Source organism: Homarus americanus, unplaced genomic scaffold (assembly GCF_018991925.1).
Source record: "Homarus americanus isolate GMGI-L3 unplaced genomic scaffold, GMGI_Hamer_2.0 scaffold32583, whole genome shotgun sequence".
Lineage (NCBI taxonomy): Eukaryota > Metazoa > Arthropoda > Malacostraca > Decapoda > Nephropidae > Homarus > Homarus americanus.
The window spans coordinates 19,756,832-19,828,920 of record NW_024713129.1 but is presented as its reverse complement, the minus strand read 5'-3'; the positions used below and the strand labels follow the sequence as shown (position 1 = coordinate 19,828,920).

At 40.2% G+C, this 72,089-nt stretch overlaps 2 protein-coding genes across 2 annotated transcripts in view; one reads left to right on the top strand and one right to left on the bottom strand.

Moving 5' to 3' along the window:
- The first annotated feature begins 42,539 nt into the window (after window positions 1–42,539).
- LOC121870386 lies at window positions 42,540–43,388 on the top strand. Its single transcript, XM_042372208.1, has one exon. It carries the CDS (start codon window positions 42,540–42,542, stop codon window positions 43,386–43,388), a length of 849 nt encoding a protein of 282 aa, XP_042228142.1.
- Window positions 43,389–71,993: 28,605 nt separating this feature from the next.
- The window catches only part of LOC121868977, a 23,755-nt gene continuing 23,659 nt past the window's right edge, over window positions 71,994–72,089 (bottom strand). The window contains exon 4 of the mRNA XM_042370014.1: window positions 71,994–72,089. This exon is cut by the window's right edge and continues 1,423 nt beyond it. The gene's annotated coding sequence lies outside the window, so the exon portion shown is untranslated.

Here is a 72,089-nt window from a genome sequence, read left to right as displayed (position 1 = left end):
AGGGTAGTACCGTTAAGCTGGATGAATGGTGGAGGTGTGTCTGAACCAGGGGCAGGCTGAAAGAGAATCTGAGTCTTATGTACATTCACCTCAAGGCCGAAGTGTGCATACGCATTACTCATCTGCGTAGGTGTTCAGGATCTCGGTGTGACCGGCAAAGGTGAGGTTGCCTGCATATTGAAGTTCAGTAATGGAAGTTGCCGACACCTTTGTTCCTGCCTGGAGTCATCTTATGTTGAAAAGATCCTTCATCCGGTACTGGATGTCCACCCCGCAGGCCAAATTGGCACTGGCATGTGTAAGGAAGGCAGCCAATAAAATGGAAAAGAGAGTTGGTGTCAGTACACATCCTTGTTTTACCCAGTTTGGATGGGGAAGAATTCAGACTGGGTGCCATTGTGCAGGACACTGCCGTTCATGCCATTGTGGAGTTGCCTCACAATTGCGATGAATTTTAGTGGGCAGCCAAAACGGCTGAGGGTCCGCCAGAGGGCTTCTCGGTTGACCGAGTCAACGGCCTTGGTTTGGTAGATAAAGGCCATGTACAGGTCACGACGCTGTTCTCTGCATTTTGTTCTGTATCTGGCGGGCAGCAAAGATAATGTCAGTGGTGCCATGTGATGGTCTGAAGCCACATTGAGATTCTGGGAAGAAGTTTTCCGCCTCAGGAAGAAGTCTGTTTTGGTGGACACGGGAGATAATCTTGCCGGCTACGGACAGCAGCAAGATTGCGCGGTAATTGCCACAGTCTGACCGGTATCCCTTGTTCTTATAAATATTGACGATGGAGGCATCTTTAAGAGCTTGGGGGATTTCCTCCTTTTCCCATATATTCTCCAGGAAATTGTGGAGACGGCTGGTAAGCAGAGGTCCTCCTGCTTTATACACCTCGGCTGGGATTCAATCAGTCCCTGAGGCTTTGTTATTTTACATCTGTTTGATGGCAGTAGCTACCTCATCCAAGGATGGAGGATAGCTGAGGTGGGTCAGCTCTGAATGCTGAAGGACCTGCTGGGTAGTCAAGACATCCACATCAGTGTTTCAGTTGAGCAGCGAATGGTAGTGCTCTTTCCAGCGCTGAAGGATGCCTTCTTCATCTTTAATTAGGGAGTTACCGTCGGATGAGCGAAGGGGGACTGCGCCATGAGTGATTGGTCCATAAAAAGTTTTACTGTAATTGAAAAATTCGCGCATCTTGTGTTGATCTGCAAGTTTTTGCGTTGCACATGCTTTATTTTTAAACCAGTCGTTCTTTACGTGGCGAAGTTCGCACGCACACAAACACGCACACACACACACAATCTTTACTATACACATGCAAAAACTATACATACACATAATAAATATAAAGTTTTTCAATAATGATAAATTTCTACTTCCAGATATAGTCATATATTTACTATATTTACTGCTATGTGATTCGTCATAGACATATGCCTGGTAGCCAGTCCACCACTCATAACCCCACCGTACAATGTCTTAAGGCTGGTAATAATTGGCTCAGAAAGATTGTATTTTTATCCAGTGAAAATTCGATGAGTGAATTTGAGAGATTATTCACAGAACATTATTTTATTTGTTTGTTTTTTTCAACTTGTTCTTAGTTTTATCTCTTCATTGTTACACTTGTTTTATTCTTTTTTCTATTCATGTGTTTATTCTTTTGTTAAATGTTTATACGTTATCTTTAATCAATTTATTTTCGATTTTTCTCACGACCAGCGATGTTCTTTTGATTGTTTTTCCTTTTAGGGAGATTAATGTGGAGGTCTTTTTTTTGTTTATACCAGCGAAGGACCTGTCGCTAGAGGGAGGGGAGGAGAGTAAAAGAGGGAAGGGAGGAGGGAGAAGAAAGGAGAGTAAGGGAGGAGGGGAGAGGAGGGGAGAGAGAAAGACAATAACGCAGAGAAAGAGAAAGAGAGAGAGAGGGGTGAAGTACGGATGGAGAGAAAGAGAAAGAAAATACCTGTCAATAGGGAGGGAGGGAGGGAAATTGATAAAATGGGAAGGAATGTAAAAGAGAACAGGGGAGACGAAAATCTTGTAACTAGGGAAATGGAGGAGGGAGGGAGGAGGGAGGGAGGGAGGGAGGGAGGGGAGGGAGGGAGGGAGGGAGGGAGGGAGGGGGGGGGAGGAGAGAGAGAGAGAGAGAGAGAGAGAGAGAGAGAGAGAGAGAGAGAGAGAGAGAGAGAGAGAGACTAGTCGCTCAGGGTAAGAAAGGAAGGGGGAGAAAAAGAGAAGTGAAAGTGAAGAGGAGTAGGGATAGGGAGGAAGGAAAGGAGAAAGGAAGGGAAGAGGAAAGGGCGTGAGTGGGAGAAGAGAAAGAGGGGAAAGAAGGGAGAGAATGACGGGAGAGGAAGACAGACATGCAGGCAGAAAATCGACCAAGAAAAATAAAAATAAAATAAAAGATAAAAATTACATCCATATAAAGTGAAAGATAAACAATTATATAAACAGAAGAATATAAATCGCAAACAATAAAATAAACAAACAAACACACAAACAGGTAGACAGAGAGACATAGACAGATCAATCCTGAATATAAACAATTACAGATACACAGACAAACACAAACTGACAGAAACAGAAGACAAACAGAAATACAGACACACACACACACACACACAAACAGACAATGATAAAGACGAGCTGACAATCACAGACAAAGAGATAGACACAGACAGAAATGCAATCAGACAATCATAAAACATTTAGCAGTCTCCCACAGACAGGCAGACGGATAAACAGAAACATAAAAGACAGGACAAAGAGATTTACAGACAGGAATAAAAGCATAGACAGACACAAACGCAGACAGACACAGAGACAAGGACACAGAAAAATAATACAGACACGGACAAGCACTGACAGACACGGACAAGCACTGACAGACACGGACAAGCACTGACAGGCACGGACAAGCACTGACAGGCACGGACAAGCACTGACAGGCACGGACAAGCACTGACAGGCACGGACAAGCACTGACAGGCACGGACAAGCACAGACAGGCACGGACAGCACAGACAGGCACGGACAAGCACTGACAGGCACGGACAAGCACTGACAGACACGGACAAGCACAGACAGACAAGTACTGACAGGCACGGACAAGCACGACAGGCACGGACAAGCACAGACAGGCACGGCATGCACGGACAAGCACTGACAGGCACGGACAAGCACTGACAGGCACGGACAAGCACAGACAGGCACGGCACAGGCACGGCACTGACAAACAGACACGGACAAGCACTGACAGGCACGGACAAGCACTGACAGGCACGGACAAGCACTGACAGACACGGACAAGCACTGACAGACACGGACAAGCACTGACAGGCACGGAAAAGCACAGACACACACATATACAATGTAGGTTCCCCCTTTAAGAAATAACAAGGTAGGTTTAACATGTAAATCCCACCACTTAGTCTCCCCCTCACTGCCTGCCTTGAACACGTCTCACCCAGTTCCTTGATGAATGAGGAAGTAAAGTGTGTGTGTGTGTGTGTGTGTGTGTGTGTGTGTGTGTGTGTGTGTGTGTGTGTGTGTGTGTGTGCTCATTTGTAAAGGCGGCGTCACACTAGCACTTATTTCGTCATTTTATTGCATCAATTTTCTAACAAAGTTCAATTTTCTGAGCGCGCCCTGACACACACACACACACGCATAGAGACCTATCTTTCTGCGTTCGTCAGTTGTTAACAAAGATAGCGTTGTATGCTTTTAAATTTTTACTGTATCTATCGTCCCTTGAATCCCACAGGCAATGGTGAGATCTATTGTAATATTGTCTATCATGTATTCTTCGGAAGGCATGTCCACACGGGAATAGATAGTGACCGTGAAGAAGTTGAACACATGGCTCAATGTAAACAAACTTATCAGATGTATTTACGAATATCAACATCAATAAAAAAAAATTACACTTAAGCAATTTATTATTTATGCGATACTGGATATATTTTTTTAATTTAATTTAGTTACTTTGCTTGGTTCGATACCTATTTTATATAAATATCCTTATAGTCGAGTATAGATCTCGACTTGGCCACAGAAATCGGTACAAGCCAGTCAGGTGGAAAAGTTACGTTTCGTCTGAGCGAGACTAGGTAGAAAAATTGACAATTCGTGGAAAATGCGACGTAAACCGGGGAACTTGACGGAAACAGTTCAAGTGTGATACCGCCTTAAGTGTGTGTGTGCTATTTACCGTTTAATTATTTTATGGTTATTATTTATCTCTGTTTTTAGATAATAAATCATTTTTGCAATTATCTATTTTTCCATACAATTTCTTGAATACTTTTTTCGAGTTATTTATTTATTTATTCATTTATTTGTATGTACAGAATACTACCAAAAATTCATGCACTTATTTCCCATTATCCTCCACGACTTAATTTATTTATCTATCAATCCATTTATTTATATTTACCTTCTACTCAAAAAAGTTTACAGAATTTTACCAAAATATTTTAAGGGTAAGAAATCCCCTCAGAGGGTTGTCTTGGTAACACTGTGTCAGGCCTCAGGTGGTGTCCCGGTTGTAAACAAGACCCTCTACACACACACACACACACACACACACACACACACACACACACACACACACACACACACACAATTTACTTGTGACACATTCTTAAATTTCCTGTAAAAAAAAAATAAATCCTGGTATGTTACTAAGTCAACAAAAATTGCAATATTAATATGGCAAGGATGACGAGGTGGAAAGGTATAAAGGAAGAGGGAAAATGATGAAAGGAGGAAAGTAATATGAAACAACCGGAAAACAATATCTCGGACAACAAGTAAAAATGAACACAAATATCGTAGTGTTTTTACCCGTCTGGTCCGTTACATAACATTAAGATGATTTTGAGATATTTGATATTTTTAGGGACATGAAAGACTTTATTCTTTTATAGAGAAGTGAAGTTTACCTTTAAAGGATAGAATAATTAATTAATATTGATCTTTTTTTTTATAATGGAGTATTGTAGTTAAGGAGATGTAGTAAGAGATTATTTATAGAAAAGCCACCTGGTTATTGAAGACGTTAATTACTTGTTATCTTTAGAACAGGGATAAAAAAAAATGTATGAAAAAGATTAATGTTTATCTTTTAGAATATGAAATAAATTTATATCAGACAGAGAGACAAGCAGAAGTGATGTTCCTTGATGCAAAAGATGATGATACAATCTATGTTCTTATTTACCATAAAAAGAAACCTGAAAAAAAAATCCTTTTATTTAGGGACAGAAAAATAAAATCATCCATTCTTTAGGCAGAGAGAGAGAGAGAGAGAGAGAGAGAGAGAGAGAGAGAGAGAGAGAGAGAGAGAGAGAGAGAATATTTCCTAAAAATAAAATATAAAAAAGATATATATACTGTAGGTAGTCCCAACAGAAAATTGATTTTTTTTTAGAAGGCCTTCGCTGATCCATACTTTCTGATACCATAGGCGCGTAAAGGCTTGATTGGGCAGTGTCAAAAGGTAGCCATGGCAACCAGCGAGGAAGTCATCCCTTTGATCCAAAAAAATGAAAAGTAGAAAATACTAATAAAATATATTTCTCATTTAATTCTTCTCTTTTTTTTCGGTGATTTAGAGTGTGAAAGGAAAATATGATTTTAAATGTATGTGTGTGTGTGTGTGTGTGTGTGTGTGTGTGTCACATATTCCCAATATACCTTGCTGCCGTATGCTACTGTTGGCACGATTGTGACGGCCAGGACCAGTCGTTTGTAAGTTCACCAACACAGTGTTTTTTAACCAATCAGGACGTTGGTGCCGTGACCCTGCCTAGAGTTTCTTATGGACATAAATAACGAGATACGTAAGAGCCGGTCACCAGTCTACTCTGTGATTTCCCCAGGGATTCTTTCCTCACTGAAAGCTGCCCTCTGTATGCCTGCTCGTCACATCAGCAGCTGTTAGAGATGAGGGTAGGATTGGGGGAGGGAGTCGCCCTTGTATGGCATAGTGTATTAGATACCTCAATATAAGAAGAAATCCATTTAGCTATATTAATGTATGTATCGTGTTAGGTAGAAGCATGGCATATGTAAACAAAACACAAACTGATGATTTCAATAACACCGAAATACACATTAAATGAAAATGTTTTGCAACATCATAACTGAGACTGAGACAGACCTCAAAACGGACATTGCACCATTACGTCGTTGTAGTAACAGAGTTTCATTCACATAAGTTTCATAATTTGCCTCCTCATGTTGTTCACGATATGTCTGAGTTATGAAGAATGACTAAGCAAATAGTACCTGATATTAGAGTGAACAGTTACAGCAATATACAATATATCGGTCTACATGGGATCAGCCAGGTTACTGATCTGTAAATTGCATTTGTTTAACACTGAAATAAGGTTTAAAATCAGTATCACCAGTTGTTTCATGGCGCCTAACCTATCATGATACTGTGGGTTCGCTCACTCCAGTTCGCCATGCCATCTCAGCGTTATGTATACCCTCGTTGTGAAGGCCAATAATAGCACCTTTCACTTCTTGCTATGTCCCCCGATAAATGCTCGCTCTATTCCATGTAAAATCCCTTTGATGACCGGCAAGGCGTTGGGGTCCATTTACGACATCCACTCCGAGTCATGTAATAAATGATCTGAAGCCTCGGAGGATTCACATCATTCCAAAACATATCTATAACCAGTCATGCTCAAAGGTCACGGATGTAGACCTACCAAATGTTCAGAAACACGTCTAGTTACATTGCTCGGAAAGCCTTGAATCACATCTACCCTATGGCTAACGATACTTTTTGGGGGGGACTGTAGAGTTAATTCGTGCCACGTAACTTGTAGCCCAATCGGTAGAGTGGTGTATGAAATTCGCTTATTGTTGTCCTCGAGGTGATGAAGTGAACAGACATTATTAAAATACATCTTGACTTATTATCTACCTGTACCTTCCTAACGTGTCGAAGAGAAGACCGTGGTTATAAAATACTGTAATGTTTCGACGACTACATGCCGTGTGTTGTACCTAGATTCATAAGTAAGCTTAGTCTCGTTTATTTTATCGTATATCTAATCAAGTGTCCAGATAGTTTGTCCAATTACTTAAGTATCTAACTTGTCTCAAGCCAAAGCCTGTCATGTTACTTGTGCACCGACGCGGTCAAAAGTAATCAAGCACACCACCACCTAACCCCTGAGTCTGGCCGGGTCCTTTCTGCACGGTAAGTCACGTGGTGTATTATGCGATGCAAGTTGCTCATCGGAGAGGGAGGAGATTGAAGAAACCAGAGTAATTCATGAAAGAAGGATGGATGGATGTAAGTTTGTTGTTTTTTCATTATATTATTTTATGTTTACATGCTTGAAGGAGTATTAGATAAGGACCCTTATTTTATGAATATTATAATGTGTCATCCAATTTCCTTATTTATATTTTTTTCAGGTTGTGCTTTAGGTTTTAAACAATGATAATTAGATATTTATAAGAACGTTAATACGAGGATAAATATTGTAGCCAGCCGCGACTCGCCAATCGATGTTCCTGGGCTGGGTGTGGAACAGTGACCAAACGCTATTCTCCACTGTCACCTCATCACCTCGCATTGATTTTCACAACTCTAATAAACATATTAATTTTACTGGAGGTGAGCAAGTCAGACGCTTTATCAACCCTAATGACACATAACCTGCCAAAAGCTCACTAGCAATCCCACCAAGAATCTCAAGTAAAGGCATTGATAACTAAGGGAAAGTTAAGTCCACATAACACCTCCCTGGACACCCGCCCTCCTGGTTGGTTGGTTGGTTGGGCTTTCGGCCTATCAACTACCAGGGTCATTATGGCCGTTAACCTTAACACTCTCACTATATACTGTATGTGGCCCTTGATTGCGTCCTCCTACCCTACCCGAGTCTGCCACCCCCATCAATACCTCCCCCACCCTCTTGTGACCCGTCGTGTAGAAGGGGTTTGCGCTTGCCGGTAAGGTAGTAGATGGGGTGCATGATTTATTATGGCCGCGACTGTACATATAGTATCTCAAGTCTAGTGGCGTTTATTATATTCCATGAATAATGATTTGTCTGGAAGATTTGTCTCATTATCTGGGTACACAACCAGTCTAATCAAGTCATTAATGGTATTTCAAGGTGACTTAGGAAATCTGTAGAAACCAAAGCTTTAGTTATAACAAAAAAATTTACTAATATTTATGGACAATTAAGAGAAGCAATACTATAGTCTTCTGTTATTTACAATGTGTTGCTTCTGTTGAGTGTTCTAAAATATTGCATTAAAGTTTTTTTCTTAGAATTAAAGTTTTGTTTCTACATTAGATTTCCTTCTCACTTGTGTTTACTGAGTTTTCTTTAAGATCTTCAGTGATGATCTGTGGCAAAACTTTTATCTCACATTTGTGTTCGTAGCTTTTCTATCTCCGGTTACTGATTCAGACAAGGGGAAATCCTCTGGACTAACATAGCTAAATGAACAATATTGAAGAGCTGGGAATACGTGACGGTGTGTGTGTGTGTGTGTGTGTGTGTGTGTGTGTGTGTGTCCCCAAATAATTGGAGAACAGTTTTGCAGATTTGTAACACAATAGTGGTTTTAATCAACGTGACAAGGTCCAAATGATAAACGTTTGGTACATATCGCCATGGTAACGGTTCGCTCAATGATAACACAGGGTTTTCGAGGGTTAAAAAAAAAAACGATGAAATGTAGCAGTCTACAACGGTGACTACATTAATTTGCAGTAAAAGCGACAGAAGCTCAATATTTACCCTTCTGTGATAATGGTTCGCGGGTAGGGTTTGTATCAGTTCAGATGATATTTGGCTATTTATTCATTATTATGATTACAATATTATTATTATTGTTAGTAGTAGTAGTAGTAATAGCACGAATGACTACAAGACTGAGTACGTAACGGGAAAGGTAAATGAGTTGGTGAAGATAATCCAAGCTCTGTTGGATATTGCTAAAACTGAGCCACTTGCGGCGTTTGCAGCATTCACCCTTAAAGTCCAGCATCGCTGGAATTACCTGATACGCACTATCCTTGAATATCGGACCCCTCCTCTACCCTCTGGAGTCTGGAAGAAACCATCAGGGTTGATTTTATTTCGACAAAAGTGAAACGCCTTTACTTAACCCCAGCACAAAGGTCACTCCTTGTACTACCACCAAGGGAAGGGGAATGACTAACCCATAGGAGTTGCTGCCACCTAACGTCAGAACTCTGTCAAGCTCACGGCAGCCTTCACTGACCACATAGTAGCTCAGAAAGCAGCAAGTGAGGTGGATACCAACGATTTAAGCAAGATTCAACGTTCCATTACGACAGAACAACAACACAATCAAAGTGATAAACTGCTACAATTGACGCAGCAATTGTCAGAGACCTTGAAATGAAAGTAGCAATAGCGCATGAGGTGGGCGCCTCGAACTGGCTAACAGCATTACCGATTAGGGTAAAAGGCTTCAGCCCTAACAAACATGAATTGCTCTAAGGTATGGATGGCCAGTAGAAGGTTTGCCCACCCAATACGTGTGTGGCTCTTCGTACGACATCGACCACGCCTTGGTATGCAGAAAGGGGCTTCGTATGCATGAGGCATGACTAAGTAAGGGATCTTACTGCAAATAAGAAGGAAATCTGCCACGATGTCATGGTGGGACCGACCCTCCTTCCATTGGACATTGAGACTTTCTATCACAGAACTTCTAACACATCCAACAAAGCCCGTGTGGACGTCAGTGTTAGAGGATTCTGGTCACGGGGACAGCAAGCCTTCTTTGACGTCAGGATATTCAACGCCCATGTCCGCAGTTTATCGTAACCTATATCTCGAGGCTGCACACAAGAGAAACGAGAATGACAAGAAGAATAGAGCGTATTCTTAGAGAATTCAGAATGTGGATCAAGGCAGCTTCACTCCTCTGGTGGGATGGGACCAAGTGCAAGATGCTTCTACGCAAAACTGGCCGAGGTGTTATCTGAAAAGAAGCAGCAGCCCAGAAGCTACGTTACAGCCTGGTTGAGATGTCGACTGTCCTCTCGGCTTAAGTCTGCATTGCTTTGCCTCAGGGTAACGAGATCTTCGGCCCCAAAGCCAACAACAGTAGCACATACTAACTATGAAGTGTAACGATTTCTTCTTATTAACACAATGTAACAGTATGACACCAACTGTGTATCTGTTGAGGTGACTGTTACTGTGAATATAACAGCACCTGTGAAATTTTCATATATGTAACAACCTTCCTGGGTTGTCATCACTTGTAACAATCACTTGAGAAGCACGTTACCTTATATTTTAGACATACTAAAATATAGATCAAATTTTATTGGATCTTCTGTAGTGAAATCCAATATGTTCCTTTTGTTTGTATTTAATATAAAAGGTTTCTATGTACACTTTCAAAAAGGATAATCACCGTAACTTAACCACTGAACCTATTGAGTGTTAAATGAGGACGGAGGCTATGTTAAATAGCTCTGCTAAGTACGTCCTCGAGGGAATACGGAACCATCCACGATGGCTCTAAATAGATGGCCAGAGAGTCGGTTACTTATTCCTTAGCTCAGCACCAAGTGACGCGACTTCCCGTGGGCACACCTTATCACGTGCTCTGAACATGAACCTCATAGCCAGTGAAAAGTTACAGGGGGTGGTGATATTTATACAAGTCTAATGTAATTAACCCATTTATATAAAGAAGCAACAGTAACTGAATGCTGCATAGATCTGCTGCACCTTAACTAACTCAGCTAGGGTAGTTACTTTTGCAATAGGATATTAAATACTAAGTTAACAAAAGGTTGGCAAAGGTGTGGCTATTGGGGTAGGCTGGGAGCCATCACGTAAAAAAGTAGTAGTAGTAGTAATAGTAATAGTAGTAACTATTATTATTTCCATGATATCAGAATCTCTCTCTCTCTCTCTCTCTCTCTCTCTCTCTCTCTCTCTCTCTCTGAACCAGCAGTGCATGTCAACATATAATCTTTGAAGCTTGGTCAATCCATTCCACAAAGGTATACAAAAGTGAGGAAGCCAGTGTGCTATTTTTTTCCTCTACAATATTCGGGTACACGTGACGGGTAAATTTAGTCCATAAAAAAAAAATATTCTATGTAATTTTGAGCATTTACCCGGCAAAAAATATATATATTATTCTTAATATTATTCAGAGAGTATTGTAAACTTTATAATAATGATTCCTATAAGACTTTTAAATAATTTTATAAACCTATAAAAGATTATGTAAAATTCTTATTATTTTCTGTAAGTTTTTAATAGATTCTGTAAAGGTATTATAAGACTTCACAATTATCTGTTCCTATTGTAATCATCAACCAAAATAGTATAACCTTGAGATACATAACAACAATATAACCTTGAGATACATACCAACAATATAACCTTGAGATACATACCAACAATATAACCTTGAGATACATACCAACAATATAACCTTGAGATACATACCAACAATATAACCTTGAGATACATACCAACAATATAACCTTGAGATACATAACAACAATATAACCTTGAGATACATAACAACAATATAACCTTGAGATACATACCAACAATATAACCTTGAGATACATACCAACAATATAACCTTGAGATACATACCAACAATATAACCTTGAGATACATACCAACAATATAACCTTGAGATACATACCAACAATATAACCTTGAGATACATAACAACAATATAACCTTGAGATACATACCAACAATATAACCTTGAGATACATAACAGCAATATAACCTTGAGATACATACCAACAACAATATAACCTTGAAATACACTCGAGTTTTTCATTATTAAATTTCGTTTCTCCCCAAAAGTTCAACAAAGGCGCTTCTTAACTTGTTACTTCAGAATAATGTAAAAATTAATTCTTATAATAATCACCGGTAATTGCACCCGACAAATTATATGTTAATTTACTTTTTAAAGAAATTACAGTATGTCTTTTAAATTTTCGATGTTTTTATTTATTTATTTATTAAACCACAGATTTTTTTTATTATTATTTTTTGGCCCTACAATCGTCCAAAGTAAAGCGATGATAATTTTATAATCAAGTTCAAATTTTCGAAAATATTCAGAATATCGCCCAAAGTTTTTTTTTCTGAACATGATGATTAATGTTCCAGGAAAAAAAAAAGATAATTGTTGTGGTAAACTTCACTACTTCGGTATTAAATAGTTTCTAAATTATCCAAATCAAAATTTTCAAGGCTTGATTTTTGGCCCTCGAGTGTTAGAATAATAAAGGAAGTAAATACATTAGTTTTTATTTCATGGTTCTGAATAATGAAAAACTCATTCAGTAGTTATTATACAAACAAAACACGCTCTCTCTCTCTCTCTCTCTCTCTCTCTCTCTACGCTTTACAATTCCCTCCTCTAGCAGTAAATCACCACACACACACACACACACACACACACACACACACACACACACACACACACACACACACACACACACTACAGTTCCACCACGTACATCATCTCTGCCTTGTTGATAACTTCTTGAGGCGACGATCACGGCGCTGAATAGGACACCATTTATATAATAGATTTGTCGTCATATTATACCCGGGAGAGTCTGAGTGAGCGTCTCTCTCTCTCTCTCTCATTTAAACTTATGTTACTATTTATTCATCTGTTTATCTATGTATGCTATCTCTCTTTCTACTTATCTTACTAAACTTCTACTTACCTATATCTGACTAGCCATCCAGAGCTGACCCACCTCAGCTATCCTCCATCCCTGGATGAGGTAGCTACCGCCATCAAACGGATGAAAAATAACAAAGCCTCAAGGACCGATGGAATCCCAGCCGAGGTGTATAAAGCTGGACGACCTCTGCTTACCAACCGTCTCCAATCTCTCCTGGAGAATATATGGGAAACGGTGGACAGCCCCCAAGCTCCTAAAAACGCTTCCATCGTCAATATTTTTTTATAAGAACAAAGGAGACCGGTCAGACTGTGGCAACTACCGCGGGATCTCGCTGCTGTCCGTAGCCGGCAAGATTATCGCTCGAGTCCTCCAAAACAGACTTCTTCCTGAGGCGGAAAACTTCCTCCCAGAATCTCAATGTGGCTTTAGACCATCACATGGCACCACTGACATGATCTTTGCTGCCCGCCAGATACAGAACAAATGCAGAGAACAGTGTCGTGACTTAAACATAGCCTTTATCGACCTAACTAAGGCTGTTGACTCGGTCAACCGAGAAGCCCTGTGGCGGACCCTCAGCCGTTTTGGCTGCCCACTAAAATTCATCGCTATTGTGAGGTGTTACGACCGTGTCGTATTTTTCTATTATTTTTTTATAACATGCTTCAATGTTGTTCCATATTATTCCTGTAATGATGTGTTATATTTACTATTAAATATTCTAGTCACCTTACCCTGTGCTGTTAAGGTTTTAACTGTCATTATTTCTTCAAGCCCATCTTATTTCTTCATTTAGTATTGTAACAAGCATTCTTTGTTTCTCTAACGACCATCTGCATCGTTAAACGACCCATGTTTCACCGGCGTGTCGCACTGGCGGTAGCCGACCTTATATATAGTACCCACCAGCAGACAGACTTCAGTCCAGTCCTCCTGTCATTCAGTCCACGTTCTTTTGAGTGACACCCGTCACCTGTTACTTATACTTTATTTTATTTCTGTGTTGTTCCTGTCGCCACCAATGTGGTATATCTATGCGAGTACCTATTCATGTCTCTTGTGTGTCCATCAGTGTTTGCTTAGTTACATTTAAGTAATTCAGTGTTGTTTCACGATAGTTAATTTCAGTGTTAGTTATTTTATATATTTATGCAGTGTTAACGTAATCCAGTGCTTTATTTTTATTCTATGTGTTTAAGCAGTTCTTTTGATGTTTCGATGTTTAGTATCATTTGTCTTAAAAGTTTCGATGGTGAATCAATTTGTTGTGTCAGCCTACGAGGCTCTTTATTGTGTTAGTATTTAATTTAATTAAATTCTTAAAGGTTTACTTTATTTATTTTTATCCCCTTTTGATTTACTTCACTTTTTTTGTTTGGTTACGCCTAGAACCTGGATATTAAAGTAAATTAGAGACGGCGTAACAGAGGCAATTCCATGATGGCATGAACGGCAGTGTCCTGCACAATGGCACCCAGTGTGAATTCTTCCCCATCCAAAGGGTGATAAAACAAGGATGTGTACTGACACCAACTCTCTTTGCATTTTCGTGGCTGCCTTCCTTACTCGTGCCAGTGCCAATTTAGCCGGCGGGGTGGACATCCAGAACTGGATGAAGGGTCTTTTCAACATGAGGCAGGAACAAACGTGTCGGCAACTTCCATTACTGAACCACAGTATGCAGACGACCTCACCCTTGTTGCTCACACTGAACGTGACCTACAGGAGATCCTGAATGCCTATGAAGATGCAGAAGCACACTTCGGCCTTGAGGTGAATGTATGTAAGACTCAGATTCTCTAGGAGCCTGCCCCTGGTTCAGCCAGACCTCCACCATCCATCCAGCTTAACTTTACTACCCTCTCTAATGTTACCCACTTTCAGTATTTCGGCTCCCACCTGTCCACCACAGCGGACATCGATGAAGAGATTCACGCCCGTATTATTAAACAACATCTTCCCCTGAAGAGGGTCGTCGTGTTTCAACCCTAGTTTTAAACTAAATGAGTCCTGAAGGAAACCGCAGTACTGTACTTAACAGGGTGGTGTGACGATCAAATTAACTAATTCCAAAATTATAAATTAATTTTTTTGGAATTAGTTAATTTTACCGCCACACCACCCCGTTAAGTACTGTACTGCGGTGTCCCTCAGGACTCATTTAGTTTAAAACTCGGGTTGAAACACAACGACCCTCTTCAAGGAGAGATGTTGTTTAATAATACGGGCATCAGCATCGGATCAGATGTGCATCTCAAGCCTTTGGCAGACTCCGTACCCGTGTCTTCAACTATAAAGAGCTGAAATTATCTGCAAAGTTGCACGTATGTCGAGCAATGGCCCTCCCCACTCTGCTATATGGCAGCGAGACAAGGGTCACATACAGGAGGCACCGCAAGGCAATTGTAAACTTTCACCAACGTATTCTATGTTCCATCTTCCAAGTTCGCTGGGAAGACAAGAGAACAAATGCCAGTATTCTAGCTGACACCAACTGTAGGACCATCGAGGCTACCATTATCCATGAACAACTACGCTGCACTGGCCATGTTACCCGCATGGACGACAGTAGACTGCCAAAGCAGCTAATTTACAGTAATTTAACGAATAGTAAACGTAACGCCGGCGGGCAATTGAAAAGGTATAAGAATTGTCTTAAGACAAACCTGAAAAAGTGCCAAATCAACCCCCTCACCTGGGAGACGATTACTCCACACTGTAACGCCTGGAGGAGCACCACACGAGAAGGTGTCGATACTTTCGTGTTAGCCCGACTGCAAAACGAGGCAGACAAGCGCCAACGCCGGAAAGACGCTGCCGCCGCCCCTGCCGCACTAGATGCAGCCCACCACATGTGCAACATCTGTAACCGACCCTGCCGGTCCCGTATCGGCTTCTCTAGTCACTTCAGAGCTCAGGTGTGTGTGTGTGTGTGTGTGTGTGTGTGTGTGTGTGTGTGTTATAATGACATAATATGATACGATAATATATTCAGTGTCGAAATTCCAATTCATACACTAAAATGAAAGTTACTGAATAGAGAAACATTTACGTAGTCACATTAGCCTGTTTAATGACTCGTCTTTGATGGGGATTTTTATGGAACACTAGACGACTGCTGACAAACGCTCTTAACTCTGAAAAATGTCAGCTAAATGCCTGACATTTCAACATGGCGGTGATGACATAGTATGGAGCACTGGCCTGGAATGTAAAATGTCTCTCTGAACTTTTTATGAACATTTTTTTGTCCGATTTTTTCGACGATGCTCTTAGGTTTAACCCTGTTGTGTGTTCCTGTGCAGTGGCGGGAGATGGAAGAGGGAGACAGAAACACTGATAGACAAAGAATAGAAAGAGAAGAAAAATTGGTTACTTAAGAGAGAATAAAGGCAATAGATAATAAAACGTGAGAACCCATGCAAAAAAATATACAACAACAGGAGATGAAACGCAAAAACAAAAACAAAAAAACGATGGAATGTGAAAATTACGCCAAAAAAATACATATATAAGAAAATTTTGAAATAATCTCTTTAAAGTAAATTCATCGACAAAATTTAGAAATACCAAAGAATCGGATAAAATATTTAAAATTATATAAAGAGAAAAATGGAACAAGAAATAACGGTTCTCATACTCAAGATCTTTCATAAATATTACTGTACTTAAAGATGTTCTTAAGATAAAAATATTCAGATAATTTAATAATAAATAAGAAATCAAGAAAACATTAAATAAATTCTCATCAAAGTCTAAAAAAAAAATATAATAATCTTCGAAATATTAAATAATTTTCGTTCAAATGTTCATTAAAATATTCCCCAAACATTCAATATTCCAAAACTGTTCAAATAAATATTAAAAATGACTCGTCCAAATATTCAAACACATTCTCAAAAAAAAAAAAAAAATCAACAAATTTCCAGCAACATTCAACAGAATATCAAGAAAATTTGGAATATTATAACAAAAACAGTAAAAAAATATGTTTAGTTTACGCCGTGTAAAATTTGCCGGATATTTGCACATGTAAATATAACGTCAACACAAAGAGGGAAAAAATAACATACGTGTAAAATTTGGATGAGGGAGAGAAAGTAAAGTATATAATGTATTTTTGGAGATTCTAAAACAGAAAAAACAGACTAAATGATTTTCTGTGTCTGTCTGTCTGTCTGTCTGGGTTGTATCTTTTTGTGTGTGTCTATGTCCAATTATTTCTCTCGTTTGAATTCCATTTTCTTTATCTTTGCTTCTTTTAATCCTACTCTCTCTCTCTCTCTCTCTCTCTCTCTCTCTCTCCGTTTGTCTCTCTCTCTCTCTCTCTCTTTGTCTCTCTCTCTCTCTCTCTCTTTGTCTCTCTCTCTCTCTCTCTCTCTCTCTCTCTTTGTCTCTCTCTCTCTCTCTCTCTCTCTCTCTCTCTCTCTGTCTCTCGCTTTGTCTCTCTCTCTCTCTCTCTCTCTCTCTCTCTCTCTGTCTCTCTCTCTCTCTGTCTCTCTCTCTCTCTCTCTCTCTCTCTCTCTCTCTCTCTCTCTCTCTCTCTCTCTCCCCAACCCAGAAATGACCCGCATTCTTTAAATCTTAGGAACCTTTAGCTTTCGTAACTAAGATAAATGGCAATTCTTATGCTGCATCTCCGTAAGGGTAAATCAGGAAGACCAGGCGATAGTCCTATCTCTCATGAGAGTCTCTGAAGGGTTAGAGAAAATGAAAGAGAGAAGATGAGAAAAGGGAGGAGGGTAATTTGAGATAAACAAGGAGGTACGGAAGGTCGATAATGGTGGATAAATTTGTGTGGATAGAGAGAGAGAGAGAGAGAGAGAGAGAGAGAGAGAGAGAGAGAGAGAGAGAGAGACATGGAAAGAAAGACAAAGAAGGAAAAGGAAATACATAAAAGGAAAGAAAAGGAATAGATACTGTAGATAGGGAGAAAGATATGAAGAAAAGGAGAGATAAGATGAAGAGAGAGAGGAGACGAGAAAGAGAAGAAAGGCATCAAAGGGAATGAGTATCTGGGTAAAAGAGGGAACAGAGGACGGACGGGAGAGAGAGAGAGTTGGAATAGGAGGAAGCAAAGAGAAATAAAGGAGAATAATAACCAACTAGACTTGTTTTAACTTATACTCTCTCTCTCTTTTAATGTCTTCACTTTTCAATATATATATATATATATATATATATATATATATATATATATATATATATATATATATCCCTGGATGAGGTACCTACTGCTATCAAACAGATAACAAATAACAAAGCCTCAGGGCCTGGTGGAATCCCAGCCGAGGTGTATAAAGCAGGAGGACCTCTGCTTACCAGCCTGGAGAATATATGGGAGGAGGAAATCCTTCAAGTTCAATATTTATAAGAACAAGAACAAAGGAGACCTGTCAAATTGTGGCAACTACTGCGGGATCTCGCTGCTGTCCATAGCTGGAAAAATCATTGCCCGAGTCCTCCTAAACAGACTTCTTCCTGTGGCAGATAACTTCCTCCCAGAATCTGAATGTGGCTTTAGACCATCACGTAACACGACTGATATGATCTTCGCTGCCCAAGGCCTTCGACTCGGTCAACAGGAAGCCCTCTGGTGGACCCTCAGCCGTTTTGGCTGCCCACTAAAATTCATCACCATTGTGAGGCAACTCCACGACGGCATGAACGGCAGTGTCCTGCACAATGGCACCCAATCTGAGTTTTTCCCCATCCAAACGGGAGTTAAACAAGGGTGTGTACTGGCACCAACTCTTTTCCGTTTTCTTGGCTGTCTTCCTTACCTGTGCCAGTGCCAATTTAGCCGGTGGGGTGGACATCGAGTACCGCATGAAGGGTCCTTTCAACGTAAGACGACTCCAGGCAAGAACAAAGGTGTCGGCAACTTAAATTACTGAAATTCAGTATGCAGACGACCTCACACTTGTTGCTCACATTGAACGCGACCTACAGGCGATCCTGAACACCTACGCAGATGCGTATGCACACTTCGGCCTTCAAGTGAAAGTACAGTCAACAACAAAATTCCCTGCACCTTTATGATGTTATACAATATGCCACGCCGGACCAAGAATTCTGAACAACACTCATTTACGCGGGTGATTCTAGTTAACTTATCTGTATTAACTCCATAAGATATCAAAAATACATCAAACTGGTTATACAATGCATCACACAACCAGAAATACCAACCTTACCAAATTAACATGGCCTCAATTAGTGATCGTTGCAGAGGCCATCAGACCTAGGGTTGCAGAACATTTTGTTTTTTGCTGACTGTACATAAGACTCAGATTCTCTTTCAACCTGCCCGTGGTTCAGACACACCTTCACCATCCATCCATCTTAACGGTACTACCCTCTCTAATGTTACCCATTTTCGGTATCTAGGCTCCCACCTGCCCAACACCGTAGACATCGATGAAGAGATTCAGCATCGGATCAGATGTGCATGTCAAGCCTTTCACAGACTCCGAAGCCGTGTCATCAGCTGTCGGGAGCTGAAATTATCTACAAAGTTGCACGTATATCGAGCAGTGGTTCTCCCCACCCTGCTATATGTGCAGCGAGACATGGGTCACATACAAGAGGCACCTCAAGGCACTTGAAAACTTTCACCAACGTAATCTACGTTCCATCCTCCGAGTACGCTGGGAAGACAAGAGAACAAATGCCAGTATTCTTGCTGACACCAACTGTAGGAGCATCAAGGCTACCATTATCCATGAACAACTACGCTGGACTGGCCATGTTACCCGCATAGACAACAGTAGACTGCCAACGTAGCTACTTTACAGTCACATAACGAATAGTAAACGTAACGCTGGCGGGCAACTGAAAAGGTATAAGGATAGTCTTAAGACAAACCTGAAAAAGTGCCAAATCGATCCCCTCACCTGGGAGACGATTACTCCACATCGTAACGCTTGGAGGAGCACCACACGAGAAGGTGTCAATACTTTCAAGTTAGCCCGACTGTATACCGAGGCAGACAAGCGCAAACGCCGGAAAGACACTGCCACCGCCCCTCCCGCACTTGATGTAGCCCTCCACATGTGCAACATCTGTGAACGACTCTGCCGGTCCCGTATCGGCTTCTTTAGTCACCTGAAAACTCACTAATTAATGCGACATCCCGAATAACTCTAGTCATTGTAGCATAACTGGACGATCGTCATATTCGATTCCGAGTGACAGCAAAGTAGTAGTAGTATTGTGTGTGTGTGTGTGTGTGTGTGTGTGTGTGTGTGTGTGTAACTTACCTGGTACACAACATTCATATGCTGTTATATAATAAAGTAAATGGCCAGCTGCCCCTCCCACCGTTACCAGTCGAGAGAATCATTGGATAAATGGAGCGTTATCCATCTATTTCCGGGCACCATAACAAATATACAGTATGAGAGATTGTTCTATGATTTTAGTACAGCAATAAAATTATTATTATTATGATTATTATTATTATTATTATTATTACGTCTATAAAGAAATGTCAATGACTCCTATTTAACATGCCCAAATCTCTCTCTCTCTCTCTCTCTCTCTCTCCCTCCAATTTCCCTCCCTACTCATACCCCTAACTCAGTTCTTCCCTCCCTCCAGCCTCCCACAACCTCCCCCTCCCCCATCTCTAGCCTCCCTCCACCCCCTTCCATCACTCCCTCCCTCTGTTGTTATCGTCCTCTACAGCCAGGCGTCCAGAATCCAACCATAGATTGAGTGAGTGTTACAGGCTTAAACAATAGCTTAGGTTCTATTGATCTATCATCACCTCTACTACACTGTGTCCTCCCCTTCATGTATGGGATGTTGTTTATTGTGGTACCTAAATTCTCGAAGCGTGACTATTAAGTTTTGTTTAGTTTTTGTGTTGATTTATTATTTTTTTTTTCACTCTTGTCATTCTTGTTTTCATGATTGTGGTTTACGGAATGAAAAGCAACAAACACAGGCAGGTTTTTCCCTTCATTCATTCATTCATTCATTTTGCTGTAATACATTTGTTGTACTTTGGTCTCAGGTATTGATCTGGTTTACTCACCCAGCCTCGCCTCAGGTCATACCACCCAACAGCAGTATACATCCATCCTCATGAATCGCTCGACCATATGCTCTCCACTCATGCTCGCGCGCCGCTGTCTCCTAAATGGTCAACTCGGCATCACCCAGTATGAACACCTATCTACATCCACAACAACTAAAGCTCTCATATAAAAAATGTATAAAATAATCTTCATATAGGACGTTTTGGTGATCTAATAGGTTTATAGTACTCAGGTTATCATATAAATTCTTGAGTTGGAAAATAAAAATAACTAATTTTATCATTTCGTCAGTCGCTCTTTCATCCACTCTCAAAGTTCAGTCTTAATATAACTATAAGCTAAATACTTTCTCTGTTATATCTATACCCATATTAAGTACCGTGAAATAAGATAAACCTGTTGATTATTATATGGGCTTCCACTGCCATGATCTTTAAGTATCATTCAGTAAATTTCAGGAGTACGGTGGTCGAGTGGATTCAATGCTCGTCTCCTACTCTAAGGGTCATTGGATCGTGCTCGGGGTTCCCAAGTCTACCCACTACTTATATATGGGTACCTAACTTTATATTTGGGGAAGTGAAGGTGGTTGAGTGCAGTGCCGGCAACCCACCCTTCTTGTGTACAGAGGTTTAGTGATCAGTGTGCTGTATCTACACTTGCCCCTCAAAGGAACATCAAATCTATAGGAACTAGTTTTACTAAGTCATTGTTTCTATACTACACAAGAAATTTAAAAACAAAAAACATTCGAAATTAACATCTGTATAATAATAATAATAATAATAATAATAATAATAATAATAATAATAATAATAATAATAATAATAATAATAATAACAATTAACCCCTTTAATAACTAAAAACCAAAACCTAGTGGAAATATTTCATCACATTTCTAAAAGATAAAAAAAAAACTATTTGTGAGTTTGTTTTTTCCTTTAGCATTTCCCGCCAAGTGATATATATTTTCCATCTCCACAAGCCTCTTCCCTCAAGACAGCATGATGGCTCAAGTGAAGAGGAATCACAGACTCTCTCTCCATTCCCTGCCATTAACTTGTTCTTCCCGCTATGATAGATGACCTTAGCGTCCACAACAAGGCATCAAATATTTATCTGTGGGGAGCTGTCGTTCACTCACTCCTACTGCTGTAATAGATGGTATAAGCTATGTTGTTCCCCCATCACAACAAGACCTAAAGCATCTATCTATCTATCTATCTATCTATCTATCTATCTATCCAATGCCACAATTATCATCCACTAATCTCACTCCCCATTACGCTTGAAGCATCGGAACGAGCTGTCAGTATTGCCAACCCTGCCAGTGAGTCACATGCATCGGTCTGGTAACACTGGCAGCTCTGGGATCACAGGGTAAAGTACTGGGACCTGAATGTGCTGATTGGAAACGAGTTCCTGGCGTGTCTGATGGCAGTATAAAATACATATGTTGTGCGTACCAATTTTAAGGGGATCTCTCTCTCTCTCTGCTTGTGAGTGTTTCTGCTAGAGTACACACTAACGTACATTCTCTCTCTCTCTCTCTCTCTCTCTCTCTCTGCTTGTGAGTGTTTCTGCTAGAGTACACACTGTACTCTCTCTCTCTCTCTCTCTCTCTCTCTCTCTCTCTCTCTCTCTCTCTCTCTCTCTCTCGACCAATAATTGGTTGGAAATATTGGACACATTTTTTACCGACTTCCACCAACAAAAATATATAAATCATGTTTCTTTTTTATTTTCCTAAATGTGGACTAATTTAGCATAATTATTTCAGGGCATCAGTGCTTGAATAATTGCATAAATTATCTGGAAATGGGTTTTTGTTGTTTTTATTGGGAAAATACTAGGTCCAATTTAATTTTATTCCTGACCTTATTTTGCTTAATTGGTGTATTGAGATGTGTGTGTGTGTGTGTGTGTGTGTGTGTGTGTGTGTGTGTTTCTGCCTGTCTGTCTTTCTCTTGCATAACGGAAGAACCTTTTACACCAACGTTATATAGTTCACCTTTTATAATGTCATGAATTACGGTGACGAAGTGAATAAAGTACTCGCTTCCTGTCCTAATGGTCTCTGGTTCGCACCTAATTTTGAATGAGGATCTAAATTTATAGATGTGGAATTGACGGCGGTCGAGTGCAGTGCCCGTCAATCTGCCTTGATAGGTTTAGAGTTCACAATACTGAGTCTAAACTGTTCCAAATGGTTCGTTGTGCTTTTAAGGCCCAACCAGGATAAAAATTTGATACTATAAATATAATCTTCGTGCTAAGGCACTAAAGGCAGCATAAGCGTTAAATTACAACTACATACATTTCCTAAATGCGCGTACAAATGTTTTATGTAACATAAAGCTTGATAGAAAATGGTAGGTTATAGTTTATGATAAAAACTAAACACCATTAAAGCATTACAGGTTAAAAGATCACTAAAATATTTCTCTAAATTATTTGTATTGTTTACGTCACGCGATACCTTGTATCAGGTCACAGCTTTTGTTGGAGTCGTCGCTAAATGTTATAAAATAATATCAAACTAAAACCAAAAATTAAATTTTTTTAACTCTTTATTCATTCATAATCATCTATATAATGTGTCAGAATATAGTGGTCCACAGCTCTTGATAAACACTCTTATCACTCGACTTTATCAGAATACTGTCTAACATACATATATCTTCAAAGTCATTTTAGCTTTGTTTATTAAAAAGTTGCAAAAGTGCAATTAATACCGAGATTTTCATTGTAAGTTATCAATACTTCGTTCAGCGTACTGAGGAGACAGACTTTGATATAAATCTTCAGATTTTGATTAGAATTGTCTCTCTCGCTTTTAACAAATACAAGAACGCAGTATTTAATATATTTTTACCTCAAGTTATTATTCTTTACTCCAGTTGCTAATGTAAACAGGAAAAGGTACGATATTACGCAGTTCTTTATCTGTTATAGTTACTTTTGTATCACGTGAAAATTAGGCATCCCAGCATATATTTCTTCATAGTTAAATACCCTTAATGCTAATGAACCCAACCCCCAGGTAGCGATTGGATGTTTATTTATCAGGTAAAATAAACTGAGGTTCCTATTCTTCACATGATCCCTCGTTTTATATTATTTTTTCTCAAACTGATTTTATTTATATTATTTTTTTTGCCATATTTTTTTTTATTCCTTCTTGAACGCCACTCGACGCCATGCTATCATCCCCCGCACGCACACCCTTCGACGCCATGCTATCCAACCTTGCACGCACACCACTGCTTCCCCAATATATGCCTCGGCTTCATCTGTCAGTAGCAGCACCAAAATATTAGAGTCATAAAAGTCACACAAGGAACACGGGTCATTGTCCCCATTCCTCGCAATTTATCGGTTTCCAGTAATTAGAATCTTTGTTGCTCTACATCGGCCAGGTGTGAGTTTTGTTTTGATGTGCTTTGTTATGTGGGTTTTTTATGCGTGTCTGTTTTTTAGTTTTTTTTTTTACTTTCTCTTATTGTCTTTCATGTCTTCTAATTGACACCAGTCCCATTATACGCCATCTTAAGCTAACCTAACTTAAGCTAACCTAACCTAACTTAACTTAACCTAACCTAACCTAACCTAACAAGACCCTCTAGATGCCCAGGATTTGTCAACAGTCCAGACCAGACCAACACTGGGTAATCAATGGCTCCCTCTCTCTGCACCATCAACCCTCAGGAGCCTTGATGACTGAACTGGATCTATAGTTTCCCTCTATAAAGGCTAGCTGAGTTGACTGAGCCTTAGCCTGATCATCGTTATGCCTGACAACAACGTAAAAACAGTTTATTTGCCGTTAAGTAACCCTGACCAACACCTAGACGAGCCGTGAGATTAAACTAGGTTAAAATGACTTGTGCTTGTGTGTGTGTGTGTGTGTGTGTATGTGTGTGTGTGTGTGTGTGTGTGTGTGTGTGTAACAAGTTGAAAATTTATTATCTATTTAGTTAATCAGTTTCTCGGAGTATATGATGCTCATAGTGAAAAGAGAGAGAGAGCAAGATAGACAGTGCAAGAGAGAAAAAGAGAAAGCAAGAGAGAGGGAGAGAGAGAACAAGATATAGAGAGAGTGCAAGATAGAGAGAGCAGGAGAGCAAAAGAAAGAGAGAGCAAGATAGAGAGTGTAAGAGAGAAAGAGAAAGCAAGAGCAGGGAGAGAGAGAACAAGATATAGAGAGAGTGCAAGATAGAGAGAACAAGAGAGCAATAGAGAGAGAGCAAGATAGAGAGCAATAGATAGAGAGAGAAAGATAGAGAGAGAGCAAGATAAGGAGAGCAAGAGAGCAATATAGAGAGAGAGCAAGAGAGAAAGGAAGAGAGAGAGAACAAGAGAGCAATAGAGAGAGAGAGAGAGAGAGAGAGAGAGAGAGAGAGAGAGAGAAAACAAGATAGAGCTAGAGAGTAAAAGAGCAATAGAGAGAAAGCGAGAAAGGGAAAGAGCAAGAGAGAGAGAGAGAGGGCAGAGAGAGAGAGAGAGAGAGGCAGAGAGAGAGAGAGAGAGAGAGAGAGAGAGAGAGAGAGAGAGAGAGAGAGGGGGAAGAGGACTGCCAAACTGTTTATTTTATAAGCAACCTGAAACAAATTACCAACGTGGGATAGTTTTATTGAGGTTAGATTAAGGTTTATTAGTTGGTTGCGTCTACTCTTCATAATAAGATGCTTATTTGTTTTGTTTGTAGTACCTTTCCACCACTGTACATTTTGACCATCAGACAATATTTACAAACAGCCCATATGTGTTTGAAACCGGCCACTGGCTATGACGTAGGTATAATGTGTTTGTCAATACTGTACAAAAAGGTATTCATTTCAGATTTTTATTATGTACTATCGGACTATTCTTGAATATTATAATATAAAGTCGTATCCAATACAAGAGTGAATAAAATATAATTCTAAAAGACTAAAGTCGCTAAGGAAAGAACAAAAAAGAGAATCCGGACATACTGCCGTGATGAAATGGACAAGTAATTTTTTCCCCAAACATTCATTTCTAAGTCTCTCAGGAGTCTGGCCTCATTCCCTGTGATCTCTCCTGAATGTAATGATCAATCTTACTTCTTTCATTAATAAATTTACGTCACATTTTCTTCAAAGTGTTAGCAGGTAAGTTGGGCATTTTTTTGTTTACCTAAATATTCTTAGTTAATATTTACATTACTGAGTGCTATTTATATTTGTTTAAGTGAAACTTGATGGAATTCGACCTGAGGAACATCTGTTTCTGGTCTAGTGACGTATAACCATTGAACCATAGCAACACACACACACACACACACACACACACACACACACACACACACACACACACACATACATCCTTGACCACCGAAGTCAAGACGTACCCAGGCTCCTCTCGGAGCGGCCAGGTCAACTGTTAAGTTGGCCCATACCAACTCCCTCCCCTGAACCCTCCTCCCCACCGGAATATCAACATGTTCTCGCCAGAAGTTACTATTTCATTTAGGAAAGGAATGGAACCAGTGTTAAACAGAGGTGAACAGTGGTGAACAGTGCTTAAGTCAGTGAGAACAACTCAACAGTAACAGTGGTACCCAAGATGACCTTCACACAGTGAGGTCCCAGGTACCCAGTGATAACGACCCATGAGACCCAACAACCAGCGATGTGTTAATCCGTCTACGATAGGAACGCCTGGAACCACACCTCACTCATATAACACCATCTGTGAGGGAATTACTACACCACGTGAGGCCCCTCATAACACCATATGTGAGGAAGTGAGAATTACTACACCACGTGAGGCCCCTCATAACACCATCTGTGAGGGAATTACTACACCCTCATAACTCCATCTGTGAGGGAATTACTACACCACGTGAGGCCCTCATAACACCATCAAGAGAGAATTACTACACCACCTCATAACACCATCTGTGAGGGAATTACTACACCACGTGAGGCCCCTCATAACACCATCTGTGAGGGAACTACTACACCACGTGAGGTCCCTCCTAACACCATCTGGGAGGGAATTACTACACTACGTTTTTGCTGTTTAACACCTACAATAATCTATATGTTCACTGTATGTTCCTTTACCTTTCTCTAATGAAGGCTTTTGTTAAACCACCAATGTATGTAATAAGTCATTTATGTCCAATGTATATTTTCAGCCTTCGGGCTGCAGAACTTTTTCAATAAACCGTCAATTATTATTATTATTATTATTTACACACATCATCATCATCACAAACAGTCGTGTTCTCTAATTATAAATTAAAACACAAATTAAATTACCAGAGCAAAACAAACCTTCATTCATTCTCAAATTATATCCATTGATGTCTGTCATAACCTAATTCACTGTTAGGACGTGAGAGAATTATTACACTACTCCAGTCTTACTCAAAACTTATTGCTGCACTCGGTTTGAACAGTTCACACATGTCGGCGCACTGCACTCGGTTAAGATGCTGACTCGCCCAATAGAACAGTTTGGGACTTTTCCGACTGGTACATCGAGGAAGTTGGCAACTACGCTTATTATACTTAACATTAATGTGTGAATAACAATAAGAAGCTCCTGCTGCAAGATTTTCCTGTTTGTTCATAGTTTTAATACAGTCATACATATAATTCTAGCTGGTATAGCCTACTAATTGATGTATTATGGTTTTTTAATTAAGTTTCGTAATTTCATGCATCAATTACATATAGCAGAGCCCGGGTAACGGGTCCCTACTTATGACAGAAGGTGCAATTTAATTATTGTCAGTTTTTGATGAAATTTTGTTGTCAGCATGAAACAATGTCTACTGTTCATTCATTCAGTGTTTTACTATTGCTCTCATTTGCAAGTTGCTCAATGTATGTAGCCTCGCAAGTTAACGCTTAGCAAAGCACTATACACATGTAATTTATTATAATTTATCATTTAACATAACACCCATGAAGGTTACTATATTGGCACTTTTTTTTTTAAATAACTGCTTGGAGTCCTCCGCACCCTGTTTAAACACGCTGACAAATGCAGGGGGCAGCCGTTACGAATCCAGGTAAAAAAGTCACAGGTAAAAAAGTCACAGAAAAAAAGTCACACGAAAAAAAGTCACAGGAAAAAAAGAAAAGTTAACTATCGAATTCTCACATTTTTTAAGGTTAATATGTCAATCAGTTTCAGTAATGGAATATGCAAAACTGATGGTAACCTAACCTAACCTAACCTAACCTAACCTAACCTTTATTACCGGCCACCATAAATTAATTGTGACTTTTTTTCCTGACTTTTTTTCCTAGCCAAAATTGTGACTTTTTTGTGACTTTTTTCCTGTGACTTTATTACCGGCCACCGCCGTTACAACTCATTAGAACATCACCCTCCCCTTTCCCTGGGCTGTGGCAGTTGGAAATTATTCAGTTAATAATATTCCATAACTATGACATTGAAGAATATCTTAAAAAGTTTCAGTTAAAAGATTCAACGAATGTTATGAAATTGGCAGCCAAGGTGTTACGAGTTTGTGGCATTGGCTATTCGATCATTTATCTTGTTTGCCGTCAGCTCAAAGCACCGTGGTATTATTGTATTCATTACATGATTCAGCAACATTGATGCTTTATATAATTCTTTGTTTATATGTTCTCAAAGATTGATTAACGCAGTATGGGAGTTTATCACATTATACACCTATCATGTGGAACTACTGTAACCTCATTAGGGTTAAACATTGGAGTATGCATCAGTCTTTATAATGATCTGAGTGATGATCGTAACATGATATTTACACTTACGAAGCATATTGAAAGAATATTCTACTATTCTCGGCTGCCTTCCACGCCCCACACCCTCGCCTTGACAATACCTATTCAGTATCACCACCACACACATGACAGTGTGGATACAGTACTCTTAATAATTATTAAAATGCAATGGAAAATATTTGACATTAATAAACAAGTACTTTTCCATTAAATGATATGTAATTTATAATTCGAAACTGTACAAACTAATCTAAATCCCGAGTAATTAAACAAAATATAATATATTAATAACCAATAGCAATTGCTGAACTCATAATCTTCCACTATGATGAATTCTTTGATCAAAGATAGTATCAAACTTAACATTTTCAATTATATGTCTAAATTGCGAACCGCATCTTCCATTCTATCAGCTGACTCACCTCTAATCAATATGTCATAATGATAGACTACAACCCCAGTGACCAACGATTAATTTTATATCTAACGTGCCAGGACTTGGAGCATTGCACCTCAACTTTATTTCTTCTAAACTTCAGCGAAATTCCGAGGAATTTGACGCACTGGTGAAGATCTTCAGAGGATGTTTATAATAAAAGAGTCAGTTTTACTTCATACATACTGTACAGTAATAACTTCCAAAAAGGTATACAAAAAAAAAGTTATCATAATGTTGTAAGAAAGTCTTGTGCGTTTTAAGACTTAACACTAACAGTGCTCGGGGCCAGTACTGAGTCCGCTCTTATTCGATGCACAAACCCTCAATATAATCTCGAATTTCCATGCATATATTTTTAACTGGAGTGTATTTGCATTGATCAGAAATAGTACAGGAGTTGTTTTAGGAAAGCTAGTACATTATTGTCCAAGGATTACATTTGTGAACTGAAGATTATTTACATATGTGTTGAGCTTATAAACAGAGCACTGTATTTGCTTTCATGCTCAACTGAGAAAACCACACATATGTGAGTACGAAAAAAAAGGTATTCGGACTAATGAAAGAAAAAATGGAATGTGACAATAGAAATGCCTTGGGGTCCTTTTCCAAAGGAACTAAAGAAACAAAAATAATAGTATTTTTCTTTCTGCTGCGTTAAAGGAAATGCATTCACTTTATCAAGACCTGAAAAACATATGAAATGAAAAAAATTTCATTTGTGCTGCAATAAGATTTACCTATGTACTTTCCTTCATCCATAAAGAAGTAAATCTTTCAGAAATACATATGTACTCAATCTTCACATGAAAACGAAAACTTTGCATTTGTATTAAACAGAACGATATACAGTAATCTCTTTCTTCAAAAAAAAAGTGTTCATAAGTGTGACACCAAAACTCATATGCAACTAATCTTTTACCTCATCCTGAAAATCTCTTTACAAAACTGTTGCACTAAAATATATACATGAACCTTACACCCATTCAGAATTAATTTACATTTAATTAAAAAAAAATACATAGCTAGGTACATTATCTTTCATCTGAAAATAAAGTTTACATGTGTTGCATTGAAATACATATGTATTTTATCCATGCCTGGTAAAGAAAAATACAATTGTATTGTACTAAAAATTTGACAAACTTTAACTGCATTAAAACAAACTTTATATATCATAATTATATGTAATGAAAAGAAATACATATGTATGTCATCTGCACCTGAAAATATTGCATTTATACCCTGTATTGCTCTAAAATACACAAACCTTACCTTCATCTGAAAAAAAAACTACAGTACCTCTATAAACCTCATTCTAAGTGTTACATACAGTTATAATTAAACCTATACATTGTAAATTAACCTAACCTCATCATAAAGTGTTAGAAGCCTTGATTTATCTCAGTACAAGACGTTAACACCGGTTAGGTTTCTTGTACTGTACGGTCTGCAGGGTTAGTAAGATGCATGCAATAAAAAATAAATAAAAATAACGTTTGAGCCCTGATAAATAAAGGCTCAGGATTCAAAGTTTATTCCCTCTTTATAGAATAATGAAGGATAAATTTAATTGTTATCTTAAAGATCCATTAACACGTATAATTATTTTAAAGTAATTTTAAATTTTGTCTTGGTGAATTTTAGTAAATTTTCAACCCAACGCAAATCATAAATCTGGACGTGCATATTTAAAACTGCACCTATGTATAACCTTACCTGGTATAACTGATACAAAATATGATGAGGTTTCAAATAATCAAGACTTTGTACTTACCACAGATGCTTCTGAAGTTCTAACCTGTAAATCCATAAACCAGTGTTAGAAACAAATTTGTAACAAAGTAAACTCATTTAAAAATAATGTAAAATAATAAACCACGTCACAATGCAGTTTTATACTTCTTTGACACTACTGCAAACGATAAAAAAGTATCACTCACTAAGAATTTTTAATTAACGCCACACTTCAGGTATTGTACCAACGGCCTTCATCCCAGATAAAAAAATAAACAAAAAATCATTGACCAGTTTCTAATGTATGATTTATCACCTAAAATATAACCTAATACTATTGTCTTTAAAAAATAAGAATGTAGTTTGCAATTCATATTAGAACTTGGCAACTTAAAATTATGTATTGTTTCTAAACGAACAGTAACATCTCTTTGGTAGCAATGAGCTGAAAATTTGTTTTTATTTAATGGAACCTTCAACAACTCCAGTGAATGTAACAAACCATCAATGTTCTTTCATTTCCCTCCTATATTACTGCCGACGTGCTTGTGACATTCTAGCAAATTAAAAAACATGTCTATGATTCTAGCTGAAAGGACAACTGACCATTGGCATCAGAGCTGAAATTTTGACATTCTCAATTACGGTTTGTTACTGCACAAATTTAGATCAACGGTTATTTCTTTTAATTCAATAGACAGTACCATTCAGGACTACTTCTTTTAGAAATAAAGACACAATGCTAAGATATACAGGCTGACAATCCCTTATCCGAAATCCTTGAGACCAGATGCATTTCGGTTTTTGGAATTTTTCGGTTTTCAGAATTTTTTTTTTTTTTTTTTACAGGGATCAGCCCACCCGGGCACAGGTCACTGACCCACATTGGGGCCTGGGAGCTAAAATATAATAATAATAATAATAATAATAATAATAATAATAATAATAATAATAATAATAATAATTATTCATAGGTCTAGGTCGTGTTTCTCACTTTTGATCTTTTCTCATTCTTGTATTTCTTTATTATTATTATTATTATTATTATATTATTACAGTATTAATGTTATTATTATTATTGTTATCATTCTTATTTTATTTTTGTGTATTTTGTATTAAAAATTTTATTTACTATGAATACTTATTATTATTACTGTATTATCATTATTATTATTCTGATTATTATAACTATTACATTTTCGCCCCCCAGGCCCCGATGTGGGTCAGTGACCTGTGCCCGGGTGGGCTAATACAAAAAAAAAAAAAATACATGCTCCGCAAATTTTTTGTTTTCGGTTTTCAGAGCTTCTCGGTTTTTGGAATTTCGGATAAAGGGTTGTCAACCTGTAGTTCAATTTTGTACAGCATAACAAGTACAGTAATTTAATTAAAATAGTGTATAGTGATGTTAACTTTGTGTTGTTATTGCTAATATTTACAAAACTTAACAGATAACTAATAATACAAATGTGGAAATTATTTTGTATAATGACAGTTAATAATATTAAATTGTAAATAAAACCTTGTAACGACTTTCCCGAGGAGCCCTGAAGCACATTCGGGTCCTGGATTTTGGTGTGAATTTAAAGTAAAATAGGCTTGTTGTCAGCACCAGATCCGGGATTTCTCACAATAAATCGTATAATCCATGATGATTCACAAGCATAAAAATATTAACAGTGGTGTATGCTTGTTACTATTATAAATATCTGTAGTTAGTTTGATGAACTTACATAGCCATCAGATATTTTTACCTGGTTTAGACGAGTTCACTATTTCTCGTCAGCTACTTTAATTCTGATAAATTCGTTTGTGTAAGTGAACTAATAATAGATTGCCATTATATTGTAACTAAATTATACAAGTAAACCTTAAACAAATAAATTAGTTAAGCGGGACGTATCGAACGGTGACTGCTTCCAGCGCCTTTTAGCTAAGACCTGACGCCAGGGGTACACTGGCAGAGCCGCTTATATGAACATCACAGACAGAAGTTCAACACAACAACCAAGATAATGTTTTTACTTATACGTTCCAGATAGTGCCCCGCAATATCGCAACCCTAAAAACTGGGCTGAAATCTTCTTAGAACTTCATAAAAGATTCATAATCCCTTCCCACGGTAAAGTTAAGTATCTAAAAGTACTGGAGGTGAGGTGATTTCGTAAGAGAGGGGGGTAGGAGGAGGTAAGCCTCCATTTTTCCAGTACACAAATATATTAATAAGTGTGTGCATAGAACGTTCACACAAATAATAAACTTTAAAATAACAAACAATTTTTTTTCGGCTACACTCGGGTTAGGCATATGCTTGACTGTCACAGCTTGCCCTCCCTGAAACAGGTAGCCATCTCAACTTAACTTAACCTAACCTAACCTAGTCTAATCTAATCTTACCTAACACGGAAAACCAACTTAACTAAATCTAACCTAACCGAACATTGCCTAACCTAATATAATATTACGAACATAGGTAAACCACTTCAACCTAACCTAATCTTGAGTGTCACAGTAACCACCTCGCGCAATCGCTGTGACGATATTTCATGTTGGTGAAGATTTTTAGTTCTTGCCCGGACCCCCCGGGGATCCATGGTCTATAGTAACACCATGTTGCACAACCTTGGGACCCCATGTAATATGTGTGCCAAGTTCAAGGTTTCTTAACTGCTTCCATTTTGAAGCAATGGCTGAACACAGAGACAGGCAGACAGAAATGTTCTTTTATTATTATAACATTTAAAATAGACAGTCAAATGGGTAGTTGTACAACCAGTACTACATACCACCTGATGTACAACACCAAGGTGCAATCTTACAGAAATGCTTTGTGTGATATTTATGCAACTTGCAGAGATATAGAATCCGAAATGTTACCTAAGAATACACACTTTAAATATCCTAAAATTTTCAGTCTTATCCAATACCTACACAACCTAGAACATCATTTGGTCTTACCAACTCATAGTTTCATCTCATAATTTTTAATTGTTGGTGGAGTAAAGTGATTATAAACCTTGTGTTACCGCACGCACTGTGCGAGCGTTAATGGTGGAATTTAGGATAACAGTTGATATGAACACAGAGTTAACTAGTTAAGTTGAAGGAGTGAGGCTAGCAGTGTTGATGGTATTAGATCTGCTGAAATGACACGCAAGTATTAAGAGAGTTGTTGTTGCGATGGCCACCCCTGGCCCCTGAACGAAATCATAAGGCAGTATTTATCAACTGATCACTGTAAACACACCAGAGGCTTTCTACTCCATCTGTCCTGGGTGGGCAGTTCAGGATACATTGTCGAGCTGTGAGCATCACCACGAATATCACTTACAGACTAGTTATAGGACCCGTTACACGCAAGTCTATTTTCATGTGAGTCTTTATTGTTCTAAACTGTTATGTATTGGGAGATACTATGTATACATCTTTGTAATTATCAGATAAGTGTGCAGTAAATGCTGTTACCATTGTGTACGATATGAAGCTGTTGTTTGTCATCTAACTTGGAATCCACAAATCATGAGTACTGTGCTAACATTAACATTGTATTGACAGGTTTTGACCATTAAACATCATTGAGTCCACGTGCACAGTTCTTCTTATCCAGACATCGCGTACTTACTGCTTCATTGGCAGTAACAGTCAAAACAAGAGCCTACGACTGAAGTTGACATCTGAGAGGTGACGGTCTACACTCACCCTGGCGAAGGGAGGAAAGTTAGCGAGCTTCTCCACCTACTCATGCACACCAACAGCTGGGCAGGACGGGCGTGCATACGTGGCGTTGGTGAGCCTTGGCGCGCTCCCTCCCCTTTCCCTTCCAGTTCCCCACACCTACTGTACTATTGGAACAGGAGGCAGGTGCGTTCATACGCCGATACGTAGCGTTATCATGCATTATAATGTACCTACTGTGACGCCAAGAAGTGTTGTTTCGTGTGAATTACAAGGTAACTTCGGTGTCATCAATACGTCTTATGAAGGTGTGCGTTACAACGTAACTTCGGTATCGTCGGGAAGTGTTGGAGGAATGATACAATACAGTCACCCTTCTAAAACACAAGTTTGATGTACAACGCTCTGCCTTACCAAGGCAAGTGTGTTTTTTTTTTTAAATCACCCGCCTCTAAACCAGAAGTGCAGTACACCGGACCACCATACCAGGTGAACGGTGCCAAAAATCACCCGCTTCTAAACCACGCGTGGAGTACACCGGACCAACATACCAGGTGGATGGTGCCAAGAATCGCCCGCCCATAACGAGGTGTGGAGTACACAGTTCAGCAAGGCCAGGACGGGACAAAGGACAGTATGGGGGGATGATAAATCTACATACATAATCAACACGGATGGTGAAGCTGTGGCGAAGTGTGATGATACTCATGATGGGAAATCGTCTACTGTTTTGGCAATTATGCCAACTGCGGGGGGAAGGCAAGAGTGGACCGCCGGAGAGCACTTTGGACAACGTGGAGTTTCATCAATTACTGACACTTATGAACGAGTGATGGCACGAACTGAGGGTGTGCCCTAAATGAGCTTAATAAGCAGGCGAGTATCCAAACTGCCACAATCCTTAAAGATTTCAAAGCTGAAATAACCAGAATGAAGGGAGAAGCAAAGGAACCCACAGTACAAACTCAACCGACTCGGACACTGCGAGGATCAAGTGAACCACGGCCAAACGGTTGCCACTACAAGTGATTGATAGGTGTCAGGATGAATAACAAGCACTCGTGAGTTTCGATCAGGGATCATCTAAATTTCTTCACCAGGGTGAGTCAGAGTATATTGGTTCATCGTCCGCCTGCCCCATGATTCAACGGCTTCACAAGCAGGCACAAGATGCCTCAGATAAAATCCTTAGGCACGAGACACAGGCGGAATTATGGAGTCGAAGCATGAAGGAACTAATGGCTACACTTCGATCGCCATAAACCCCTCTTCCATCGTTCAAAGAGGAAAGCAAAACCGAATACTGGGACTTCAATCGGGCATTTAATCGCTTCATAGATGATGCATCAATGCCGGATTCAAACAAATTACATGCTCTTCTACAAGCCTGCACCGGAAGGGAAATGAAGATAGTCTTACAATCCTGTGAGAGGTTGGGCCCAGGAAAGGGATGCAAGAAAGCATTGGCACTTCTCACACAGAGGTTCAGGGGTGAACAGGCATATGCGGAGGAATTAGTGATAGGCGTTCAGGATGGCCCCCCCATAAGGTCAGGAGATGGGAGAGGCCTGTAAAAACTGGCAGATGAGTTGTTATATTGATATTGATATTGAAACAGTTTATTTAGCCAGAAGAACACAGATACAGAGTCGAAGAAAAATAATATTAGATTCGCATGGCTGAGCCAGTTGAGAGGCTTAACTCTCTTGAAGGCACCTGATATATACTGTACACAGGACCGCCATACCAGGTGGACAGTGTCAAGGGTCGCCCGCCTCTAAACCAGGCGTTGAATACGCCGGACCACTACACCAGGTTGGGGAGCATTAGTTATTTGGAAAACTGGGACCTACTACGTGAGCTGGACACAAGGACATGCGGACATGCATTCGGAGCGTAGTAGCAAGGCTGCCCAACAACCTACAAGACCGATGTACAGATGAATCACACTCTCATACTGTAAGGAACAAAGTGGCTTTCTCCCTGGAATCAAGTGGATAAGAGACTTCGTGCATAACAAAAGCAGCAGTGATGACCAAAAGAAGGGACAAACCCAAGAAGAATGAGCATCAAGCAAGCGAGCCGGGGGTTTCGCTAGTAAGAAACTTGCGTTGTTGTTACGTCTGCCTGAACAACACGCATCTGATTGCTGAGTGCAAGTCTGACTTTAGATGCGGTGTTGATGATTGCACTGCGAAACATTCGAAGTGGCTCCACAAAACTGAAGAAAAGGTAAGTAGATATCGGAGTACACCTAGGCCTGTTGGTGGTTGGAAAGCCATGCCGGAGATGGCATGTCTATGCCGAGTCAGAGCCAGTGGGATCTTAATTCAAGACGAAGCACATATGATGAAGTGAATAATTATGGGAAAGAAGGACGCCAATCCGAAAGGGGACAAGCATCTGGTTTACAGGGTTACAATGCGTGCTCGTCCAAGATTACACAGAGGGAGTGGAACTATGAGTAACACGGGAGAGTCAAGCAGAGGAGCAACACTTATGCAGTCAGATCAGACAGTAAGTGGACGAAATTGGAAAAGGAGGCTGCGGACAATCTTGCCCTTTGTAGATGTCAAGGTTCGAGAAAAGGTAATCTGTTTGGGAAATACAGCCAGGACTTTGGCACTTATAGCTTCTGGCAGTAACAGATCGTTCTGCACCCAACAATTAGCGAGGAAATTGGGAGTAAGAGGCAAGAGGGTGCAGCTTTCCATGGAAACACTTGTGCAGGAGTCAACACAGTGGACTTCAGAAGTTGATTTAGAAGTCGTAAGTGCCGGTCTGAGGAAAGCGAGGATGATTTCTCTGCCTGGAGACTTAGTCATGGAATGTCTCCCGTCAGCATTACAGGAATCAGTAGCAACACATGACGTCTCGAGATGGAGACACCTCCAGGGAGTCGTAACACGTTAACAAGACTACTGTGGAGCTCCTAGTGGAACAGTTGCCCCGTGTGCATTAATACTGCTGGAGGTCAGAGGAGGAGGTGATGGAGCCCCCTTCGCAGTATGGACAGGCCTTGGTGTAACAGCAGCTGTTGTAGTCGGATACACTCCGACACGAGGCGGGTCTGGGGCCCTCGGCCCACGAGGTGAACCTGCCGTCTCAATCGTGTTGAATCACCGACATCAATGCATATATTAATCCCTGCTGGTTACCCACCGGCTCAGCAGCCGATGGGGTGTTCGAATAAGCCAACCCTGGAATCTGGAGACAAACGGGAGAGCATCACGGGAGTGGGAAGCATGATGACAACACAATCACAACAAATCCTTCGTCTCGCAACGTCAGACGACATTTACTTTATATTACTTCTCACACTGGGTGAATGACAATTCCACTGTTACAACATGAACACTGATGAACACTGATAATCCATTACAATGACTGAATCAAACTGAATGGTTAGGGAACACATCTACAGTACATACCTGGAGACAAACGGGAGAGCGTCAAGGGAGGAAGTCTCTCCTTTCCGCCTTGGTATATATACCCCAGAGTTGCCAGCGATCGCTACTCACGCAATGACAAAAATTACAAACAAACCAACTGTCACACATGCAAGGATGACCCTCAGTTGACAAAGGTCTGGCGAATTACTTGAGTTGATTTGCACAAACTACGTAATTCAAGATTGAGCTGGCCAGCAGAAGTGAAAAAAACATATTGACAACTGTGTTCGAAGGCAGGACTTACTGGGAGGGATCATGACTGTAAACATCAAATGGGAAAAACACGCTTCTTCTAGGGGATAGCTAACCCACTCATGTTTTGCGTTCGTGGAGTATAATAAGAATCAGGTTCTAAAACAGACTAGCAGTCAACGTGACCATGACAAAGCTCCCCCTTTCCCCAAGATTCTTATTATGCGGTAACGTTCGCTAAACATGTAAGTAGTTACACATATTCTTTAAATAACTGTTACCTTTCGTCACGATTTCACACTACATACACTCGTAACAACACATCTCAGGACGATTACAGGCATCTGGCACAAAAGACATACAAAACAAGAACACAATGGCTACATACATGGGATAAACGGTAGTTAAAAAACACAATCTATTATCATTGACAACATTGAATAGGGAAACAAAATACAGGTAATTAAACATAAATAGGAATAATGTAATGAAAAAGAAAAACATAAACATGGGGTTACATACATAGCATAAAATTTTTTTTACACATTACACACTCTGGAGATACAGCTTCTCATATCAAAAGTTTCACTTAGAGATTAATCAAATGCTTACTCGACACCACTGAGATTTAACTTAGACTTCTCAAGCTAGGATGTAGATGAACAGACCCCATTCAGTCGAAGGAATGAATTGAATGACTTTAAATGAAAGAGTCATTGTCCTACTCGTGAGAGGCAGCAACCTTCAAGGGATCCCGAACGAGCGGCGATAATCCCCAGAATACGACGCAAAACGAAACGGTCCTTATGGGAGCACAACCAAACCAAAAATATGTCTGTACTTATGGCATTTGCCATTTAGCGAAATCAGCGCCATTGTCGATGCCTGACTCCACCTAAGAGTCACGAACACTACTCCTATACACAACAACAACAACAACAAGCCGAGCTAGGTATCTTTACTCAACTGGTAACAGATACCCATCAGATGATTGCAGAACAGCCAATCCATCTTCCAATCTCTGTGTCTACTGCAACTTGACAATCCCTCTCTGGAAAAAAATTCAAAAAAAAAAAATCACATACACCAACATACTGTACTCACAAACATTCCCAGTTCGCCACATTCCACACTCACATGGGCAAACAACATACTTACCTTCCACAACTTACTGATGCAAGTCAACAACACATTCTCTCACTTACCAGTTGTACTTCTCAATTGCAACACAAATATGCAAAACATCACTCTTCACCATGCGCATCAACAACCAATGCCTTCCAGTCAAAGGTCCACAACCCTTTAAAGAAATCTCGGCAACGCTGATGCCAGTCTCTCACATAACTAGCAAGAGAAGCATTCCTCACTCTTCTTCCCTTCTACACTTCCCTGTCCATCAGGCCACGCACCTGAGGAAGCAACTGGTGGCGAGACCTGGGTGTCATTCCTGTGAATGAACACGTCTCCACCCACATACTTCTCAACTCTACACATCAACTTACTGGACACAGGTTCTGAGCTGGCTGCCCTGAACTGTCCTCGTGTGACGGCCATCATGCCTGGAGGTCACAACAAATCGCTGTAACTACACAACACAGGCACAGTGTAGACCTTCAAAAACAACGGATTACTTCCTAACTGACCTAATACACAAAAAACTCTTGAAATACTGTTCACAATTACTGCTCAAATACTACTCAACTTATTACTCACTCCCCTAGTGATAATACTGGAATGTGAACTTTTACTTTACCGCTTTACTGATGAATACACGAGAAAAACATCACTGTACTCTTTTGTCACTTTTCAAAACACTTACTGTGCACTCAAAGCAATGGTACTTGTTATTGTCAAGCTCTGTATGGTGCAAAACAGTAGGAACTCTTCCAGAATTACACTGTACTCTAGCAAATCAAACAACTTAAAAAAGAACCAAAGGCATTTCCATTACTGAAAGTTACGCTCACAAAAAATGAAGTGGTAATACTGTAATACTTTACGAGACTGTCCCCTCGGTGCTCAACAAGTATTCGCTGTCTTTTCAATTGCAATGATTTTAACACTGTTATCACTTCACAATGTGCTCTGTTGTACTCACAAATGGGGTTCCTTACATGTACTTTCAACAATCAATTTTCAAAGATTGCGTTCTTTCAGATGTCCATATCACCACAGAGTCCTCAAACCATCAATGCAATTGCTAAAATTACACATGTATTAGATCTCAAATAAACATAAAACACTCTTACTGACAATGCCTGTCAGTCTATACTGCTAGAACTAATGCCCTTGGCATTAAAATCATACTCTGATAGAAACAATACAAAAATACCATATACTCGGAAATATATAACACAACTCGTGTTATACAAATAAATTCACTTGTCAAAACTGACGTCAACTGAGAACTAAAACATTTCCAATTGAAATCAAAACAAATACATCCAAAATATGTCACAATTTCAAATAACACTCAGTTACATAACCTTAGTACAATTATGGCCTTCTGGTGACACTCAGAAAAAACACTGACCCAAAACACTCTTAACATGGCAGATGTTCACTGTTTGCTCATTGTCTGTGAATATCAAAGTATTAACTCGAGTGATCACAACAATTGCTATGGTACCAGTGCAGAAAGGCACCCAAAAAAAATATTACCTTGGCATACAACCAACACTTTCCTGAGATTTCACAAAAAGATTGCAAAAAAAAAATAGTTAGGTAGCTAACCTCTTTTTCTCAGACACTTTTCAATACTCTGAACATTACAAGTTTCTACATTTAACTGTACACTTTACTTTAAAACAAATTTCTAATTTTCTTGAGGCAATTGTTCTACCCTAACCTCAAGTAAAGTATTTGCCGTGAACTGTTTTCAACTTCTCCGTAAAACCACAGAAAAAAAAATTTGCACAGAATTACATACTCTACTGTATACTGGAACAATTACGGAACAGAATTATTAGCAATCTGAAATATTCATTAGTTACAGTGAAATGATTAGGTACCTGTGCAGAGAAATGGTTAATACAAATCACACTTAAACAAAATTTACCCACAGTATCACAGTTATTCCTCCTGACCTGATACCATGTGAATTACATCCCACCGCTGCCACGAGGCGGGTCTGGGGCCCTCGGCCCACGAGGTGGACCTGCTGTCTCATTCAAGTTGAATCACCGACATCAATGCATATATTGATCCCTGCTGGTTACCCACTGGCTCAGCAGCAAATGGGATGTTCGAATATGCCCACCCTGGAATCTGGAGACAAACGGGAGAGCATCACGGGAGTGGAAAGCGTAATGACAACACAATCACAACAAATCCTTCGTCTCGCAACGTCAGACGACATTTACTTTATATTGCTTCTCACCCATGGGTTACCAAACATCATCTACAATTATGAACTGTTTGACAACAAACCCTACAGTGACCCCTAAAACAGTTTGGAGAAACAGGTCAGGCTCTTCTGGGAAATAGAAAATGTCCATACCAAAGGCAGCGGAAGTGCCACCTACTCAGTAGAGGACAAGAGGGTTCTGAAATTGTGGTCAGTCACTGGCACCAAGGAAGGAAACCACCATTCAAGAAGAGGGGCCAGGTCTTCCTAATAACAAACGCATGGCTGAACTGAAGAGTCTAAGGAAACGACTTATAAAAATCCATGGCTGCACCAACGGTTCACTGAAGAAATAAAATAACTGTTACACAAGAGTTATGCAGAGTGAGTGCCCACTTCCCAGCTCCACTCCAGTCCGGGGCTGACCTGGTACCTCCCGCATCACCCCGGTATTAAACCCTAACAAACCAGGGAAGATGCGGATCATCTTTTATTGTGCCGCTGTTTGCTCCAACACGTCATTGAACAGCCAATTGCAACAAGGACCAAACCTAAGTAACAAACTATTAGGTGTTTTGTTACGATTCCGACAAGGACAGATTGCACTCATGGCTGACGTTGAAGCCATGTTCCATCATGGTGGGACGGTGAAGACTTATACAAATATATAAACCGAGTTCGTATGGAATGAAGGTTCATCTCTTTGGAGGAGTGTGGAGCAAGTCGTGCGCAGAGTACGCCCTTCGACGTACCTTCCACGATCATAACGCTGAGTACCCTGCAGCTGTGGTACAAGCAGAATGTAATTTTTATGTGCATAACCTGCTCATATCGGTGGAATCCCCGGGAGATGCTACTAGGATGTCTCAGCAACTGCGACATCTGCTATCAAAGGGAGGGTTTCGGCCAACAAAAATGGGCAAGTAACCCCAAGGGCATCCTCAATTCTTTTCATCTGGATGAGAGATGTGGGGATAAAAGAACTCAACCTAATTCAAGACATATTACCACTAGAACGTGCCTTAGGTGTGGTATGAGACCTAGAGAATGACCAACTTGTTGCCACGGTTCAAGTACCGCACAGACCCGCTACAAAAAGAGGACTTTTGAGCATTGTTAGCTCAGTCTACGACCCTCTCGGGTTCATTGCACCGTCCCTCATCAAGGCAAGAATGTTGTTTCAAGATGAGTGCAGGCGAAAGGGAAGATGGGATGAACCGTTACTGGAGCACAATAACACAGCATGGAAGGAATGGTTAAAAGACCTACTGAATCTGGCGAGCCTCCGCGTTCCCCAATGTTACAAGATTAAAGAGGTTGGACGAGCAGTCTCAGTCCAGTTGCTTACATGTTGCGATGCATCGCAGGCAGCGTACGGTATGGTTTCCTATCTCAGAGTGACAGACGACCTAGGAAGGATCCACTGTTCCTTTCTATACGGCAGGGCAAAGTTGGCTCCCCTCAAACAACAGACAATACCCCGATTGGAACTTTGCGCAGCTGTGTTAGCCGTCAATGTTGACCGAATGAGAGAAGAACTGACCATGGATATAAAAAAATCGTTCTTTTGGACCGGTAGCATATTAGTTCTCCAGTATCTTGCAAATGCCAGTCGACGATTCCATACCTTCGTTGCAAATCGGGTGGCTATGATACAGGAACTGTCAGAAATGAAACGGTGGAGGCGTGTAGGTAAGTCAATGAATCCAGAGGACGATGAAAGCCGAGGACTTTCTTTGGGGAACCTGATTGATGTTTGCCGATGGATCCAAGCACCGGTTTTTCTGTGGAAGGTCGAGGAACAGACGCCGGAAAAGCCTAGACTACCACTGAATCTAAGTGGCGACATGGAAGTGAAGCAGACATTGGCTATTTTGGCGACTGGTAGCCTAGCCACACGAGACACACAAACAAAAAACGCTCTGTATATATTGTGGGCTAGATATTCAAACTGGCCCTATTTACTGAGAGGAGTAGCTTGGCTCAGAAGATTCATAAAATGGCTTGAGAATATACTGTAAGCCACCAGCAAGACAATCACGGTGGAATAAGTATGAAGTATGACAGAGGTGCAAGAGGCTGAGGTAGCCATCCTACGTTCGGTGCAAAGGGAGTGTTATCTGGAGGAGATGAAAGCTATTGCTAGGGGTACACTGAGGGGGCAAAGTGAGATTTGCAGACTGGAAACAATTTTGAGCGAGGATGAACTAATCAGGGTGGGTGGTCGAACGAAGAATGCCCCCTATTGACGGGGCAGCCAGCATCCCATCCTACTTCCTTATCAACATCACGTCACTGAAATCTTAGTGCGGGACATACATGAAAATCAGGCTGGACACTCCAGAAGAGAACACACGGTGGCGTGTTTATGACAGAAGTTTTGGATTCCCGATGTCGCCGGCTGCTGAGCAAGATTACTCTGCTCTGCATGGTGTGCGCCGGATCTACTGGAATCCTGTGCAGCAGAGTCAAGCAGATTTACTGGAGGACCGAGTTACTCCAGGTAAGCCACCGTTTGCTTACGCAGGGCGGATTGCTTCGGACCTTTCAGCATTAAACAAGGGCATACACGTCTCAAGAGGTGGGGATGTCTGTTCACGTGCCTGACCACTCGTGCTGTACACCTTGAAGTTCTTTACTCGTTAGATGCTGATGCCTTTTCAACGCCAATATGATATCATTGGCACCCAAACCATCAATAGGTAGCAATAGTTATCAAGTAGCAAAACATTCTTTGTCTGTAATCTTTCACAACTTACCATATTTCACCTAAAATACTGCAATTTCTTCCGATTTTATTCTTCTAAAATAGAACAGAATTCCTTTCTGAAAAAAGAACCATTCCTACAGTATAAACCTGACACCAGTGGCAGCCATCTTCCTATGCCTATATCATAAGTCAAAACTGTTATCTTGCAAGAAAAATATTCCTCCTGTATTTTATATCTGTATCTCAAGGTAAGAAAGCTTTTATCTTCTAAGGAGAAATTTCATCAAGTAGCTGCTAAGGCAGGAACAATATCTTAACTATTACCCAAAAATAAATAAAAATACTCACTGCTGATCTTACTGGTAGCGTCATCATAAGGCCACTATCACTTAACTGAAATCACTTATTTTCATGTAACTGATATCACTTAGTTCCACTTAATTGAGATCACTTATTTTCATGAAACCGATATCATTTAGTTTCATTTAACTGAGATCACTTATTTTCATGGAACTGATATCACTTAGTTTCACTTAACTAAGATCACTTATTTTCATGGAACTGATATCACTTGGTTTCACTTAACTGAGATCACTTATTTTACCTTAATCATTATCACTTATTTTTACTTAACCAAGATCACTTATTTTCACTTGACCAAGATCACTTATTTTCACTAAAAGAGAGCTCAGGTTCTCAACTGGCTCAACCATGTTAATATTGTTATCATTATCCACTCTGTATCTGTGTTTTTCTGGCTAAATAAACTATTTCAATTCATGAAACTCTGTACTGATTTGTATATAGGGAGATAGAATAAAAAAAAAAAACATAACATTACTTTACTCGATGGCATTTTTGTCGTAAAATTATATTATTTGCATTTTTCTGACTTTCGATTTCAGGTTTGGTTCTCTAGATTCCTTTGCTTCTATCTTTTGTCTTATTGGGTTAGGTTAGGTTTACACACCTGGGGGTCCAGGGGGGCTGTTAGGTCAGGTCCTTCAGGTTTCTCTGGTTAGGTTAGGTAAGGCATGTATTCTGATATTTGAGAGTTCTTTGGTTAGAATATTGATGATCTTTTCTGTTTGACAAAAATTTGTTTCCTCCACCAACTTTATGATGTTCTTGGTAAACTGAAGAACTTTTCATCTTTTGAAAAGTTTCCGAACTTAGCTCCTTAACCAAGGCATCTGTTCGGATATTATACTATTTTAAAAGTTTTCTGAAACAGTTAAGTTGACTTTTGTTAGGTTTCTCTCGTTTTCAAAGCCCTATTCACTTTGTGTGATTAAAAAAGCATTTTTTTAAAGTGAAATTGAAAAGTAAGACTCTTGGAAATATAAATTTACGATGAAAACGCAATAAAGTAATTATTATTTTTTTATCTTCCTAATATAAATCGATATAGATTTCCGTGGGTGACCTCTCCCGAATATTTTCCAAATGAAATTTTGATCAGACAAAGTGGGCAGGGCTTTGAAGTAGAGGGAAATTATGGTATTAAAACATGCAAAAAACTGATGAAACCAACTGAACAAAATTTTACCAATATTAATCTAACATAACTATTACAAGAAACTTTAAAGAAAGAAAGAAACCAAACCTAACCTAACCTTAGTATTACAGAAAACTTTAAAGTGGGTAATATTTAAGAACAGGTGTCCGGGTTAAGGAGCCAAGTTAGGAAATTTTCCCATAGAAGAAACGTTTTTCAGTTTATCAAGAACATATCATAAATGATGTAGGACACAATTTAAAAAAAATATATAACAAAAACTAACCTAACAACTCTGATATCAGCATACATGTCTAACCTAACCTAAACAGAGAAACCATAAAGACCTAACCTAATCTCCAAACTCCCTGGACCCAACTATGTGTAAACCTAACCAAACCAAACAAGACAAAAAAAAACAAAGGAAACTAAAAATTCACTTAAAATCAAAGTCAGAAAAGCTAAAAAAAATCGACAATATCACTACACGTATTCTATTCTATCTTGCTCTATCTGCCTATATACAAATCAAATAGAGTTCTGTGTATGACCTTTTTCCAAATTTTAACTGAAATCACTTACTTTAACTTAACAGACACGACTTATTTTCACTTAATTGAGATCGTTGATTTTCACTTAACTGCGATCACAAATTATCACTTATGCGAGATCACTAATATTATCACTTTCCAAGACCATTAATTATCACTTAACCGAGATCACTAAATTTCACATAACCAAGTCCGAGATCACTACTTTTCACTTAACCAAGATTATTAATTCTCACTTAACCGAGATCACCAATTTTCACTTAACCGAGATCATTTACTTTCACTTACCTGAGATTATGGTACAGATTCGTGCTTTGTCAACCACTAAAACTAACAAAAATATGTTTTCGTGGCATATTTTGCGTTGTTTGAAGGGAATCTGATATTCATTTCCATCACAAATGAGCCTTTTTGGTTATATGACCCTTCCCCCTGCAAATACCAACAACATCGGCTGTTCTAAGTGGGCAGGGCTTTGTAGAGGGAAAATGTGGGGTAAAATACAAAAGAGAACACCAAACAAACCCTTAAAACCTTACCTAACGTTTCCTAACCTAGCAAAATACTAAAAATATATAAACTTACTATATTTCTGTTTTCGGTGTTTAGTAGGTGATGGAGGTGTTGTTTTCGGTATTCAGATGAAGAGGGGGGGGGGGGACCCATAAACTCGAAAGTGATTTACAACCTTTCCATCGGTTAGGAAAGGTTAGATGAGGTTTTCAAAAGTTTGTTTGGTGTTCGTTTTAGCATTTTTGGTTAATATTTAGTAGTTGCCAACACCTACTCACATATTGAGTTTTATATGGGGAGAAAGAGAGAAAAATAATTTATTCTAAAGCGTTTCCGTCAAAAATTTATATTTTTCGAGTAACTTAACTGACAAATTAACAACAATATTAGTTGTTCAAAGTGGGCAGGGCTTTGAAGTAGAGGGCAAGTATGGGGTAAAATGCTAAAAAAAAAATAATAGTAATTGAATACCTTACCTAACCATTCCTAACTTGTAAAAATATTAAGAATCAGTTTCGGGTTTATGGTCCCTCCTCATCTGAAGACCGAAAACAACACCATCGCATACTAAATATCGAAAACACGACTATAGTAATTTTTTTTTTTTTTTAGATTTTTAAATGTTAGGAAAGGTAAGGTAAGGTTTTCAAAAGTTCGTTTGGTGCTCAGTTAGTATTTTACCCCACATTTCCCTCTACTTCAAGCCCTGCCCACTTTGTCATTGGAGGTGTCATATCTCCGGAACGGCTCATTGTAAAGGAAATGAATATCAGATTCGTTTGAAACAACATAAAATACACCAGGAAACCCTATTTTTGTAAGTTCCGTGGCAGACAAATAACGAATCCTTACCAAGATTACTAATTTCCACTTAACTGAGTTCACTAATCCTAATGTTCACTTAACCAAGATCACAAATTAATTATCAATTAACCGAAAACACTAATTTTCACTTAAGTCACACAAGCACATATTAAATACTTCAAAACAATATCACTCGCTATATTATCACATAACTCTGAAAATGTGATCGATTTTATCGATATTTTTCCAACGAGTTCTTAAATACGTTTGATATGTTTATTTACATTACAGCCGCTCATCTAGGCATAACACTTTAAATGTTCTCACCTTTCCACATCATAGCTTTTATCTTAGATGTTTGTAACGCCATTATTTTAGCAAAGTTTTAAAAGAGACGTGGAAATCAGTTCACGGTAGCTAGTTATATGGAAGACAGTAAATGGTGTCGTCTGCTAGGCACTGGTTGGTGACTGATCACTGAAGGTGGATGGTCAACACGGAGCGCTCAGCTCGTTGTTTTGCTAAAATCTCCAACCTTTTACTTATTTTATCATCTCAAGTTTGTGTTCCGTTGTAGTATATGAAGAAAAAATATTAATAAAATAAATATAAATAGATGGGTGAAAGAAATCTATCCGGTGTCATATATCTTTGGAGTAATAAATAGTTAGTATGGTATAAGGGAAATTATCGGAACAAATTGAACATGCTTAGAAAGACATGATTTAACAGACCATAAAATATATTTTCGACGATCTAGTGAAACACATGATTAGGTTTATACCTGTAATGTTAATATTAATACTAAAACTGTAATATGGCAAAGGCTATGGGAGTATGTTTACCTCACTTACTTGTTAAGCCTGACGTGAAAATGGTTTATGAAGAAATTATTTTAGTCATGTGTATGATTGTTTATAATGCGGCATCAGGGAGAGTCCAGGATCAGAAGAGAATAGTGAACGCTATAATTATCTGTTAGGTCAGTCAACGTTGATCATTCAATACCCAATCATGAGAAAATTAAATGGAGTGTACTATGATCATAGTTAATTAGCGCTATATTGTTTCTTTAAGTGAAAAACATAATACAATAAGCTTGTGCATGTGCCTCCATGGTATACATAACAACCTTACAAAACGCAATTAAGATAATGATATCCTTATGAAGAGTCTGACCTGAACAGGTAATTTGAGACAGCACCTGTCATTCCACCTTGTCACCTTTGTTTTATCTCCCCCACAGTGCTCAAGGGAAAACCAGAATGAGGCAAAGTACAGAACCTCCATAATTATTGCTTTGTTTCTGAATGAATTAGGTTTCAGAAAGGGAGATAAAGAGTGGTCTAAGAGGAGGCTAAAAAATAATATAAAGAGAACGAGAGTGAGAGAGAAATATCAACTGCCCACTCTGTCGTCTGGTGGTGGCGGCCATGTAAAGTGAGTGAGATTGAGATAATGTAGATCGGTACTCCACCCAACTGTATGTTAATAACGGCCACAGACAGAGAGAGAGAGTCTGTCCACCCAAATGTATGGTAATGATGACCACTTAGGTAAAGAAAGAGACAGTGTGAGAGAGAGAAAGAGGGGGGGGGGGAGAGAAAGTCTGTCCACTCAGCAGTATGGTAATGGCGGCCACGTAAAGTAGGGTTACAGTACCGAGTCAGTAATGATACGACCTATAACCTGGAATGACCTGGATTTATGACTTGACGGATGACAGCCTTCAGATGGGACACAGCTCCTGGTACTGTCAACAACGGGTTTTGTCCAATTGTTTACGTCCAGTTGTGTCTAGGTTATGTCTAGCTTGTGTCCAAATTGTGTCCGGGTTGTGTTAAGGCTGTGTTCTGGTTATATCAAGGTTGTGTTCGAGTTATGTCCAATTTGTGTAAAGGTTATGTCTGGGTTGTGACCGGGTTAATCTGTCATTTATGGATGTTTTGACGATTTGTATATTCTGTGATCTTACCAGTTCTCTCACTCTCTCTCTCTCTCTCTCAACACCCTTCCCTCCCTCTTCGTCCCTCTCTTACAATCGACCACCACCACCCACACACCACCCTCCCTACAACCCCCACTCACACACACACACACTCGCCACCGTTCTTCCAGTCATCACTCGACAACGCCTGACTTCGCAAATTTTCCCCCTCGTCACTTCGTCTTGACAGGATCTTGAAGACGTTGTAATATGCGAATGATGGTATTATGTTTTTATCTGCCCAGGCGACTCACTATCAGCAAACGACAACAAAGGAATGACAACTAAAATGGAATTACGAGGAAGTGATAAAAGTGTAATGAACAAAGATAAAGGAAAATAAGTAAATAGGGAGATTGGTGAATAAATAGATAAAACAATTGATATGTAGAGACCAGTAAAAAGTAGAGAGAGAGAGAGAGAGTTTGTTTACTCTCTCTCTCTCTCTCTCTCTGTTTCTCTCTCTCTCTCTCTCTTTCCCTCTCTCTCTTATATCATTTTAGGAACAGTGTGTGACTTTTTAAGAGCAGAGACAGACAGACAGACAGATTGAGTGACAGTACATACAAACATACAAAACAGACACACTTAGAATAGACAGAACATACAAACAGACAGATAGAACATACAGACAGTGCTTACACACAGAAACACAAGACAGACAGAACACAGACAGACAAAGCATACAGACAGACAGACAAAGCATACAGACAGACAGACAGACAGAACACACACAGACAGACAAATGTTCAATAACACCCTGTGAATTATATGTACCCAAAAGTCACCTCATACCCCGGAAGGACAATATATCACCTTATGATAACAGGATGTCGTCTTATCACTAATATTTATGCTGGGAAAAAGGTCGACATTATGATGATGGGAGTCTTGGTGAATATTTGACTGTCATTATGATAATGTCGAGGAATACTGAATTTTGTTGGTAAGAGAGAGAGGGGGGGGAGGATGGGAAGAGAAAGAGAGAGAAGGGGGAGGGAGAGGAGAGAGGATAGGGGGCGGGAAGGGGTAGGGGGAGATGGGAAGAGAGAGAGAGAGAGAGGGAGAAGGAGAGAGAGTGTGTCGATAACTGGGTGCTTCTTGGGCCCAGACTACAACAGCAGGGTATCGCAGAGTAGCAGTGGGATCCAGAGGGACAACCCATACGCCCACTGGCATGTGTACACGTCCTTGGGTCTTGCAACCACTGCCCCACTGCCTTGCAGAAGAACATTGGTAGGTATAAGGCTACAGAAGTAAACCCAAAACGAAAATTCTGCTGTGGACCCCGGCATCAGGCATACATGCTTACAGAGCTCCAACAAGACTCCAACGGCAGTATAGGCGGAAGAGGTGACCACCAAGAGACCCCAACGACTACACCGGCGAACGAAGGCAATGCATGACGGCGAAACCCAACAAACTGGGCTATGAGCAGTCCATTGCAACTCTCCCTCTCCCCTGTCGTTGCAACACTTGCACCACTGGATCAGGAAAAGGCAGAGCAAAGATGTGTGGTTGCAGCCTGCACTCCTGCCTCACCACATAAATCAACTCGTCCGCAGCCATCATCCAGCTCATCAAACTCCTCATTGTCATCAAAACACCTATACCCTTAAAAGTCCTATGGTGACGGACAAGTGGCGACGGGGATAACCAGAGATGACTGCCGGGAGTCTCTAATCACAACTTTACACATGGGCGGCACAGATACGATGGCCGTTTATGCACTGGGATCTAGACAGCAATGCAATCCGGTCCTGTCAGTGCGACTGAGCAGCCCTTTCGAGGAGCCACTCTGCTCACCCAACATGGGGAAAGGACTAGAAAAGTTGCCCTAACCATAGCCTGCCTAAAGAACCAACCTGATTGGGCAACCGCACCCAGTAAGGTCATCCTTATGCGGTCGAAAACACAATCATAATCACAGATCAAAACAAAAACAAACTTTACAACCTCTTATGGTCGCTGCATGGAATATTAGGACCCTTCTGGATACTGGCACAAATGAGCGTCCTGAAAGAAGAACTGTCTTTGTGGTAAAATACCTGGCGAGGTATAACATCGACATAGTAGCCATTAGTGAGTCCCGGTTCCCAGACGAGGGTCGACTCACAGAACGGGGGTCTAGCTATCCCTTCTTCTAGAAGGGTAAGCCTGCTGCAGAGAGAAACCGCATTTATGTAGATGGCTTTGCCATCCGCCAACACATCCTACACAGGTTAACCGAAATGCCTGCTGGGATCAATGAGCGCCTCATGACGCTCCGAGTCCCAATGAATCACTCACTTAATGCCTTCTTCACCAGTGCATACGCACCAACACGGGTTGCAGAAGATGACATGAAGGAGAAGATAAGCTTGCGCTCCTTGTTGACTTCAATGCCAGAGTTGGCAGAGATGCTAACATTTGGCAGGGAATCATAGGGAGAAATGGACTAGGCAAGAAAGTGTAATCCCAACGGCATACTCCTCCTCAGCAAGTGTACTGCACACATCCTTACTACTACTACTACTAATAATAATAATAATAATAATAATAACAATAATAATAATAACGGTTTATTAATAGAGTTGCAGCCGGTGGCTGATAATATACAAACTTACATGTGATTTAGACATAATGATAAGAGTTCAATAAATTTACAGGGCTGTACAGTACATAAATCAGGAGTTGTTTATTATTTTAACAATAGATGGGATGGTGCTATTCTTATATCTATCAGTGCGGGCTCTTGTGGGCTAAATTTTGTTGTAGTGGTGGACTGCGCGAGGTGGGCAGGGAACTGCCGGTGACAGTAGGTGGCGGCGACAAGGATGGTGCCTTGTTTAGGCAGGCCGACAAGTTTAAGGGTTCGTGGCAACACCCACTATCCAAACACTGGCATCTCATTGACTATATCATTGTCAGAGAAAGAGATCGCCGAGATGTCCTCATCACCCGAACCATGCATGGCTCAGACCACTGCAAGACTCCAGAAGAGGTTTTAACACTAAGCGTCTGGAGGATCCAGAGGTAGCACATGCTTTCAGGAGCAGCTCGAACATGAGCTGATAAACCCAAATCCCAATGCCGAATGGGGTATTCTTGACACTGTCATGACACAAATCTGCAGAGAGGCCCTCTGCAGGATAGAACTGGTTTAATGAAAATGACCCGGAAATCAATGTACTCGTCGTTGATAAACGCGCTCCTTTAACAGACTGGCTAAACAACCCTCAGTCTCGTACCAAAACTAATACCTTCCATATCTTCCACAAGAAGAGAGCAGCAGCCCAGCGTTACTTCGCAAACTAAAGAACGACTGGTTTAAAAATAAAGCATGTAAAACGCAAAAGATTGCAATCAACACAAGATGCGAAAATTTTTCTATTCCCCCAAAACATTTTATGGGTCAATTACTCATGATGCAACCCCCCTCCACTCATCCTACGTTATCTCCTTAATTAAAGACGAAGAAGGCATCCTTCAGGGCTGGAAAGAGCACTACCATTCGCTGCTCAACCGGAAAGCCGGTGTAGATGTCCACTACCCAGCAGGTCCCTCAGCATCCAGAGCTGACCCATCTCAGCTATCCTCCGTCCCTGGATGAGGTAGCTACTGCCATTAAACAGATGAAAAATAACAATGCCTTGGGACCTGATGGAATCCCAGCCGAGGTGTATAAAGCAGGAGGACCTCTCCACTCTCTCCTGGAGAAAATGTGGGAAAATGAAGAAATTTCCCGAACTCTTAAAGACGCCTCCATCGTCAATATTTATAAGGACAAGGGAAACCAGTCAGACTGTGGCAACCACAGCGGGATCTCGCTGCTGTCCGTAGCTGGCAAGATTATCGCCAAGTCCTCCTAAACAGACTTCTTCCTGAGGCGGAAAACTTCCTCCCAGAATCTTAATGTGGCTTTAGACCATCACGTGGCAACACTTACATGATATTTGCTGCCCGCCAGATACAGGAAAAGAAAGAGAAAAGTGTGATGACCCCTGTACATGGCCTTTATAAACCTAACGAAGGCCTTCGACTCGGTAAACAGGGAAGCCCTCTGGCAGACTCTCAACCAAAAAGTCCCACCCAAATTCATCGCCATCGTTAAGCAACTCCACGATGGCATGGACGGCAGTGTCCTGCACAGTAGCACCCAGTCTGAGCTCTTCCCCATCCAAGCGGGAGTAAAACAGGGATGTGTACTGGCACCAACTCTCTTTTCCATTTTCTTGACTGCCTTCCTTACTCGTGCCAGTGCCAATTTGACCGGCGGGGTTGACAGCGAGTACCGGATAAAGGGTCTTTATAAAATAGGATAACTCCAGGCAGAAACAAAGGTGTCGGCAGCTTCCATTACTGAACTTCAGTGTGTAGACGACCTTACCTTTGTCGCTCACACTGAACGAAACTTATCAGGATATCCTAAACACCTATGGAGATGCGTATGCACACTTCGGCCTTGAGGTGAATGTAAGTAAGAATCAGATTTTCTTTTAGCCTGCCCCTGGTTCAACCACACCACCATCCATCCAGCTTAATAGTATTACCCTCTCTAATGTTACCTACTCTCAGTATCTCGGCTCCCACCTACCCACCACTGCGGACATCGATGAAGAGATTCAACATCAAATCAGACGTGCATCTCAAGCCTTTGTCAGATTCCGTCCCCTTGTCTTCATCGGTAGGGAGCTGAAATTATCCATAAAGTTGCAAGTATATCAAGCAGTGGTCCTCCCCACCCTGTTATATGGCAGCGAGACATAGGTCACTTAAAAGCACTTGAAAACTTTCACCAACGTAGTCTATGTTCCATCCTCCGAGTTCGCTGGGAAAACAAGAGAACAAATGCCAGTATTCTCGCTAACACCAATTGTACTGTAGGAGCATCGAGGCTACGATTATCTATGAACAACTACATTGGACTGGAAATGTTATTCGACTGGACGACAGTAGCCTGCCAAAGCAGCTACTTTACAGTCACCTATAGAATAGTAAACGTGACGCTGGCAGGTAATTGAAAAGGTGTAAAGATAGTCTTAAGACAAACCTGAAAAGTGCCAAATCGACCCCCTCACCTTGGAGACGATTACTCCACACCGTAACGCTTCAAGGAGCACCACACGAGAAGGTGTCAATACTTTCGAGTTAGCCCGACTGCTAGCCGAGGCAGATAAGCGCCAATGCCGGAAAGACGCTGCCACCGCCCCTCCCGCACTAGATGTAGCCCTCCACATGTGCAACATCTATCACCGACCCTGTCGGTCCCATATCGGCCTCTCTAGTCACCTCAGAGTTCACCAACGAAGGTGTGTGTGTGTGTGTGTGTGTGTGTGTGTGTGTGTGTGTGTGTGTGTAAGAGATAAACAGAAAAAAAGGTGAGAGAGAAATGAAATAAAGAGAGACTTAAAGTGTATGTGGGAGAGAGAGAATTTGTGAGTGTGTGACAGAGAGAGAAAGAAAATGAGAGAATGGCAGAAAAAGAGATAAAAAATGAGAAAATGACAGAAAGAGATAAAGAAAATGGATACAAACAGAGACAAAGAGAGAAACAGGTACAGAGATAGAGTCAAAAGTTAAAGAGCTCTCATCCCTTTTATTATCACATATCTTAAATCTCTCTCACAGCGTCAGCTCTACTTCTGCCCATCAAAGGATTACATAAATTTTTTACTTATATTTTATCTCTTTTTAACTTTAAAATATGATTAAATCTATATGGTAATTTGATACACTATTTTGAAACATCAACTGAAAGAAAATTTTAATAAAGCAAAATTATATATATTACTTCAATTTGCCTATAAAGTCCTTCCAGTAACTTCCAGTCAAAAAGAGAAAATAATGCTAAATTGAATATACATCAGAAACTTCCATCAAAACACAATGTTATGATTTTTTATTATTATTTCACCTATAACTTTCAGCCCAAAACTTTAAAAGTCAATAAAAGTTTTTTTTACAACAAAGCATTGACTAAAGGACAAAGCTTCCGTAAAATAAATTTATTTTCAATTTGGACTCAGGTATCCTCTAGTACCAGAAACTCTTTAAACTTTTCCTTAAATTTGCTCAAAAATTCTCCCTATCAGCTATCAAGGGTTCGTATATCTCCTGTGCTGTTTTTACAAGATTAGATCCTCTAGAAGAAGACTCAATCGGGCTGGAATCCCTATAAGAGGATACGATCCTTTTTATTACGATCTGCTCATCCCCTTTAGGTTTATAGGTTTATCGGTTTTATTGTGTACTAAAGTATTTTTTTTACTGGGTCGGCTGAGAGAATGACGTCTTAAGTGATTCCTAAGAGAGCATTCTTCATGTGACTGGTGGGGTGATAGTGTATGTAACTGGTGGTGGGATAGTACTGTACACACACACACACACACACACACACACAATGAACAACAACAACAAAACATCACAAGACAAAACACTAAAGACACTTCGGAGAGTCACGGGACACACATTAATAATATCCTAAAGGAAGGACTTTGACATATGGACCCGGCATCAGGAGGCCAGGCACGGCGGGCCGTCCCTGTGGGGCTCTGGACAAAATCCCCGCTGGACCTTTGCGTCTATAGATAAAATCGCCATCGGAAATTTACTTCTCTTAGTGAAATTCTTAGTGGTTAATCGCGTCTGTGAACAAAATCACTACAGGATATATGCGTTTTGGGACAAAATCGCTATCGGATAATTGTGTTTCTGGACAAACTTGCCGTTGGATAATTGTGTCAAGAAAAAAAAATACATCGGAAAATTTCCCTTGGACTATTGCATCTCTGGACAAATTCACTCGGTGGACAACTTTACCCACTGAACATATTCACCCGGTAGACAACTTCACCTACTATAAAACTTCACCCTCTGGACAATTGTTCCTCCTCTTCCCTCATACAGCATCACCACTGAGCCACAGATTACCAGTAATGACAAAAAAAGCCATTTATCTCTGAACTAAAGCATCTCAAACTTGTTATTGACTACGTTATAAAAAGCTCAGGAACACCTATTGATAGCCCGACCAGTTACCTGTATGGATTAACTGGCTCTACGTGTTGTCTAACCTAAATCTATCCTAACCTAACCTAACCTAACCTAATATAATCCAAACCAGATCAAATATAATCTAACTTAAGCCTAACCTAACCTAACCTAATTTACCATAACCTAAACCAAACCTAACCAAGACTACACTGGTTAGGTTAGGCTTAGGATTAGTTTGGTTACATTAGGTTTTGTTAGGTTAAGTTTGGTTAGGTTTCATTAGGTTAGATTAAGTTAAGTTAAGTCTGAATTGGTTAGATTAAGCTAGTTTAGGTTTGATTTGGTTTGATTAGGTTAGGTCAGGCAGGATTGCGTTGGATTTGATTAGGTAAGGTTGGGTTAAGTTTGATTAGATTAGGTTAGTTTACGTTAGGTTAGGTTAGGTTAGGCTAGGTTGGGTTAGGTTAGGCCATCTTACCCTCACTCGGTTGCTTGTTTATACTGATAGTTCGTCCAGTGACCCGCTATTGACCAAGTGGCGCCTCGGTCAGCTGATTCCGGTCATCGCCCCACCTCCAAGCTGTTTGTTTACATCGCCAGCTAAGGGATCATATGTGCAATGTGACGCCCATGGAGTGCAGGAGAGAGGAAATACGGAGTATGGATGAGAGTGAGTGAGAGGGCAGAATGGAGAAAGGGGAGAAGGCGGAAGAGGAGGAAGAATAAGAGAGGAAGGTAGAAAGACTGAGGCAGACAGAAATAGGACGGTGAAAACTAGTGAGTAAATAAGATTGGACAATGGGGAATAGGAAGATGTAAATTACAGATAAGAGACGGAGCGAGAAGGAAAGAGGAGAGGGAAAATGTTGGGTATAGAAGGAGAAGGGAGGAAATAATGAGAGGAAGAAGGGAGAAAGAAGAGAGAGGAAGTGAAGAGGGAGAGGAGATGTAAGAGAGGTAAAGAAGTAAGCAAGGTGAGAAGAGGAAGCAATGATAAAAAAGAAAAGAAAATACTAAGAAATAAAAGCTGGCAATGAAGGTTCAGGGAAAGGAAAAAAAAACAAAGATTGATGAAGATAAGAAAGAATGAGGTACAGAGAGAACACAACAGAGAGGAATGATAAAAAGAGAAAATGAAGATGAAGACATGGAGAAACTAATGGGCAAAAATTATTCTTTTCTTTTAACATTCTCTGGTCTATAGTTTGCCCATTTTGGAGTTTTTGTTCTTTTTTTTTTGAGAATGTCAAAAGACGCGCATCATTCTCAGCAAAGTTTCAAGGCATTTCATTGAATAGTGTCAGAGGAAAAAAGTTAACGGACTGACAGACATTTTCTCTCCAAAGATTGTGTTTGGTCGTAAGAGAATGTCTAACAAAGGCAGAGTTCGGCGCACTTTTGATGTTTTATTTTGTTTTTGTAGTGTTTTAGCTACAGTTAAAACTGATATGGGCACTCTTGCATTTCCAACTACGAAGAACATTCATTGTACGAACTTTTGAGAATCAGGACCCAGGAAAAGAATCAGAAAGGTTATGAAACCGACACACGGAGACAGTCACTTGTTTTTTTTTCCCACGCAAACGAGCCAGACCAGCTGACTTGAGTAAACAAAGGTACACCCTCCCCTTCTTGGTAAAGACGCTGTGTATGGGTACACAGCTTGACCCCGTACTTTAAAAACATCGCCAGCAGGAGCAGTTAACAACACCTGACGGTCCCCTCCACACAGCCATCACGTATATATATGGAGGTTACGCCAGACGAACGTAACATGACAATAGGGCCAGCAGGGGCATTCGGCTACGTCTGACATTTCTTTACACCTGACACGCAAGGAGCAGTTACATTGTATTAATGTTTTTGTAGGATTAACTTAATTTATTACCCACTGTAGCCTCTCTCTGCCAAACAAATAAACACACACACACACGCGCACACAAACACACAAACACACAAACAAAACAAATATCTCTGCACCAAAAATTTAGACTCACTGAAGAATATTTTTCACCTGCCAAGACTAACTAATATTTTTCTCAACCCTTAAGACTTAAAATCCTCTTAATGAAAGACACGTGAACGCTCGACTTAACGACCTCCCCAAACCCCGTAACCCCACCCCCTCCCCTTACCCCAACCCCTATACCTCATCTCACCCCCCCTTGCTCGAAAAAATATCCTCTCATTTGTCTCCACCCTTCAAAATTCTCTGTCTTCCTGGGAAAAAAGGGCACCTTATTCTTCCTCACCCCAGAGAAAAAAAATCTTGGTACTGACGTAAAGAGGCCATGAAAATAAAGACTCTCTCTCTCTCTCTCTCTCTCTCAATCCACTACAAAGCAATTATTTGTGTGAATATATTACCCATATGAATAGATTGCTTACACCAATAAACTTTCCTGCGGTAATAAATTATCTGCGGACATATTTTACCTGAGAATAAATTACCTGTGGCCATAAATTACCTGCATGAATAAATTAATAATTTACCTGTTGGCATAAATTACCTGTGGGCATAAATTACCTGCGGGCATAAATTACCTGCGTGAATAAATTACCTGGGGGCATGATTTACCTACGGACATTAATTACCGGCGGGCATAAATTACCTGCAGACATAAATTACCTGCATAAATAAATTACGTACGGGCATAAATTACCTCCAGACATAAATTACTTGTGGGCATGAACGGGCAAAAACTACATGAGGGCATAAACTACCTGCGGACATAAACTACCTGAGGGCATAAATTACATAAGGGCAAAAAATTACCTGCGGACATAAACTACCTGCGGGCATAAACGGGCATAACTTACCTGCGTGAATAAATTACCTGCGTGACATAAATTACCCAAGCTAACAACCTAAGCGACTTAAAAGATTTCATTTGGAAACTTTATTATAATTCCTCCTGTAAAATGATGAAGCCACAATTAATACATCAACTCACTGGGGAGAATGTTCAGTGGAGAGAGAGAGAGAGAGAGAGAGAGAGAGAGAGAGAGAGATATTGATGAGGTGAGAGAATTTATGTATACAGTATGTATGCACAAGATGTATAATGGGAAGAAATCTTATACATACGGGGGAATATTTTATATGGGAGAAATATTATTTATGGGGAGTTAAGGTGGGGGAAGATATTCTACAGGGGAGGATAATGAGAGCTGGGGAGATATATATATATCAGGGGAGAGACGAACAGAAAGGAAATTCTAGTTGAGGGCATCTCGGAATATATGTAGGAAAAGTGGGGTGATAAATTATATAAGAGGGAGAGATGTAGTGGGGAGATAAATTATATAAGAGGGAGATGCGTGTGTGTGTGAAAGGAGACATTTCATCAATAGGAGAGATTAACCGTGTATGGGAGGAGAGAGGGGAGAAGTGAAGGGAGAGGGAAGAGGGAGAAGCGAGGGGAGAGGGAAGAGGGGAAGAAGGAGGGGAGAGGAGGGAGAGGGGAAGTGGGGAGAGGGAGGGGAGAAGAGGGAGGAGGAAGAGGGAGAAGGAGGGGAGAGGGAAGAAGGGAGAAGGAGGGAAAGAGGGAGGGAGAGGGAAGAGGGAGAGGGAGAGGGAGAGGGAGAAGGGAGAGGGAAGAGGGGAGAAGGCTGAGGGAAGAGGGGAGAGGAAGAGGAGAGGAGGGGAGAGGGAAGAGGGAGAAGGAGGGGAGAGGGAAGAGGAGAAGGGAGGAGAGGGATGGGGAGAGGGAAGGGGAGAAGAAGGGGAGGGGGAGAGGGAGAGGGAAGAGGGAGAAGTGGGGAGAGGGAAGAGGGAGAAGGAGGGGAGAGGAAGAGGAGAAGGAGGGAGGAGAGGGAAGAGGGGAAGGAGGGAGAGGAAGAGGGAGGGAGAGGGAAGAGGGAGAGGGAAGGGAGAGGGAAGAGGGAGAAGGGGGGGAGAGGGAAGAGGGAGGGAGGGGAGAGGGAAGAGGGAAAAGAGGAGAGGAAGAGGAGAAGGAGAGAGGAAGAGGGAGAAGGAAGGAAGGGAGAGGGAAGAGGGAGGAGAAGAAGGGGAAAGGAGGGAGAGAGGGGAGAGGGGAGAGGGGAAGAGGGAGAGGAGGAAGGAGGGAGAGGAAGGAGAGGGAAGAGGGAGAAGGGAGGGGAGAGGGAAGAGGAAAGGAGGGGAGAGGGAAGAGGGAGAGAAGGAGGGAGAGGGAAGAGGGAGAAGGAGGGGAGAGGGAAGAGGGAGAAGGGAGAAGGGAGGGAGAGGGAAGAGGGAGAGGGAAGAGGAGAGAGAGAGGAGAGGGGAGAAGGAGGGGAGAGGGAAGAGGGAAAAGGAGGGGAGAGGGAAGAGGAGAAGGGGAGGGAGAGGGAAGAGGGAGAAGGGAGAAGGAAGGGAGAGAGGAAGAGGGAGAGGGAAGAGGGAGAAGGAGGGAGAGGGAAGAGAGAAGGAGGGAGAGGGAAGAGGGAAGAGGGAAAAGGAGGGGAGAGGGAAGAGGGAGAAGGAGGGGAGAGGGAAGAGGGAGAAGTGGGGGGAAAGGGAAGAGGGAGAGGGAAGAGGGAGAAGGGAGAAGGAAGGGAGAGGGAAGAGGGAGAGGGAAGAGGGAGAGCTGTGGGGTAGAGATAGAAGGGAGAGGGGAGAGGTGAGGGAGTAAGGGAAGATGTTTGATGTTCATGCGAGCTTGAAAAATAAACTACAGAATTATGAAGTGTTTTATTTATACATTTGTATACTGTATATTTCTTCCCGTTTCCCCTTTAATTACCTCTCTCTCTCTCTCATATAGACAACACCCAACCCCACTCACCGCTACTCCCTCCACTACTAACACCAATCGTCACCCTTCATAACTCTCGCTAACCACCGTAACCCACACTACCCTTACCAACTCCTTCCTCAGCTCCCACAACAACCACAACCCCTTCAATATCACCTGAATCCCCTCACAATCTCATCAATATCACCTGAACCCCCTCACAACCTCATCAATATCACCTGAATCCCCTCACAACTTCATCAATATCACCTGAACCCCATCACAACCCCTTCAATATCAACAGAACCTCTCACAACCCCTTCAATATCAACAGAACCCCTCACAAACCCCAACAGCCCATCAAAACTCCCCAACAAAGCATACAAACCTCAAACCCATCACAATCATCACACTATCTTCGCCACAACCTTTCTCAACCCTCCCATGACTCACTCCAACTTTTCCTCGCCACCAGTACTTCCCTCACATCATCGTATAGGAAAAAAAAATCCCCCCTCCCTCCCCTTCCACAACCTTATCGCTTTTCTTCCCCTTCCCTTCCCTCCTCCCCTCTCTTTCTCTGGCTCATTCTCTCCTTCTCAACATCCCTCCATCCTTACCTCCTTACTTCACCTCTCATTTCCTCATTTCCTCCTTACTTCTCTCATTCCCAATCTCATTCACTCTCTGCCTCCCTCCTTCCTATCCCTCAATCTCTTCTTTCCTCTCTCTCTCTCTCTCTCTCTATACAGTACATACGAGGTCCATCAATATATGACAAGTGGCAGGGAAGGAGTGTCACGCCTGCTACCAACACAGACGACGAGTTAGGCAGCAAGCTGACAGGTGGTGTACATCTGTTTATTGCACCTTCTGTTGTAGCGGTGGGGGAGAGGGAAGGAAGATGATAGGAGAGAAGAGGAGAGAAGAGGAGAGGAGAGGAGAGAAGAGGAGAGAAGAGGAGAGGAGACAACATACACTTCTCTTTGGTAGATCATCTCCTGGAGGGAAGAGAGGGGGAGAGGGTGAACAATGGGGATAAAAAGAGGGGGAAAGAAGATAGAAAGATAAAAATGAGAGAAAGAAAGGGGATGAGAAAAGGAGGCAGAAAGGGAGAGAGATGAGAAGAGGGGATTTAATGGGGTGTAGGAAGACGGGAAGGAAATTGAGGAGGAAAAGCAGGAGGGAGGGTGATGGGGATGGGTGGGAGGAGGAGAGAGAGATAGAATGGGAAGTAGGAAGAAAGGGAGGAAGGGAAAGAAAGAAGGGGAGAGGAAGATAGTATATGAGAAAAGGCAAAAGAGGAGAAGGGAGAAGAGAAAGGGAGGGAAGAAAGTTTTGGAGAATAGATAACAAGGAATGAGGAGACTTATAAAGAAGAATAAGAATAATAAAGGAAGGAATGAAAAACAGAGAGGGATAAAGTGAAGGATAGAAAGAAAGGGAGAATATGAGAGGAAGAGAAAATAAGGAAAAATAGGGAGAAGCCAAAGGAGGGTAAGGAAGAAGAAAGAAAGAAATGAAGAAAAGAAAGGAAGATACAGGAGGAGGGTGAGAGGGTAGAGGCCTATTGAAGACAAGTATGTATCCAACTGTTTACGTTGAACCTACTGTGCCAACTCTCCCTCTCTCTCTCTTTCTCTTTTTCTCTCTCTCTTTCTTTACCTCTCTTTTCTCTATCTCTCCCCCCTCTCTTTCTCTCTCTTTCTTACCTCTCCTCTCTCTATCTCTACCTCAACTAGAATGTTATATACTCTTCATTCTATACTTTTATTTGTTGAGCTATCTTGTGTGTATCATTTTCACCTATATAACTATTTATGTATGTATATCTATCAATCTACCTATCTATCTATCTATCTATCTATCTATCTATCGCCATTCATCAACATAACACCAACATAAATCATTAGACATTCTATCTAACTCCAACATCATTCTCTCTAACTTTTCCATCATTCTAATTAAAGCACCACCTGGCCACTAACAATAACACCTGGCCAATAGCACCATCTGGTCAATAACAGCACCCACCTGGACAATAACGCCACCTGGCCAATAACAATAACACCTGGCCAAGAACAACACCACTTGGCCAAGAACAACACCCACCTGGACAATAACAACACCACCTGGTCAATAACAACATCACCTGGCCACTAACAACACCACCTGGTCAATAACAACACCACCTGGTCAATAACAACAACACCTGGCCAAGAACAACACCACCTGGACAATATTTACACCACCTGGAACAACACCACCTGGACAATATTTACACCACCTGGTCAATAACAACATCACCTGGCCACCAACAACACCACCTGGTCAATAACAACATCACCTGGCCACTAACAAACACCGCCTGGCGACCAACAACACCACCTGGCCAATAGCACCACCGGTGGCCAATAACAACAACACCTGGCCAAGAACAACACCACCTGGACAATATTTACACCACCTGGTCAATAACAACATCACCTGGCCACTAATAACACCACCTGCTCAATAACAACATCACCTGGCCACTAACAACACCACCTAACCAATAACAACAACACCTGGCCAATAACACCACCACCTGGCCAATAACAACACCACCTGGTCAATAATAACACCACCCACAATAACAACACCACCTGGCTACTAACACCACCACCTGGCCAATAACAACACCACCTGGTCAATAATAACACCACTCCACACAACAACAACACCACCCGGTCAAGAACAACACCACCTGGTCAATAACAACACCACCTGGTCAATAACAACACCATCTGGTCAATAACAACACCACCTGGCTAATAACAACACCACCTGGTCAAATAACACTAATTTTAATAATAAACAACACCAATTCCATTACCAACAACATCACCTGGCCACCAACAACACCACCTGGTCAATAACAAACACCATCTTGCCAATAACAACACTCACAAGAACAACAATTCACCTGGACAATATTTACACCACTCCGGTCAATAACAACATCACCCGGCCACTAACAACACAACCTGCTCAATACCAACATCACCTGGCCACACTAACAACACCCACCCAACCAATAAATAACACCTGGCTGGCTAGAACAACACACCACCTGGACACACATTTACACCACCTGGTCAATAACAACATCACCTGGCCACCAACAACCACCTAACCAATAACAACAACACCTGGCCAATAACAACACCACCTGGTCAATAACAACACCACCTGGCTAATAACACCACCACCTGGTCAATAACACCACCACCTGGCCAATAACACCACCACCGTCAATAACAACACCACCTGGTCAATAACATCACCCAGTCAGTAACATCACCTGTCAATAACAACACCATCTGGTCAATAACACCACTCCACACAACAACACCACCTGTCAATAACAACACCACCTGGTCAAAACAACACCACCGGGTCAATAACACCACCTGGTCAATAATAACACCACCTGGTCAACAAACAACACCACCTGGTCAATAATAACACCACCTGGTCAATAACAACACCACCTGGTCAATAACACCACCACCTGGCCAATAACAACACCACCTGGCCAATAACAACAACACCTGGCCAATAACAACAACACCTGGCCAAGAACAACACCCATTGGCCAAGAACAACACCCACCTGGACAATATCAACACCACCTGGTCAATAACACCACCTGGCCAATAACACCACCACCTGGCCAATAACATCACCACCTGGCCAATAACACCACCACCTGGCCAATAACAGCACCCCTGGCTAATAACAACACCTGGCAAATAACACCACCCCATGGCCAATAGCACCACCACCTGGCCAATAACACCACCACCTGGCCAATAACACCTCCAAGCCAATAACCACCATCAGGCCAATTAAATACTTAACCACTTTTTGTTAAATTCCTAACGTAATTGAAAATGAGTTAGAGCAGGAAGTCCTTCATCAAGTATGTGTTTGATATTGAGTATGTACACGGAACACGGTATTGGAACACGGAACAGGAACATAACGTAACCTGACAATAATTAACGTAACCTACATAACTTAACCTAACCTAATCTAACATAACAAAAGGGAGTATTGAGGGGTGTGTTGATGGAGGGCGTTATTGTAGGTGGGTTGGGTAGGTGCGTGGGTGTTAGAGTGAGCTGCAGGTAGGTGGGTGGGTGTCAAGGGTAGTGTGGGTTCGTGTACTTATGCTGAGTACGTCTGGTGGAGTGGATGACGTTATGTGGATGGTGGTGACGGTTGTGTTTCAGGATAGTGGTAGTATAATATAGCAGAAAGAGTTAGCAAGCAAGAGATAGAAATAAAGAGAGCGGACGAAGGATTTGGGAAAACAGAGATTGATAGATATACGAGTACAGTTAAACTAAAATAGAGAGATAAAGAGGTAGAAAAGAGAGAGAGAGAGAGAGAGAGAGAGAGAGAGAGAGAGAGAGAGAGAGAGAGAGATTAAAGGAGCTCCATATTCCATAACAACAGGATAAATAATTAACCTCCGTGCCATGTCAATATCGCTGGCTTACCCATTCATTACCTCCGTCACTCGTTAACGGCCTCACTCAGCCTGCTACTCCATCTTCTTTAACCCTGTCAACATGATGACATATTCCCATAAGCACGATGACATTATTTTCGAAGGGTTAATGTATGAAGGTCCAACCGGAGACTCGGGGTTTGTTGCAATATTTATTTAAAACGTTTTAACTTGCAAAATCAATTACAAAATATAATATATACAGTAAAATTTCACCCTACCAAACCTAGTATACCACTTACTAAATATAAGAATGTAATCCTCTACTGTTCCACAACTGTCAACTCCCAATAGCACAGTAAGTACAGGGTATACACACTCCGACACTAACGGCCATACTAGCGAAATTAAGCAACATTGGGTCTGGTTAGTACTTGGATGGGGACCTCCTGGGATCAACAAATAAAATCATCTGTAAACCCCACCTAAATATTTCACAATAACCAGCGAACTTACACAAGTTCAAATATTACTCGAACCATAACCCTCCATATATTCAGGAAAGACCTACTTTGTGCCTACACTGAAGCTACTATAGTGCGTTTTTTCTCAGCTGAGAAAAGATGCCCCGTCCCCTCTCAAGACTTACAGCTGATTGGCAATTTCAAATCTGCTCGATTTCGTCCTGAGGTAATGATGTATTTCTAAATGAGTTTACTCATAATCGTTGGGATGACCGATTCTGACGAGAAAGATATTTAGCTAAATTATATAAAGATACAGGCATTCATTATTTCAAACATAAGTACGTAGGAAGTTTATCAGAAGTATTATACATGAATTAACTGTTAAACTCAGGTAGCAAATTGACGCTTTCGGAGGATGCATTTTATATATACTTTTTTTACCCACAATAAGGCACACTAAGTCAAATTACGTATCAGTAATACTACATTATGCAAAAACTTACATTTTAAAACACCAGAATCACATTGAAATATATTTAATGATAATGAAAGCCCCTCGAAATCGAGGATGGGCGGCCCAAGGGTCTCCTAGGAGTGATTTTGTTAAGGTGTAGAAGCTGTCGCCAAGACACCAACCACACTCTAAGTTAACGAGCTGCATGACACAGTGTCACGGAATGTTCGAGAAGACTGGACACCTCCACTAGCTAACCATTACCCCGGAATACGATCCACATATCGATTAACATCCAGGTTCCCAATTACTGCTGGGTAGACAGAGGAAATTGGCGTCAAGAAACTTGCCCTTAGTTTTACCTTGCCCGAGGATCGAAATCGGGTCCGCTCGCTTGCGAGACAGGATGCTGACCATTACACCACAAGTCGCCGGTAGTTAACATTGGTGGAAAATATGAAGTTGATCGCAGTCGTATTTCCGGCATCGGCTGACGGCCGTGTAATATATCAATGTGATTCTGATCGTTTAAAATGTAATTTTTTGCATAATGTAGTATTACACTTTTACTGATATGTAATTTGTCTTAGTAAGCCTTATTGTGGGTAAAAATAAGTGTACCTGTATATTAAATGCATCCTTCGAAAGCGTAAATTTGTTACCAAAGTTTAACACTTGATTCATGTATAATACTTCTGATAAACTTCCTACGTACTTATGTTTAAAATAATGAATGCCTGTATCTTTATATAATATAGCTAAATATCTTTCTCGTCAGAATCGGTTATCCCAACGATGATGAATAAACTCATTTAGAAATACATCATTACTTCGGGACGAAATCGAACAGATTTGAAACCGCCAATCAACTGTAAGTCTTGAGAGGGGGCGGGGCATCTTTTCTCAGCTGAGTAAAACACACTATGGTCCTCACAACAAACCGAAATAACATCTTTATGTTAATTCCTATTCAATCAAACCAAATACAGGACTAAATAAATCATATAAAAAATCATCTATGAAATAATTTCTACAAATTTATCTTAATCTTCTCAGGTGTTACAAACCTCTGTTACCGCAAACGGGAATCGGTGGTAGAAGCAGTACCGTTCTTGCCTCGCAAGCGAGATGTCACGGGTTCGATTCCCGGGCCGGTGGAAGTTGTTTGGACATACTTCCTATCCCCTATTAGTCCCTGTTCACCTAGCAGTAAAGTAGGTACCTGTTGTAAGCCGAACGATGCGAATTCGTATTCAGGGAGTTGTTGGAGCTTCCAATAACTTGATGACATAAACCACTGACTCTTCAGGCTTCTACGCCCTTGACTCATGAGACATAAAGGCAAGCATGAACTTAGCATGCTTCCCTGTTGGGCGCTGTAAACGCTTCTGCGATTCACCTTAAAAAGGATGTAGGGGAGTGCCCAATAAAAAACAAAACAAAAAAATTACCGCAAACGTAACTCCTTACACAAGGGTCGGCAGCCAGACACTGGTTGAAGGCTGAACTTACAGAAAATATTGTGTTACAACAAAACAAAAGCGTAATGCGCACCAATAAATTTACACCACTCTTACATTTCAATCAAACTTGCATTCTAAGCATAGATTAATATTATATATTCCACATATTTTAATACAGACAACTTCTAGAATAACTCAAGGCTGGAAATTATTACACCCTGACACTCGATACAACACTTACTGAACATATAACTCCTAATCACAGAAATAACAGTAACCCTATCCTGTGAAATATAATGATTCATAATATCATAATTCAAATACTTACCATTATCAAACCCCATCATCATATTTTATTGTTCTTGTGTGTTCCGTAATTCTCTTTTGTCTTGCTCTTATTTCTCACATTAGTTTATTGCTTCTCTTGACTCATCTTCGTTAACTCCTCGTATTTTCAGTATGAAAAACCCAAATATATTTCTTCTTATTCAATTTATCTTATATTTTTTTTATCTCAATAATTTTGTCTCTTAAACATATACATAAACAGCCATAATTTTTGATACTTTTTAACATCACTGTTTTGTGTTTAGTAAATGTAGTCGGACAAATTATTTAGCTGTTAATAATGTTATGTTTATTTCCGTGTCACATTTAGCACCTGAGGTTAATAGACTCACCTCAATTATTGGGTCGTAACGTTTGATTAAGTCCTTGTTGACATATTTTTCTGCAGGCACATCTACTGATAATTAGAAAATAATATCTTATATGAACCTAGAAAATATTCTGTCGATAGAAAATACTGTAAACCAAAAATCAATTTTACTTTTTTACGAAACTTAGAAAAAAAATCATCTATAGAGGATATTGAAAAACCAATCTTCGTGTTTTAAGATGCTTATTCATTTACACAGTGTGACATAATTTACAAAAATATATTAAGCAAGAGATATGTCTTTGGTACTTTATATTGTTATTTTCAGATTCTTTAATGTTTTAAAACCTATATTATCGTCAACATGTATATATACGATATGTCTCAGAAAAATGTATACACTGTCCTACAAATGTTTGTAGCAGGGTTCCTCCGAGAAGCGAGGACAATGTTGCGGTTTTAATACACGAATTAACACGACCTCCAGGAAAATATGTAAGGCAGTGTGTATACATTTTCTGAGACACCATGTAAATTAGAGTTACATATTTCTAAACATGTATAATACCGACAATACATATTTTTTCACGTGTACAGTATACATAACGGTTATTTATTAACATGTATAAACTGCGCCGATACATTTTCTTTGACATTTTCTTTATATTTTTTATTTTATTTTTTAAATAACATCTATGTATTCTCAACATGTATATCTATTGGTTACACATTATCAACATAGATACATATCACATATACTGCACACTTTGACATGTTTTCATAGTGTTTATAAACAGTAGCTATACATATTCTAACACGAATATAGAAAATTACAATAAACAACAAGATACCTTACATGAAACACAGCGATAATGGTAGAAAATTCCCAAACTTATACATACATACTTCTTTCATTTACCCATTCTTTCTACTTCCCACAATTATCCATCATTCCTTCATTTAACTTTTCTCTCTATTTCCTTCATTCAAATATTCTCCCTCCTTCACCCATTCAACCACCTTTCCTTCATTGTATTTCCCTTTCATTGACATATTCTCTCTATTTCTCTCTTTCATCCAGCATTCCTTCATTCACCTTTTTTTTTTACTACTCTATCACTATTTCCCTTTCACCCCGAGGCGTCACTTCCTTACATCAAAGTATCTGATTTCCTCTTCCTCCTCTCTTCTTCTCCCCTCTTCCTCCTCTCTTCTTCTCCCCTCCTCCCCATAGGAATATGTCACACCTCATCAAATTGCACTCAGAGTGATATGCACACACACACGGCAGCTGAGGGGAGGAAAGAGGGGAAATTTATCTCCCTATGTGAGAGGTGTTGAGAGGGGAAGTTCATTTCCTTGTGGTGAGAGGTGTGAGAGGAGGAAAGTTCACCTCCCTGTGTGAGAGGGCAGACGTGTGAACGTAAGAGAAGCGGAAAGAGAGTCATAACGCATGGTGATAAAGAGGCAACTAAAGGATGCCGATAAAGAGAGAAAAATGGAAAGATATGATAATAATCAATGTCTTGGATAAACGAAATGTTGTGGAAATTCTCATCATCAATTTTAGGAAATATTCGAGTTTATATTTTTTCTCTCGTAACTCTGGATTAACTTATATTAACTGATACATTATTATGTACGAGACAAAAATATATATGAAGGTTAATATCGCAGTCGAATTTATATTAAGACTTTACTGGTTAATAATACATTTTTTAATTTTTTTTAGAGGGAAAGGAAAAAAAATCGGAAGAATCTCTGAGTTACCATGGTGAGAATGTTTATGTAGATCTGACATAGAGATTTGAGATGGTCAGGGAAATGGTTCAGATATGTCAGGGACCTTCAGAACCGTTATGCCTGGCTAACTGAGGCGTCTGAACTCTCTCTCCCTCCCTCAGTTTTCTTTATTTAAACTCTCTCTCTCTTCTTACCCACCGTTTTCTTTCTTTACTCTCTCTCTTATGACACTCCTGGACACTCACCCCTTTCTCACTTCATTAATCCTCTTTAATTTAATCTTTTTTCTTATATCTTTCTCTGACTCAACTTGTATTACATTCACTTACGCACAGAAACACAGGCAGATTATTATTACCAATGGTTACAACTGATCTCACAGCGGGAGGAACAACATTACACTCAACGAAAACATAGTATATAGGTATTGTTATGATCTGTACATGGGAGCAAACGGGAATAAACAGTCAGATAGACATTGTGAAATAGTATTAAATAAAACCTAATTATAATTATTTTTCTTAGTGCGAAGTGAGTTAATCTATTCGAATCACGTAAAAATTACGCATCCCATTTTATTTCACCTGATGAGTATGCACCCTAACGCTACCTGAAGGGGTGAGGTTAAGTTAGACTAGGTTAGCGTTCGAGTGTTCAATCATCAGGTGAAATATAAGAGGGTGTTTAATTTTCACACGATCCGTCTATTCCTTAATTCAGGTATGTGATATCACTTTAATTAAGAAGTAATAAGAGTTTGTTTTTTTCGTTTACACTATAATCACAGTTTCTACCTTACGATTATAACCTTACTGTATGGCACTAAATGGAAAGTTAAGACGATGATGAGGAGCAACTTTTGGTATGAAGACGGCAGGTGGCCTCGTCACTGTGCCTTGTCACCAATGAGAGTGAGGTACGTCATTCGCCACACAACCATTGAGAGAGGTACGTCAAACACCAAATATCCAATAAGAGAGACATACGTCACCCATCACACAACCAGTAAGAGAATGGCATGTGTTGACGATACTTAATTACAAAAAAAAGAGACATGTTGACGATGCATAATATTAACATATATACTTTGTGACGACACTTAATGAAAACACATACTTGTTAACGAGACCTGATGTAAACAGAGATACGTATTGACGAAAGTGTAAACAAAATCATGTGTTAACGTAATGTAAACATAAATACACATTGAATGAATTTAATGTGAACATGAAAACTTATTGATGAGTCTTGGCGTAAATATAAACATATGTGTGGACGAAAACACTCACTCAGATATGAAGGCAAAAAATATTCTAAATTGATATTCATCCGTATTCTTAAAGTTAAATATATGTAAACACCATCACACAAATTTAGTTTTATATACATACAGAATATCATCTATATTTGAGATCAACAGACATACTATTACACAACCAGGAAATGACTTATGATCACAGAGATAATAATAATAATAATAATAATAATAATAATAATAATAATAATAATAATAATAATAATAATAATAATTAATAATAATAATAATTAATAATAATAATAATAATAATAATTAATAATAATAATAAGAATTAATAATTAATAATACAGGAACATAAACTTGATAAATTAGACCACCAACTTTGGATTACTACCAACGAGAAGTATTTTAGGGTCGAAGCTCTCAAAGGTTGGTACAAGGAATAT

Coding starts and splice junctions, on each gene's coding strand:
- LOC121870386 (XM_042372208.1), top strand. CDS start 42,540: ATGTTGTTTCAAGATGAGTGCAGGCGAAAGGGAAGATGGGATGAACCG.